The sequence below is a fragment of the Panthera tigris genome, chromosome X, assembly GCF_018350195.1.
Source record: "Panthera tigris isolate Pti1 chromosome X, P.tigris_Pti1_mat1.1, whole genome shotgun sequence".
In the NCBI taxonomy this organism is placed as follows: domain Eukaryota; kingdom Metazoa; phylum Chordata; class Mammalia; order Carnivora; family Felidae; genus Panthera; species Panthera tigris.
In genome coordinates, this window is record NC_056677.1 from 29,865,879 (window position 1) to 29,937,967 (window position 72,089).

At 37.3% G+C, this 72,089-nt stretch overlaps 1 long non-coding RNA gene across 1 annotated transcript; it reads left to right on the forward strand.

The window, feature by feature from the left end:
• Nucleotides 1-13,136: 13,136 nt before the first annotated feature.
• LOC122235546 lies at nt 13,137-33,378 on the forward strand. Its single transcript, XR_006213597.1, has 3 exons — nt 13,137-13,215; nt 14,114-14,359; nt 33,298-33,378. It is a non-coding gene; the product is annotated as an uncharacterized LOC122235546 (long non-coding RNA).
• Nucleotides 33,379-72,089: the final 38,711 nt, after the last annotated feature.

A 72,089-nucleotide genomic window follows, 5' to 3' on the forward strand; every position in this document is an offset into this window, starting at 1 on the left:
TTATTTTTGAGACAGAGAGAGACAGAGCATGAACAGGGGAGGGGCAGAGAGAGAGGGAGACACAGAATCTGAAACAGGCTCCAGGCTCTGAGCTGTCAGCACAGAGCCCGACGCGGGGCTCAAACTCACGGACCATGAGATCATGACCTGAGCCGAAGTCGGACGCTTAACCGACCAAGCCACCCAGGCGCCCCTTCAACTACCTCTTTTATAAAATGGGGTGATACCTACATCATTGAGTTGTAATAATTAATGAGGTAATTTATATAACATACAATGTCTGCCATATGGTAAGCACTAATCATAATTATTATATTATTATAATCCAGATGTCAGCTAGGGCCTTCTGGTCCCTGGGAGATTTAGATAAACTTTGTTTGAATCTCCATTTTATGATCTTTTAGAGCCCCAAATCCTCTCCTAATTCCTTGCTTCTGTTCTCTGTATCTAGTTATGCATCTAGTCAAAAGCACGATTCTACCCCCTAACCAAGCTCAGTGCAAGTGTCAACTTATTAACCAATTTCCAGGAAAAAGACAACAAATAGTACCACTGTATATAGTTTTGAGTTATTAAACTGTGGACTCCCTGAGAAGTCACAAGTAAGTGGTGCTCCACTATGAAGAGTAAAGCCTTCCACATCTCGCTTGCCTCATCAGCTCCGCATCTGTCCCACATATCTGTCGGTCCCGTCCCTTACTCTTCTCCCTATATGCTCATTCACTATAGTCCGTCCCTAGTGCCTTCCATCCTTGCTATTCCAAGTGTGAGCCAAGGACGCCAGCAGTACTAGAAACGCACAGCTCGGGCCTCTCCCCAGACCTAAATCAGAATCTGTACTTTAACGGCATCTGTAGTGATTGTGTACAAATTACAGTTCGAGAAACATCTTATCTATATCATCTCAGTCCTCTTAGGGCTCAACTTCTATTACAAGTAGCGGTACCAAAGCAGCTGGTAAGCAAATAAAAATGCACTGCTTTATGCCCTACCCTCCAACACGTTGCTGCCCATGAGATGGTGTTTCTTTCATGGGGACTTCTCAGCAGGCTCTAATTGTCACTGAGTTTTGTGCCACTGGCAATGATTAGTCAGTGTTGTCGACATTAACTGGCATCAGTGTATTCTAGACTCACTGGTTCTAAACCATGTTGTCTCACTTCTGAAAGCTGTAATTCTCAGTTCAGTCCCAACATTCTTATCATGTGATAATTGACTGATGAAGATAAATGTTGATCCCTCTTCAAGTACACCTTAAAAAACAAGTTGAAAGATTGAGGAACACTGAGAGTGACCCCTGGCTTCTTGTGAATTCACTCTAAGATATTTATGCAGCTGCACAATATGTAAATAAACTCCTAGGAATCTAGAAGTAAAAGGCAAAAGTTCAATTATCCAAGTCATCTGAAAGTACATCAACGAACAAAGTACAAAAGGGCAGCTAATCCCCACTGATAAAGACAATCACATACAGATAGTCACAGGCCTGGAAATGATATCTGTAGGTAAAGTAAGAGGATGAAGCTGCATTGTTGTGGTTTTAAACTCTGGTCACTTTGACATTTGCTCTCCAACTCCTTTTAAATTCCTTTTCTTTAGCCAACCCAGTTATTAGATTTTATATAGCCTTCTTAATTGACAAATCGACAAACAAGAAAATGGTGTGCAAGTGAACAGTGTTGAGCACAGAAACTGCCTGTAGAAGCAAAATTAAGCTAAAGATGGCATTTGAGGAACTTGACCCAGGGACATGATGTAGAGAGAGAGTGGATACAGGATTTTCAGTTTGGTTGAAAGAACTAATGTGTCAGGCAAGTAAAATTTACTTAAGAAATTATAGAAGCTCAGTTACATATGGATAGTTGGAGGTTTAAGAGAAAAAAAACCCCGCAAACAAATGAAATTTATTGATTACTAGAGTTGCCAATTAAGACTGAAGGACAGGCTGGTAACCCTCGTAGGGACCCATGTTTCATAGCTGGCGTAGACTCAGGGTGATTGACACCACCATTCCATGTTTTGACACCATTGCCCGCCAGTGAACTAAGTGAAGCTGTGATTTCTGATAACCCTTTATTATTATTTCTGGACAAGGTATCACCAATTTTGGTAAAGCAGATTCCTAAGCACATTCAAAGAAGCACGTTTCCAATATATTCCGTTCCTCAATATCTATTGCAAGTTTTCTCAAAATGTTTTGAATCTTTTTACCAATTCGCTATCACTTTCATTTCAATCTCTGGACACATCTTTGGTCATACATTTTAATACTTTGTGTGCGCCCAGGAGGGAGAGTACATATTTTGTGTCTGTTGTACGTGCTTTGGTGTTTCGATTTTTTTAACATGTTTTTCATTGACTGAATTGATGTGTGCATTTCTCTCTTAGAGAAACAAGGTTCCTTTCAGGAGAAAAACCAAATCTGGTTTTCATTCTTTGCTCGAGTTTCTGAGTGCAGAATTAAGTAATATAAGAAAAAATAAATATATTAAAGTTGTGCTTTGGAGTCAGCAAAACTAAAATGGAAATTATTTTAAAAGATTTGGTTTTAATTATTGATAGACCTGCTTCAAAATACTTTCAGTTATTCCATGCTTCTTAATTTCTTTTCATTTAGCATATCCTTTTGTATTCATGGTGTTGTCCTAATGATTTTCAAATTTTACTTTCATTCTCTAAGTCCAATGAAATAAAAAGAAAAAGAGAGAAATAAAAACAACCAAAAGATATTTCTTGGGGCATCTGGGTGGCTCAGTCAGTTAACATTCCAACTTCAGCTCAGGTCATGAGCTCACAGTTCGTGGGTTCAAGCCCTGCATTGGGCTCTGTGCTGATGGCTCAAAGCCTGGAGCCTGCTTCGGATTCTGTGTCTCCCTCTCTGTCTGCCCCTCCCTTGCTCATACTCTGTCTCTTTCTCTCTCAAAAATAAACATTAAAAAAAAAGACATTTCTAAAGTATGCTTGCATGACTTGCTTTTTCCCATTTTAAAAATATTACTCCTCTTTATTCCTTTTTCTGCTGTTGTCATATTTAGTCTCTCACATGATCCACTTTCTGACTTTTTTTTAGAATAAGCAAGCAGTGAATCACATTGTCTGAAAACATACACACACGCACACACAGCATGCACAGCCCATACTGTATTATTTGTATGACATCCAATCCTCGTTAATATCCTTGTCTCTCCCCAGGAAATATGTAGAACCATCTTTCCCTGAAGTATAGTCAAATTTCACTTGGATATGAGCAATTTCACCAAACTGAAAACTCTGCATATTTGGGGATAATGTTCCTACTGCTGTTTTATGAATGTGGGGCTGTTTTTGCCATTACCAAGCCAAAATCATGCTATCCAACAAGTCATCAAAACCAAATTTAGGACACAAGGTCTGACCAACTAACTGTTTTAAAGGAACGACTAAGCAAAACATTAAAAATCAGGGGTGTCCTGCAAAACCCAAACTTGGGATTGCTGAATCTGTAGTGCAAAACATTTGTTCTGTCCTTGATCTCTGTTCTCGGTCAGACTTTATTGTTTAAGCCAAGCATTTGAGTGGTTTTCTCACCACTTCATTTTTCCTTCACTCTTCCAAATGGTTTTCCAACCATGCCCAAGCTTCTCATCCTATCAGCTAATGCTGTAGTGTTTAGTCTTGTAAGGTGCTTCTTGCGTTCCTATCATCCCTTCTGGGAGCTATCAGAAGTGTAAAATAGTAGATCGCGTGCATAAATGATAATAATTATGGTGGCAATCATTAATTGTGCTTTAAACCAAAAGATATCAGAAGTTGAGAAATTAGTCTAGATTGAGTTCAAATTGAGTATACTCTGAATAATTTATTTGACAATGACTCCTTGAGAAGAAAAAGTATGGAAATGCATTATATAGGGGAAAAATGTGAAGCCTCTTTGGAAACAGCCAAGATATGAGGATATTGAAGAGTGAGGAGTTGGAAATGATTCCACCATGTATGGGTAACAGGTCTGTTTGACAAAACCTGATTCAAAAGGCAATTTACAGAAAGAATGGTGGTTGCCAGGGGCTAGGGGGAAGGGAGGAATAGGGAGTTATTGTTTAATGGGTTTGGAGTGTCAGTTTTACAAAATGAAAAGAGTTTTGGAGATCAATAGTAGTGACAGTAAGCACAATATTATGAATGCATTTAATTCCACTGAACTGTACACTTAAAAATGGTATATGTATTTCACAATAAAAAATTGGAAGAAAAAAGCAACTTAATTTTTTTCTTCCTCCAAGGTCTCTTTAAACATTTTTAGTGTGGCGTAATCTTCCTCTACTCATTGAGATCTCCTACAGAGCTCATGGGTGTCTGGTCTCTCAGGTAAAAAGGAGTCCCTTGGTCACATTAGGTGGCAAATACGATCTTGGTTCAGCAGTTATAATGTCCAACCTCAATATAATAACCCAAACTCCAAACTTTAGTTAGCACTAAAACCTCTTTGCAGCTCAGGCTTAATTCAGGTTAGATACGTAAGGCTACTCTTCTTTGTTTTTCTCTAAGGAATGCTGCTTCTATTACAGGTCTATTTTTATGCCGTTGATCAGGTTGAGGGGTTTAAGAGATAGGGAATGGGTCTTACTTTATATTCTTTGTAAATTCAGGAATTGGAAGAGGGAGTCTCTGTCACCCACACTCTGGCATCCCAATATCTGTTCTGTTTGGTACCTTATTTAAATATGAGGCAAATTCCATTATAAGACCCTGTCACAATGTACTGTCATGTTTGGCCAGAAGGTTGGGAAAGAGAAAGGATACTGTGGCTATCATTCAGATGGCTGGTCCAGGACAGTCAGAGATTTAAATGTTGTGACACGTGTACTAATGGCCCAGTGTGTAAGAGATCTAAGTCTCTCCAAATCAGATTTCATTGCACATCATTTTGTTAATATTACTATTAGCTAGGATTTATTGAGTGCCTACCAACTGCTAGCATTTTTGAAGTGTTTTGCACATGCTTTTTTACTTACTAAGTGAATACGACCACACAAAGAGATAGGTGCCAGCATGGCTTTTCAGGTGAGTTGACCGAATTGCACAAAGTTTGAGTCACCTACCTAAGGCCACACAATTAAGTAGTAAAGCTGATATTTCTATTTTATGGCATCTGAAATTGATAGAACATCAAGATTGCTTCATTATTCCCAACTAATGTTTTCATTTTGTTTTGTTTTTGTTTTTGTTTTTGTTTTTGTTTTTTACAAAGAGGCCTAAAGCTATGTTATGCCCAGGGAACAAGAATTGAAAAGCACTACTGATTGCCTTCTGTTTTATTCCTGCTAGTAGAATTCAGTTCAGAACTGACCCTCCCTTCGCCCCTTTCCTTCCCCTGGCATTACTAACTGCCTTTCTTTCCACCTTGAGACTTAGTCTTTCAGACTAAGCAGTATTTATAAAAAACACCCACCTAGCTCACTTTGTGTAAAGCATTATCTGAATACAAATACAAACCAAAAATTTGTGAGACTACTATATTAACCAAAGATGAATGAAAGCATCTTAAATGAAAGATAATAAATGGAGGGAAACCTGTGTCTCCTAGTTCAGATATTTTTTATGGTGTCATACTTTATATATCATTTAACATATCATGATCTCATGTAAGAAATCTGTTTCTGCTAAACCAACAAATCAAATTAACTAACACTCTCTACTATCTTTGTAAAGCAAGCCAACTGATGCCCAAGGCATACTCAAGACTCAGGGCAAGTGGGCTACTCTATTGTAGTCCTACTCACCATGGAGATGAAAGTTTACCAAGAACTATTTGTGCTTATTATGAGACCAGTTTATAGTGCTTGTGCATGTTGTGGTAATTGTTGAATTAACTGTAGAAGAAGCAATGATAAAAATGGAAAATAATCAGACAAAAATCTAGATGCAGTCCAAATCCAGAATGACTCTAAGTTCTAAGGTCCCTTCATACTTAAAAAAACAAAACAAAACAAAACAAAACAAAACAAAAAACACCCAAACAACAAGATAGTTATTTCTTCATGAAAGATATTAAGAGAGGTTCATCAGTGCATTCTTACTCAAAGGAAATATCTTGGGCCTATATCACAAAATTGGTAAGTAGGTGCTCAGTCTTTGAGGAGGTCCCATTTTACTTTGAAGAACAAGGACTGAGACTGTGAATGTGACATTAAGAACCACCACCACCCCAGACACGCACACACAGTGGTAAAGTTGGATCCCTAGACCAGAGTATCCCTGTGTCCCATTAAGGATCCAAACCACCAAGAGCTTCATTTCAGCAGTGGATGAGCCACCATCAGAGAACTAGAGTCCAGCTGTGACTCCACAGGGCAACAATACAATGATGGTAGAACCAGATTCTGTGGTTCTCTCTATGGATAGATTTGGGGAGAATAACAGATTCTTTGGACCAAGTAAATTCCTTTTTTCTTGGTTAATGCTAGCTAAAGCCCTGAAAAGGGAGAAGCTGGACATACTGCTAATAAGGACATGTGAAATTTTAAGCAATTTGAAAAATAAAAGAGAGATGACCTTGTTTACATCCCAACCTGTTGAAAAAGGTCATAAACATTAAGTTCCATCTTAGGAAATGTTGTTAGATTGAATATAAAATGATCTAGTTACCTTTCCAAGACAAGAAATAAATTGAATTACTATTCATTTATTTGCAAGTGTAAAAAACTACACATTTAGAGAAACTATGACTTGTATAAAAAGGCATTATAATATCTGTATTTAATTTAAGGTTATTTTCTCGCTTTTGATTCATCCAACAATTTCACTTACAGGTACATGTGCCGGAAAAATTCTTTGCAGTTTTTGATATTAACTTTACTGTTTTGATGTTGCAATGGAACCAGTATCTGCACTCCGCTCCATCCAGGTTAGTTGCTTTTTGCATCACAGAAATCGTGTGAATTTGCCATTAAAAGAAGCAAGCCAAAGCTGGTAGATGGACCCTTTCCTCACTCATGAGAGAGCAGGGCAGATTTTGGCTTTGGACCAGAGCATTACTTGTTCCTGGGTAGTGCAGCAAGTACAGATAATGAAAGAATGTAAGAAGCTGTATCCTGAGGCGAAGCTACAAGAAACCACGTAAACAGATTTTCAACCCTACGGTGCCAGACCAAGAAGTAAAATTTAGGAATATGGCAGCCAGATGGAACCTGAGGGAATGACAGGACATGTAGGAGCTTGCAAACACTGAAAAATTCTCTGAGAAGAAGCATTATCTGCCACACATCTTTAGAAGACATCCAGGGTCTTACACTGTTTATAACAGGGAGCATTCACAAGTTTTCACGTGGCCTGAAGCGCAGTGGGGAATTTATCAGCTAAAGACATATTTTTCAGTTATCACTGGGTTTGTGTACACTTTTTCTAACTTGTTGAAAACACCACCGGACATGCACGAGGTGAGGATGGGTATTATAGTGTCATGTAATTAGGTCCTTAGAGGAGGTTATGTCCTAATCACCATAAATATTGTAAATAAGTTCCTCTACTCTAGGGAAACAAGTCTATGGAAGCATCTGACAGATTGTGCCTCTGAGCAAATTGTCAACCCTGATGCCATTTTTCTTCACAATCATGTTTTTTTCACCTCCAACTATTATTTTTATTATACTAACAAGCCAATAATGAGTACATTAGAATATGGCAGTATGTGTCAATAAGACACTGCAGACGATACCATGTACAGAATACTTTTAATCACTTCTTGTGACTTAGAATGTGCAGAGAGGAAGAGAAACATAACGTTAATTTATTTTAAGGGTAATTATTGGAAATAGAACGATAAGTGGTAAAAAGATGTATTTGTATTTCAGGTCCTAATATAACAACAATTTTTAAGAAATGCCTCTGTAAATATTTGTATTTAGCCAAATACTATGAGAACTTTGAAATTTTTCATTCATTATTCAGTTTTATATATAACTCTGTTTATTTTAATTTTTAACTGAAGTATAATTGACATAATGTTATATTAGTTTCAGGTGTACAACAGAGTGACTTGGCAATTATATACGTTACTCATTGCTCACCACGGTAAGTGTAGCCACCATCTGTCCCTATACAACATTATTACAATATAATTGACTATATTCCCTATGCTGTACTTTTCATCTCTTTGCCTTATTTATTTTATAACTGTAAGTTTGTACCTATGATCAGATTTTTTATTATGCATATATACAAAAGGGAGGCATATCAGTTTAACCACTAACATTTAAATGAGTGGTCATGTATCAATACCTAATTTAAAACAGATTATTAACACCTGAGAGTCCCCTGTATGTTCCTCCTTGATCTCCCTTTCCTTTCTTCAATCTAGGTGTACTCACAGTCCAAAAAATTTATATTATTTTCTCTTACTCTTATTTTATATTTTTACCACATAATGTAGTATTTAGGTTTATCTGTTTTAATGTGATATGAATAAAATCTTACAGCATGGCTGAATTTCTTTTCTGAATTTCACAAATGCTGATGCATGTGGTTGCTGGGTTTTTTTTCCCATTGTTTCTGCTGTATAATATTCCAGTGCTCATTCATACAATGAAAGAATATTTGTTGATTCTCCTGTGGAAGCCCATAACAACTGATTCCATTTTTGCCTCTAAGAGCAATGCTGTTCAGAACATTCTGGTAAACATTGCTTAGTGCATATATGCAAGTATTATGCACTAATGAGTGAAATTGTGGGTTATCAAGTATGCTCTTGTTTACTTTTCTTGGACAATACCTAACTGTTTTCCAGTTTGAATTTCCAGCAGCAGTACATGAATGTTGGAGGAGATCATCTGGGGACATGACCATAGGTTGACTTGTGATCTGGATTAGGGCAGAGACTCCTCATCTTCCCTTTCCCTGCTTTTGGAATGTATATTCTGCCCACCATTCCCACACTACGAGCTGTTCTAAGGATGTAGCCTTGAGAGAGTAAGGTGTTGTTAAGAACTTCTGGATGGTATATATGACCAAACCCTGTTAAACCCTATGTGTAAACTTTAAGATTCTCGCAGGCAGTTGTGAAGATCTACTTGTCTTGCAGCCACCCAAGGCAAGTTTTGTAAGTTCCCTTGCTTATTAAACCTGCTGCTTACCATTCTGGAGTGGCCTGCCTTTCTCTGGTCTCTCCTCACCCTTTGTGCACAAGGGCCAGTTTGTGAACCAACAAATGTAATTTCTATTGCTCCCCTTTATGAACTTTTGGGATTTCTGAAGAGCCTTAGGAGAAACATCTCAGAACTGTGTACCTGGAAGAAGAAGGAGGGAAACACTGATTAAAATGTGGGCTCTTTTATCCTGTGGGCTGAGATGGACTCATGGGGTATTAACTACACTGTATTTTTAGGTTTCACATGCATAAATACAAATAGGTTCATGCAGGTAACTCTTGCCAGTATGGTTCCAGGAGGGGAGAGGTGTGGGATGCAGCCCCAGGGGAAGAAGCTCCTGAAGGTAACTCTTTTTTTTTTTTTTGAGTATATTTATTTGTTTTGAAAGAGAGAGGATAGAGAGAGAGAATATGAGCAGGGGAGGGGCAGAGAGAGAGGGTGAGAGAGAATCTCAAGCAGTCTCCCAGAGTGCTGAGCTGGAGGCAGGGCCCGATCTCATGAGCCCTGAGATCATGACCTGAGCTGATCATGAGTCAGATGCTTAACCAATGAGCCACCTAGGCACCGTCCTGAAGGTAACTCTTGAACAAAGTTATTAAAGGCAGCATGGAAATGGTTGCTGTAGCAGGAAATGAAGTCAGAGTTTATATATGAGAGTGGCGCAAGAAGTTTTATAGTTTTTGTAGTTTTTTGGTTTTGTAGGTGTCCTTTATCAAGTTAATAGCTCCTTTTTTATTTTTGTCAGCTTTAACGAAGTAAAATAAAGTTCACCAATTTTAATTATGCAATTCAATGAGTTTTGACTAATGTGTATAGTTGTATAATCTCTACCGTCATCATGATATACAGCGCTTCCATCATGCCGGTAAGTTCCCTCATGTTCATTTGCAGTCACTCCCCTCTCACCCCACCCCACTCCCATCCCACCATCTAGGTCTTGGCAACTGATGATCTGCCTTCCATAATTAATGATAGAGGTTAATAATTCCCTTTTATTTCTAGTTCTCTAAAAATTCTTATTAGGAAAAAATGTTGAATTGTATCAAATGTGTCTTGTTGATGTATTTAATGATCATGTATCTTTCCCTCCTGTAGTCTCCTAATGTATGAATTTTATTGATACTTTTATTTATTTTACTTTATTTGTATTTATTAATTTTATTTATTGTTTAATATTATTTATTGTCAAGCTAGCTAACATACAGTGTATACAGTGTGCTCTTGGTTTTTGTGGTAGATTCCCGTGATTCATTGCTTACACACAACACCCAGTGCTCATCCCAATAAATGCCCTCCTCAGTGCCCATCACCCATTTTCCCCTCTCCCCCATCCCCCATCAACCCTTAGTTTGTTCTCTGTATTTAAGAGTCTCTTATGGTTTGCCTTCCTCCCTCCTGTTTGTAACTATTTTTTCCCCTTCCCTTCCCCCATGATCTTCTGTTAAGTTTCAAAATAATTCCTGGGATAATACCAATTTGGCAATGACGATTTTATTTTACAACAAGACTACATTGAAGTGGTTGGTAGTTTGTTTGTTAGTAGTGCATCTGTATTCATGAAATGTTTCTAAAACTTTCCAAACTATAGTCTTTGAAAGGAAATCATTATATAGTTCACAAATAAGGAGTGGAGACTCACGCCCTTTCTTCTTGAAGGAGAAGTATTTACATAAATTATTTAGAATTCTTCTGCACGGGAGACTTGTTTCTTATCCCTTAATTATTTTTTTATTTAATAATTTATTTATATCACTATGGACTCATGGATATTTATTATACTTCAGGTTACAATTCAATACTATGTGATTTATTTTGTTACTCAGATGTTGGCTCTTATGTTCCTTTGACATATGTAAATCATTGTGCTATTTTGTTTTGTTTTGTTTTTTCAAATTCTTCCTTTCGGTCACTGCAGGATGCTCCAAGTTCATTGTGTGTGTTTTCAGCCCCAGTCCTAGAATCAATCAGCCATTTCTCCAAGGAGTCCAGTCCTATAACTTTTTTTTTTTTTAACGTTTATTCATTTTTGAGAGACAGAGAGGTAGAGCACGAGCGGGGAAGGGGCAGAGGGAGGGAGACACAGAATCTGAAGCAGGCTCCAGGCTCTGAGCTGTCAGCACAGAGTCCGACGCGGAGCTTGAATCCACCAACTGTGGATCATGGGCTTAACCAACTAAGCCACCCAGGCACCCCGCCCATTATATTTAGATATAATAATACTCTATATGTCCGTTTCTTTTGGTGTTTGTCCTAACTATTTATATATGCGTACTTTATTTAGTTTTTTTTTCACATTTTCCAATGCTTTTTCTCCATGAATTTCTTTCTGAAGAGTTCTTTTGCATACATCTTTAATTTACTTCTTCTCTCTTCAGCTAATTTGCTATTTAGTCCACTCTCAAAATTCTAATTTTAATTATTATGGTTTTTATTTCTAAAAATTGTTTTGATTTCATTTCAGAAGTGCATTTTTATTTTTTTTTATTGTTTTTTTTTTATTTTCTTGTTAGGGGAGATTGTATTCCCTTGCATTCAAGGTGAATATCAAGACAGGTATGTTTTCTTGTTGTCCCCTTGGTGTGCCAGCTTTATTTCTCATTACCATACATGGAAGGTCTATCCCTTCTGGACCCTAGCTTTAATCTGGGAGTTGTATTAGACTTGGGCAAGTCTTAGGCTCCTGCTCCTGTCCCTGTACCCTTCATAGCAGCAGAGAATGCTCTGCTCAAGGTCACCAAGATTTATACATGCCCTGAAGATATATATATACATTTATTTCTCTTTTACATTCTGGGATTTTTGTTTTCATTTTATTTTTTGTGATTTGTCCTTTCTTTATTTCTTGCCAGATCAGTGGTAACATTTAAAAACAAGTTTACATTTTATGTAACTTTTTATTATTTTCCTTAGAGGGGATGTTCAATGTCTCAAGTAACTGCATTCTGCTTGAAATAGAAACCACTGCACACACTCTCTCCCTCCCTTCATATGTATTATTTTCCTCTTTTATGTGTTTCATCTATGTAAATATGAAGTATATTGTTTCACTTTGACCCTTTCCAAAACCATTATGTTCTGTGTAGAAAGAGGTAACTGTGATAGTAAATTAATTTTGATAATTTGATCATTGTTGGTAAAAATTGATGACAAACCATATTTTAGTATGTCACAGGGACATATCCAATTATATTATCACCCAAGCCTACTAGAAATCAGTAAAATATAAACCATAGTTATTAGTATAAAATGGGGACAGTCCATTTTCCAAATGGGTAGTCCGAAAGCTAGAGGTAAAAACCACTCAATTTAATCTCTATTTTAATGTTGTATTTCTTCACACCTTCTCCAGTAATACTAGAAACTTGTACAGGTGCTATGATATGACAGAGAGATGAATAAAACACAATCTTTGAACTTCTTTCTGATTTCTCCCTAGTCATTGATTTCCATTCTGACATCCATGGAATGTATACCTAAAAGCTTATGGGGATTTGATCATAAATAATCATAATCTTTTATAAAATACTGATAACATAAGCTCCTTCACAAGAGAAATATATTTGCTCTTAAGAGCTTGGATCAAAAAAGCAAGACATCATCTCTATATTCAAGAAGCTCACTGGGTGGTATTTGAGCCTGACCTGCAAAAATATAAATTTTGTTGGTACAATTAATAGAGTTTTATAAAAAGCATTATGAGATCACACAAGAAGACCTCCGATCCAGGGCTGAGGTGTTGAACCATAATGGACTTTGTAAAATGGAAGATTTGGTACGGGAGAAATAGCTCATGCTCACCAATTATTTCATCTATATTTTACAACTTGCTGTGCAGTTAGGTTAGGTCATGTGATGAGTTCTGGCCAGTGAACAATGAGCAAAAGTGGCACAAGTCACTTAGCCAAGGCAGTTGAGAGTGGGAGTGCATCCTCCATTCTGTTGTGCCTGCTGACATGACTTAGGATACTACTGTGTGTTCTAGATGCTATGGCAACAATATGGAGAAGAGCTGACCAGTCTTCATTAGACTTCACAGAAATGAGAAAACACATCGTTTGTGTTTAGTTATGAGATGTTCTGGCTATAGCTTCAGGTAAAATTAATTACCTAGATTAATATAGTAAACTCTTAGCTTGAGATCCACCCAAAACAGACCCCAGGGGTGGGATTTGAAAACAGGTAGTTTATTTGGGAGATGACACCGGTAAACACCAGTGAAGAAATAAGATGGTGAAGAGATGATGGTGAATAAAAAGATTATTTTCAAGCAGTTGCTGTGGGGAACTTGAGCTTTATTGTGCTGAGGGACAGTGTAGAATATAGACTTCAGAGTTATTCCTAAGTGATTCCTGAGGGATGAGGGAGTGGCAGTTTTCATACACCAGCTCCTGTTGGTCATTGATGGGTTTTTTTTTCCTGGGAAGTGTTGATTCTCCAGCACTTTTTGCCTGACAGACAGGTGAGAAAATGGGTCTTTGTGGCTAGAGAATGCTACCCATCAAAGAAATGCAGATGGGCACAGCATGGTTTCACTTGTATAAAGGCACAATACAACATGATATATCCTGGGAACTATAAATAGTTGATGGCTATTGAAGTGTAATGTGAAAGACTGTATGAGTATAAGATGGGGCTGAAGAGATAATATGACATCTAGTTATGGGGGCTCTTGTTGGCCATATTAGGACCTTTTCTCTTTTGTCAGTGGCAGGAAGCTGTGGATGGGTAATAGGTGTAGGAGTGATGTGGTCAGATTTGTACTCTAGAGGTTATTTGGAGGATGGAATTGAAGTGGACCAATTCAGTGATTGTTATAGCTCTCCAGTGATGAGACCACAGGATCCGAAATATGACAGTGATGATAGAAACAATACTGAAAAAAGCTAATATTTAGCAGGCAGTATATGCCACACACATTATTGGTTTTTTACATACTAAGTCATTTAATACAACAACCGTATCAATATGAAGTATTATTATACACATTTTAGGAAATTGTGGCCAAAAAAGTTTAAGAACATACTTTGCTGAATACCAGAGTTAAGAAACAGATGAACTTGGACACAAATCCAGGATATGTTGTTCCAGAGTCTACACTCTTAACAAGTTCCACACCAGCTCTTGGTCAAAAAGAATGGATTCGTTAACATTATTTGGTAAAATGAGCAAACCATGGTGATTTCTAATGGAGAAGAATGTGTGAAGGATAACTGCAACATTTTTACCATGGGTAAAAGGTAAGATGTGTCTTTATAAGAAATATTTTTAAAACAAGAGAAAATTCTTTATTGCCTAAAATGCTACTAACAGGTATTTATTTTAATAATAGCACAAAAAAGTGTCTGAAGTTTAGTTTATCCTTACAGTTATAATAGAAGAAATGAACCCTGAATTGCACTAATTTCTTCCAAGAAACTGGCAGACAAATTTGTGGTCAAAAAGCTAAAATATGAAATAGCTCAATAGGAACGAGTATCATATTTTGTTTACTGGCAGTTTGGCATAGGGTCTTCTGGTGTAGGAATACTGGGCCCTTCCAGCAGGAGAGGCTTATTTTTGTCATGATGTGAAAAGCAAACCTATGCATGAATAAATAGTACCCTTATTTATGGTGGTCATTTTACATAGACTTACAGTTTTAAACATTTCTCTTAGAGACAAAGATGTGCCATGCTTTAAGTGTTCTTTCTCTAACAATGGCTGAAATTATATGGAGAATGAGCTCAAATGTTCCTTTTGGTGGTACTGATGGCCAAATAATCACCATGAGTGTTGTTGTGGTTCTACCGTATACACTGAAGGTGATAGTCATTCCCTCTTCATTTGAAAGTATATTTCCTGAGGGGTGCCTGGAGGTGGATCAGTCTGTTAAGCATCAGACTTCGGCTCAGGTCATGATCTTGCAGTAGGGGAGATTTGAGCCTCTGTGCTGACAGCTAAGAGCCTGTAGTCTGCTTTGGATTCTGTGTCTCCCTCTCTCTCTGCCCCTCCCCTGCTTATACTCTGTCTCTCTCTTAAAAATAAACATAAAATTTTTTTTAAAGTGAAAGTACATTTCCTGAGATCAATGCTTTAAGAACATATTTCACAGACTATGTGAGTGCTATAGGTGAAACGTATCAAATATTATTAGAAACTGTATTCTCTTTTAAGAGGATGGTTAGAATTGACAATATTCTTGTTGAGCTGATCTAGGTATAGTGATTTTTTTAATTGTGATTTAAAAATACATAACATGAAATTTACCATCTTAACCAGCTTTTGAGTAGAACTTAGTAGTAGTAAGTATATTCACATTGTTGTGAATCAGATCTCCAGAACTTTTTCGTCTTGCAAATCTGAAACTCTGTACCAGTTAAACAATAATTCCTCCTTATTGTCCCCCTTCCCTCAGTCCCTGGTAACCACCCCTTTACTTTTTGTTTCTATGAATTTGACGACTTTAGATACTTCATATAAGTGAAATCATACATTATTTATGTTTTTGTAGCTGAATTGATTCACCTAGTATTATGTCCTCAAAGTTATCCATGTTGTAGCAATGTGACAAGATTTTCTTCCTTTTTAAGACTGAATAATATTTCATTGTATGTGTATACTGCATTTTATTTATTTATTTGTCCATGGACACTTAGGTTGCTCCCACCTCTCAGCTATTGTGAATAATGTTGCAATGAGCATGCAGGTGCAAATATCTTTTTGATACCCTGCTACCAATTTTCTGGATATGGGATTGCTGGATCGTAGGGTATTTCTATTTTTTTTTTTTGAGGAATCGCCATACTGTCTTTCATAGTAGCTGCACCATTTTAGGGTCCCACAACAATGCACAGGGGTTCCAATTTCTTCACTTCCTTGATAATAATTGTTATTTTCTATTTTTTTGATAGAAGTGAGTGTGAGGTGATAGCTCATTGTGGTTTCAAATTGCATTTCTTTGATGATTAGTGATGTTCGACAACTCTTCATATGCTTGTTAGTCATTTATATATCATCTTAGGAGAAATGTCTGTTAAAGTCCTTTGTCCATTTATTAATTGGCTTATTTTATTTTTTTTGTCAGGTAGTGGGAGTTTTTTAAGATATATATTCTGGGCATCAATCCCTTATCAGATATATGGTTTGTAATTATTTTCTCCCATTTTGGTAGGTTCCCTACTTACTGTTGAGTGTTTCTTTTGAGGTACAAGCGTTTTTAAGTTTGATGTGGTCCTATATGTCTGTTTTTTTGCTTTTGTGGTTTGTGTTCTTGGTGCCGTATCCGAGAAATTGTTGCAAGTCTAACCTCATGAAGCTTTTCTCCTACATTTTCTCCTAGGAGTTTTATAGCTGTAAGTCTTACATCCAGTTCTTTAGTCCATTTTGATTCACTTTTTGTATATGGTGTAAGATAAAGATCAATTTTCCTTTTTTTTTTTTCTCTTGTGGATATCCAGTTTTGCCACCGCCATTTGTTGAAGAGTGTCTTTTCCCCATTGTGTGGTCTTGGCACCCTTGCTGAAGATCAGATGATCATACAGATTAAGGTTTATTTCTGGGATCCCTGTTCTATTCCACTGGTGTATTTGTCTGCCTTTTTTTTTTTTTTTTTTTTTTGCCAGTACCACACTTGTTTTTTTTTTTTTTATTACTATAGCTTTGTAATATGTTTTGAAATCAGGAAGTGTGTTGCTTCTATTTTTTTTTCTTCTTCCTTAATATTGTTTTGACTGTCTAGGGTCCTTTGAGATTACATATGAATTTTAGGATTTTTTCTATATCTGCAAAAAATTCTGTTGAGATTTTAATAGAGATTGTATTGAATCTATAAATCATTTTGGATAATATGGACATCTTAACAATATTATAGCTTTCAGTCCATGAACACAGGATATCTTTCCATTTATTTTTGTCTTCTTTAACTCCTTTTAGCAGTGTTTTATAGTTTTTAGTGTGCAAGCTTTTCATCTCCTTGGTTAAGTTTGTTCCCAAGTATCTTATTATTTTACATGCTATTGTAAATTAAATTGTTTTCTTAATTTCCTTTTCAAATTGCTCTCTGCTAGTGTATAGAAAAGCAACTCATTTGTTTGTGTTGATTTTGTATCCTGCAACCTTGCTGGATTCATTTATTAGTTCTAATAGTTGTTTTGCTAGAAACTTTACAGTTTTCATGGAATCATACGGTTTTCATATCATCTGTGAAAAAGAGATATAATAGTTTTGAAATGCGTGTTGAGGACCTGACACCACAGCATTGGCTGTAAGACTTTATCTTGATCAATTGACAATGGATTTTTTTCTATTGTTCTTTCCAGCGAAAGAAGTACATTGAGCTTCAATTTCAATGAGTCAGAAGAACTTACATCAGACTGTATCCAAATAGATATGATGTGTCATTTTTATGCACTGATTCTAACTACTGACATTTCTATTTATGGATGCTTTTGCATCCATAAATAGAAGTGAAGTTTAAGTTCTGTATACCCCAAAGATTATTTTTTATAGCACTATACGTAGACAAGTGTGTAGTATGAAGAGAAATGTCATCACTGCCTCAGAAAGGTATCTTTTAAGGACTTTACAAACGAGATTAATAGTCAACCAAGAGCTATGTCATCTCATATTTGAAAGAAAAGCTTTGTCAATACCAATTCTTTCATCCCCACAATACTGTCACAGAAATGGCTATTGCCATTTCCTTTTACTAAGTTAATTCAAAATATTTATTAAATTTTAATTATTCATTTAAGATTATTTTATATTTCCTATTCTTTTTACTTATAAAACAATTAGAACCTTTCCCAGCTTGTGAATCTTTTTGAAACTTCCACCAATAGGAATTTGAGTCACTGGTTTCATGGAAGTCTTAGGAAACCATTATTATCTATCTGGAAAAGGATCTACTGACTACAGAAATAAATACATAAGTAACAATTTACAGATTGTGAGCCAACCATCCATTGAATGCCACAAACATCCAGCAAAGAAACACCTGGTTGAGACACACATCAGGGAAATAGGAAGCAGGTGCCACACTCTCGGGATTCACTTGGAGTAAAGCAATCTCTGGTTCCATCGAGGCAGAAAGAGCGTGTTCATTCTTGTAGCCATTATTGTTCTGTCCCCTAAACATGCAGAGTTACATTTATAATTTATTTATAAATGGATTAAAAATATCTCCACATTTCTGAACTGACACATTTTGAATGCCTATCAGCCTTTCAAATTTGCTAAAATTGTTGCCTATTTACTTACTGGCTCACTGATTGCTTGTGAAACTTTACTTTTTTCCAGTCATTTAAGCTAGTTTAGTTTGGAAACTCATAACAAAAATTAGGGAATATTCACTGAATTATAGGATTTGAATTAAAAATGACCATTTCAAGCTATGACTCTTCCACTAATTACCTGTAAAATGTTTTGTTAGAGAGTTAACCTCACAGTTTTGTTTCTTACCTGCAAAGTAGGGTTGCTGTGATTACTAAGTGCACGTGATCCAAGGTATAATTGCTGGATTTATGTTAGCTGCTATTTTATGCTAAAATACCTGAGAAATACCAAGTTATAATAACTGAATTTGAAGGGTTCCTTACTGATCACCTATCCCAATTCTACATGTATCTGGTGAGGAAATTGAGTGAATTGTTGGTGATTACAAAATTAGTGGCAGAATGAAGGTTTGGATCTAGATTTCTTAATTGATGCTCTAATTTCTATGAACATTTCTTAATTTTAGTTCTTAAAAAGAATCTTTCTTAGTGAAAAAAGGAAAGAAACAGTTAAAAGCAGTTTCTGACTACTCATGGCAATTTCTAGTCATAATAGCACTTTTGTGAATAAATAATCCAATAGATAAATATTATAGTAACTCTGGATGTTAGATTTAGAGCAAGTGGCCAGATAGTTCATTTCAATGTAAACATATTTTTCTTGTCTATTTCAAGACTTTTCAAAGTCTAAAAGAAATCACTTTCTTCTCTGATTTAGGAGGAGAAAACTCAAAACAGCAAAAGTGCAACTGTTGAGGGTGGGAAGGGCCGGGTTGCAATAAGGCTGAAATCACCACCTCCCAAAATTTTATCTTGTAACCAAGAGGAAATTATTAAGATCCATCCCAATTTTTGTATGGAGAAAGTAAACTCAAACAGAATAAAGAGAGAGAATTTCAAATTATTTTGAAAAGTAATGCTTTGTGTATTGCTATAGCAAGTATACACTTGCTATGTTGATTAAAAATTCAATCTTAGCTAGTTGTCATTCACAACAGTGAGCATATTACCCATGCTGAGTTCATTTACCTTTAGCGTTATGCTAGGAGGGGCGTGCCATCCCACTTTTGGTTGAGGAAATGGAGGCTCAAAGTAGTTGTTCATTTACATTACAGAAGCAAAGTTTTATTCTGGTTTCCTTTAAAAAATATATAGGGTTATAATTCCACGAGGTCACATGCCTCATTTAGGCCACAGGACCGTCCAGCAGAAGTGTCACGCTCACTCCCACTGGCTGAGCCATGGATTAGTGCAAAACTAGGGTTGATGTACAGCCAGTAAGAACCGATTCAGCTGAAATGATTGTTAACATTTGGCAATACTTCTGCACCACTCGGTGAATGCTGCTGCCACGAACTTCCATGTGCATCCTCCACCTGCTTTGTAGCAGTCTGCCTGACACCTCCTTATCTGAGAAGTTTTAGATTTCCCTACAGTCCAGTAGGCAGGAAGTATCGCTGGAACAGCATAAAGTTACTGCAGACTGCCCAGGGCTTTGCCCAGCAGCAAAGTGAGGGACACTGAACTAACTGCCTCCTGCTTTCTCAGTCCCTTGGCCCAAACCCTCCTGGAAGCCAGAGAACGAGGGAGTCTGGGATATGCAGTCTGTAGAGGCCAGCCTCCTGGGAACACAGAAGCAAGTAGAATACAGGTGAGAATGGACCTGGTGGGCAAATGGAATATAAGCAGCACGGTCGGGGAATGAGAGGTCATTACAGAAATCAAAATGAGCTCTAAAGCAGTAAATAAATCTGCAGTTTTGGCACAGCTGAGTTTATGGCCCTATGTTCATGGCTGATATAGGAATCCTAAATTAAGAGAAAGAAAGCAGAGGATTGGGTTTCAGCTCATTCAAGGGCTAGTAGGTTTATGCTGCAGTTATTTCCTCTTCTGATCTAGAGGATTCTGAAATAACCCCTCTAGAATCTACGTGGATGCAGGGCCCTGAATTTGCCTATCATTCTCCAGCTGTTGGAAAACATCAGCTCTTACCTCAAATTTACTAATAGTCTCATTGTTGAAGTGGGGATATCTGATGAAGAGTTTGACTTATGATAATAATCCTTGGAGTTAGGTTGTGGGACTGCTGGCTTTCCAGAACCCTGGAAGGCTAAGGCATGGATATTTTTTTTTAGGAAGACCTCACTTTCTCCTGATGAATAAGTAATATGAATATGCTCTTACTCAGTTTTGTTCAAGAGACAAAACATCTAGTATTTATAGACATCTGTTAAATAGAAACATATAGATTCTTAGGTTAAGTCTTCTAGGAGGACGATGTAAGCGTGATTATAAAAGAGCAATAATATAAAAGCCTGAGTAAAAAGGGGCAGGAATTTGAATGTTTTGCAATTCTGATAGAAATTTACTTGTATGAGAGTTATTACAGGAAGCTGTGTATGATGGAGGAACCCAGACTCTAGTGAAAAGCCATGTAAATGTGTAATTTACACAGCCTAAATGAACTCTGTTATCACTGTACTTCCATCACATTCTATATAGTTGGTTAATGAATTGGGAAATTACGTTATTCCCATGTATGAGTTTTCTGGGCTGCTATAACAAAATCCCACAGACTGGGTGGCTGAAACAACAGAAATATATTTTTTTCACAGTTCTGGAGTGTAGAACGATTTAAGGTGTAGATACATCTGGTTTCTTCTGAGACGTCTCTCCTTTGTTTGCAGATGGCCGTCTTCTTGCTGTGCCCTCACATGGTTGTCCTTCTGTCTATGTTGTTTGTGCCCTAATTTCCTTTTCTTTTTGTGATACCGGTTATATTGGATTAGGGCCCACCCTAACAACCACACTTTAACTTAATTACCTTTTAAAGACCCTGTCTCCAAATATAGTCACATTCTGAGTTACTGGGGTTAGGGCCTCAACATAGGAATTTGGGAGGGACACAATTTAGTCCTCAACACTCTATGAGGTCTCCTATCACTGACCTGTAACCCACTTGATGTGCTGTATTTAAATATGTACTGCATTCAATATGTGTTGACACATTTTAGTTAGGTGTCTATTCAATATCCATTTGTCTCTTCCCTTTCTTCAGACTACCAAGATATTCCGTTTGGTATCCACCTGTTTATGGTGGTAAGTTAGCATATTCCATTCTCTTTGGCCAGTCACTGGTGCAGTGCTGGACATATGATATATGCTAGCCCATTTACAATAAATCTGTAGGTTTGTTTCTTTTACTGTGGCAGGTATTTTTTCCTCTGAATACAGACAAGAAATCATGTAACCTTTGGAGTTGTTGGCAGCCATCTTGTGACCATGGAGGGGAAACAGGTCTAAGATGATGATATAGAAGGAGAGAGATGAAAAGGATCAAGACTCTTGCAGACCCCATTGATCTACTGAATCAAACCATTCTTGAAATTCACCCCACACCTGGACTTTCTTGCGATGTAAACCAATAAGTTACCTTTATTGTTCGTGCCATATTCAGCTTGTCTTTTTGCAGCTGAATGCATTCTGATGCAAAGCAGTGATGTTTTGTGTTTTTCTACCTTTCAGAGATAACTTCCATCAAATCAGTAAATATTTATTGTTCATCTACTATGTATGTGCCAGTTACTTTACTATGTGCAGGAGAGATACTGTTATTTGCATTAGATAACTTTTGCTTTCTTAGCTTACACTCTACAGGAGACAGCTTTTCATTAAATAATCACACAAATAAATGTACAAATGTAACCTTTGATGAACGCAATAAAAGACATATACCCAAGGTTATAAAAGACTATAAAAGGAGGGACTGACTTAGTATTTGCTCCAGTTAAGGCTTCCCTAAGGAGGGGAAATTTACCCCAGAATTTGGAAGAAAATTACCAGTTAATTAGGTGACAGAAAGTAACAGCATGGAGGAAGTATCTGAATAGAAAGGAAGATGGTACAGCATTTAAGGAATGAAATGAATGTTAGTGTAGGTGGCCCACACAGATGAAGGGGAGGGGTATGGCATGGTGTTCTTTTAAAACAATACTTGCCACAGGATCTGAGGTCTGGGGCTTCTCTCATGCCATTTCACAACAAATTAGGTGCCATTAGTTCACGGTGTTCCTTACCTCCATGGTGAGATAACAGAAACTCCTCATTGTAAATTTTATGCGGAAAACAACTTGCATATTTCTTTCTACATTTTACCTGGAAGATCTGGCATAGTCAATATATGTAGGGTATCTGTGTGTGCATGCATGTTTGTGTGTATGTGTATTATATGTATTTATAGATGTGTGTGTTCATGAATGTGTCTATTTTTGAATGTGTGTGCATGTGTCTCTTTATGAATGCCTGTGTGCCTATATGCATATTTATGAATGTATGTGTATGTGTTGGATATGTGTATATATTTATGAATGTGTGTGTGTGTGTATGTATAGCAAAGGCACTAGGTAGAGGCTTGGCTCTGTCCATGCCATGGGGCCAGGTCTAGGCAAACATATATAGTTACTTTCAGAATCCATTATTATAAAGGGATTTTCCTCTAAGATTGTCAAAAGGTTATCTTAGGACAAATGGAACATTTACCAAATTCTTTAAAGGTTATTGCAAACATCAGCATCACTTCTTTCTGGCTCCTTTTCTCTGGACTCCCAAAAGAACATTTTAGGACTGTCTATCTTTCTGCCAAGAGTCCAGTTCCAAGAGCAGAGAGAAGTCATGGTTTGAACAAAAAACAAACTCTGAACTGACCCTTTGAGTATGACACTTAATTTCTTAATTTCTTCTCTCAAAGAAATCGATTTATAAACTAAGTTGTCCTTATAGAACACACCTGCAATGTTTGCCTCCAGGTTCACTATGCAGTAGGATGTCAGGAGCACAGTCTGATGGATGTAGTGGAAGATTCAGTGAAAAGAACTACCAGAGAGGACAATATTAGGCAACACCTTTACAGATATTTTATGAACCCAAAATTTAATAATGTAGTGGATATGTTTTGATAAAATATTTTCAGCTATTCTATGTTATGAAGTAGAAGGAAATACAAGAAGCTCTACTTTCTGTTAAGTATATTATATTTATGAGTCATCTAATACAACTATGTTATGTTTAGTTACACAGGTAAATATGAAAATAGTGAAGGTACACAAAATATTGCAATATTGAGAACAGACAGAAATTGAACTTAACAAATGGAAGGGATTATTTTTACTTTTTATCATGTTTTATTTTTTGATTCATATTATATATATATATATTTTTTAATATGAAATTTATTGTCCTATTGGTTTCCGTACTACACCCAGTGCTCCTCCCAACAGGTGCCCTCCTCAATGCCCATCACCCCACCTCCCTCCCCCACTCCCCATAAATGGAACAGATTTATTAATCAGGATTATACTTGGCTGCTAAAGAAAACCCCCCAAACAGTGGCTTTCACACACACAAAGTCTAGGAATAGGCAATCCAAGGTATTGGAAGGCTCCATATTGTTTTCAAGCACCCACGCTCCTTTGATCTTCCTGTCTTACCACATGTGGTATGAATGGTTTTCACCCTTATGGTCACAAGGTGGCTGTTGGACTTCCACTTGTCAGGTCTCCCCATTTTCCAGGTGGGAAGAAAGGAAAAATATAAAAGAAAAAGGAAAAGGTTTTTCTCCTCATGGTCATTTGCGCTTTTATTTTTTGATGAAAATCTTCCTCAAGGACTTTTGTGTGGAACTTGTCATATGGCCTCCCCTAGCTGCAAGAGTGGCTGAGGAATCAAGTATTTTCTTTTCTAGATTCAACAGTAGAGGAAAGTGAAGAATAGGTAGTTGATATAATTGTTGAGTGAGCGAACATATAGTATCTGCCTCAAGGGTAACTGAGCCTAGCACATAGTCTGTAAGTCTGAACTGCAGAGGAAGAAAGCATAGGGTATATTGTAACGGACAGTAACTAAATCTTATTGGTTGAAATATAGGAAACACGAAAAGAGTAGTGAGGGAAAATACTACAGAGATGTCCCCTCAAAATTCATGACCATCTAGAACCTCAGAATGCGACATCAGAGCATGGCCCTGCTGACACTTTAATTTTGGACTTTGAGCATTTAGAACTGTGAGAGAATAAATTTTCTGTTTTTTTTAAAGCATTTGGTTTATGGTACTTTGTTTTGGTAGCCCTAGGAAACTAATACAGGGTCTTACTGTGAAGTTGATGGAATATCAGGTTTAGAATGGAGTCATTATACTGTAGACCAGTACCCCAAAAGTGTTTTTAAGCATCTTAGAAGATGTTGGAAGACATTCTGCAACAAATGATTTTGATGGACCAATACATTTGAGAAGTACTTCATATCTTAGCTCTAACTTGGAAATTCACATTGCGTTTTTGGAACATCAAGGCTTATAAGAAGTAGAGAAATTGACTTTGTTCATCCTGTATTTTCCATGTACATTTGACCACAGATTACTTTTCTTTCCCCATCAAACAGCTTGTAATGTGTCCAGAAACATGGTGTTCTGAGGATCTTGGCTGAGAAATGCTAATTTAAAGAATGACATGTCCCCAAAGGAGTGTTATGACCAGTTTTATATTTAGGAAAAAGGAATCCTGCAGAAGTGTATAAGATACAGTGGAGAAGAAAAGAGCAGGAGGAGGCTGGGAGAGCAAATCTGAGCAGGGAGGATGGTGGTGATGAGAAAAAGATTAATGGTACAGAGAGAACCAAGTGAGAACACACAGGTGTGAAGACATTATCTAGACACCTCTTTCCTATTTACAAACAACTACAGCATTAAATAGACCTTTTTACATGTGAAATTTCTTTTGTGCAGTTTTGTGCTAGTGTTCACTATAGCCCTGTAGGAGTTTCATTATTTTATTTATTTATTTATTTATTTATTTATTTATTTATTTAGGTTTGTTTATTTTACCTGAATATTTGTAAAATACATTTTTCTATTTTACCTGAATGTGGTATTTCTGATTGCACATGCTCAAGAATTTAGCCAATGGTTTGGTCCCAAAAAGTAGATGAAGGGCATGAAAAAAATAATCATGCAAGAGCAGATGAAAGAAAAGAAGATCTACAGTGAAAATGTATTCTTAAATTCCTCAGATGGAATTTCTGACTATGGAAAAGAAGGTATCAACCTCTAAGGAATTCTGCCACCCCCTCCACCCCACCACCAGCCTAGAGTGAGCTACATCTGCTTGACTCCTTAGCTTCAGGAGAAGCCACTGAGAATTTTTGTATTCATTGCAGTTTCTGGAAGTGATTATTATGTACCATCAATCTGCAATTGTGGAATTTAGCTGAAATGTCCATCAAGAGGCCAGGGGGGCAAAAACGCCACATAGGGTTGGAAATGTCCGGTTTTCCAATGAGAGGTGGCATTCATTTGTAAGCAAGGTCTGGTATCAGTATATTAATTTAAAAGGTTTATCTAAAACCATCTGTTGTAAACTCATCTGTACTCTCTCCCTTACTTAACATCAGTCTAAAATTAATATCAGAGTGGTGCCTGGGTGGCTCAGTCTGTTAAGTGTCCAACTTCAGCTCAGGTCATGATTACGCGGTCAGTGAGTTCAAACCCTGCATTGGGCTTTATGCTGACAGCTCAGAGCCTGGAACCTGCTTCCGAGTCTGTGTCTCCCTCTCTCTGTTCCTTCCCTGCTGACACTCTGTCTCCCTCTGTCTCTCAAAAATGAATAAACCTTAAAAATTAAAAAAATAATAATAAAAAAATAAAATTAATATCAGAATATTCTAGGCTTTGATGACAGGTAATTTTCTACAACTTTGTGCTGCTACTGCACCCAACAATTCTATGCCCATGTGCTTACCTCAGGTTGAGTGCTGTATATTTGTTTTATTTCTACTTGAGGGCAAAACTGAATAAGAAATGGCAGTTGCATTTTAAATTGAGGTAATATTTAGAAATGATTTAAGAAACTTGATAAATGACAACACAGACTTTTAAGATTCAGTCATTAGGAGGCTTGTTTTTACCTTTTTCATGTTTCAAACAGGTTCTAAATAATGTTCCATCAACCTGTTGTAAAGCATTTATAAATGACATTGCATAGAGTTATTTACATGTCTCTTGAACATGATAAAACACTTCTTATAATAAATTATTATGGAAAAGGCAGGGCTATTAATCATTTATTAAATGTTAATAACATTTGTCAATGTTTATTTCCCTTAAAGTGGCAAGAAAAATAGATATTTCATATTGAAAAATATCAGCTGAAACAAGGATTTTATTTTTTCTCCAGATTTGACTTTAGACTGAAACAGATTTTCACCTTTTAAAAATTCTAGTTACTGACATTAGTGTAAATGAAAAGAACATGTTTGCATTTTTTATTACATCCAGTCTCTACAGTAAAGAAGAACTCTGTGAGAACATAAATAAATAAAAAAATTAAAGTTGGATCATGCACTATAATTTTATCTATCTATTTATTCATTGTCATGCACTATAATTTTAAAACATCCTTTGTATTCCTTAACAAGAAAAGGGTCTCTAAATACTTGTTCACATTCTTACTTAGTGTATTTATGCCATCTTCTGGTGATGATCAGTTAAATTGGAAATATTCAAATTAATTTCAAAATTAATTATTCAAAATAATTCGGTATTTTCACACACAATCACTGGCTGACATGGAGCCACCATAGTGTCTCTCCTTAGTAAATGGAGACAGGGTGGGGTTTTTAAAAATTTTTTTTCAATGTTTATTATTTATTTTTGAAAGAGAGACACACACAGAGACAGAGAGACAGAGAGAGACAGAGTACAAGCAGGGGAGGGACAGAGAGAGAGGGACACACAGAATCCGAAGCAGGCTCCAGGCTCTGAGCTGACAGCACAGAGCCCCAGGCGGGGCTCCAACTCACAAACTGGGAGATCATGACCTGAACGGAAGTAGGTCATTTAACTGACCGAGCCACCCAGGCGCCTGAAGAAAGGGTGGTTTTATATAGTCACCACTCCGATAGTTGGCTGGTCCCAATATACCAGAATGTGTGGTAAATAAAATTAGGACTTCGACTTTCCAGGGGATGGGGAATATTGTATTATGAAACCATATCTGATATGGCAGTGGATCTATTGTATGCTATGTTGGAGTATGACTGTATTCTGATAAGGTTTCCTGCACAGTCCTCCTTCAAGAAAGTGGACTTACTTGTATCAATGCTTGAGAAGAGTTAAGGTCTTAGACTAGAAAGTAGAACCTGGAAGAAAAGTCAAATTTGGGCCAGACTGAACAAAAGAGCCTCATTTTGAACTTTGTTGAGTTTAGACCTTCAGGAATCTAGAATTATGTATGGGCCCCTTGTCATGACAGTAATTAGAGTTTTTACTTCATGGAAATATGCTATGAGTTTCACAGAGAGGCTTTTCTGTGGAAATGCTCAAACTGAAAACAGACAAAGTGCACCTTATAAATCAAATTATCAAAGTTCCTATTTTCCTCTATATTTACTTCCCTTTGATTATCCTATAACACAGGTCTTTCAAAGCCCTGTTCAGTGGAAAAATCAAGGGGTTCCAACAACCCCCTTTGAGAAAGTACGCATTAGAATTCGTGATTTGGCTTCATCTGGAACAGCTCCATGTTAATTGCATTTTTAAAAAATGTCAAACTGAAACCACTACTTTAACCTTTAATAAAGTCAACGGAGGTGTAAGATAGGGATGAGTTTTGTAGCTATTAGGGAGTTTCTCTCCCTCTCTTTCAACCTCCATTTCAACCCCAGCCAACATGGTGGTCTCTATAGTAAATAGCAAGAAACACAGAGAAAATAAATTTCAGGAAATATTTTGGGGCTTTAAGGTACAATGGTGATTGCCCTCTGGGAAATTCTCATTCCATTATTATTGGATGTTTTATTTTAATAGAAAGGCCGTACTTTTCTTCCTTAACCTAATTGTTTTTCTAAGAGTTGCAGACGTGGCTTGTAAAATAAGTTGGAAGTATAGAAAGGTGAAGTGAGGTTTATAGACCTTAATTTTGGATTAATGTAACTATAAATATAATTTTTTTCCTTAAGGTAGATACCTGTGATTTGGAAAAGCTGTCATTTGAAATACCTTTAGATAGGCACAGAACCAACTGGTTGGTGAAATATGTGTGAGATTTTAAAGTATCTATCTATAAGCACAAGATCTGCATGTTTCCTGTATGGTGTAATAAATTCCTCAGTTCATGGTTTAACATCTTTAAACTAATTTTGTCATATTTTTTATAAAGACACCTATTTTAGGATATGATTTTATTTGGTAAAAACATCCAAAATAACATATTTTTATTATGAAAAATTTAACCATTGTTATTGAGTGCTTACTAATTTCTAGGCAGTATGCTAGGTACTTTCCATACATTATTGCATTTAATTCTAAAGCAATCCTGTTACCTATTATTATACCCACTATAGGCAGGGATTACATAGATTTGTCAGATTAAGGATGTATCAATTCCATAGATGTGACCATTGATTTTTGATGATAACGAAAGCAATATAACAAAACATATTTGACTACTATCATGTAATTCGCAATATCCTGGCCTATTAATAGTTTTTTTAATCAGTAGGCATAATGGAATATTTTTGTATTGCATTATAAATAAATCTTCCAGAAAATATGAATGCTCCGTATTAGAAATAAAGAACAAAAACATAAAATGAACATACTAAAACACCAAAGTAACCCCATTTTAATTGATCAGACTAGTATTTTATAGTGTCATAGCTCATACCAATCACTGTTCTCATTTTACATTTGGATGTCTATCTTCTAAATATTAATATATGGATTGGTAGCTACATAGGATATGCATAGATTTTAACTAGGATCACTTTAGTTTTATCACATGATATGCTTTTAAAAGCTTAAGAGGTTAACTTTTTATATATACTGAGAAATTACTCAAAGCCATAATTTCTAATGGTTGTATTCCATCATGTTAATTAAATTATCTGTTTTTGAATATTTATTTTCTGATACAGTACTTGTTTTCTGCAACCTTACTTTATAAATCCTGTGCCCATAATAAATCTAAAATTTCATATCTGTATGTTGCTGTATATAATGCTGTATGTGTGTATGTTTTGCTATGTAAATATGATTGAATCATAATATCTATATGACATAGGATGGTATAATTTTATTAGCAACAGAAATATGATAAACAGTTTATGTCATATGTCTTGTTGACTAATCTTAATGGCAAAGTGATCATGGCTTTCAGGTTAAAAATTGTCCTTAAGACTTCAGTTTATTTAGTTAGAGAAACTTGAAAAAAAATAAAGAACCCCCCCCCCCCAAAAAAAAGGGGTACCTGGATGCCTTACTCAGTAGAGCATATGACTCTTCCTCTCGGGGTTGGGAGTTCAAGCCCCATGTTGGGTGTAAAGATTACTTAAAAAATTAAAAATAAATAAATGTTAAGTTAGAGAAGAAAAGGTGAAAGGAAATTATCAGTTATTATAAGCCAACTTAAACAATATATGATTCCTCCTTAGTATTTTGATCCATAGATAAACATACTTTTGCTGATCCAGAACACTTTCTGAATGATGACAAACATATTCAGGAACTAGTAAGTCTACATTTATAATGAAGTTTCATATTTTCGTATTGAGTTAGTCCTCCTTGTTATTTTTGAGCACTTTTTTTTAAAGAAAGTAGATATGTGAAGCACATAATAACCAAAAGTGAGTATCAATCATTTGTTATACAGTGATAATTTTAAGGTATTCAGTGATGCCTTATTTAATGGTTTTTAAGTTTACTTTCTTGTTTTAGGAAGAAGCTTCATTACTGACAGATACATTGTCATGAGAAAAGAATGGAAAAGGTGACATTCTGCTTGGGAATGCCTTCACATACATCTGATCATGTGACACTGTCTACTGCACACTACTAAAGCCAATTTCAAAAAGGTCTTTTAAAGCCAGATGAAGAGGGTCACCCGGGTGGCTCAGTTGGTTAAGTGTCTGACTTCGGCTCAGGTCATGATCTTGCGGTTCATGAGTTTGAGCCCTGTGTCGGTCTCTGTGCTGACAGCTCAGAGCCTGGAGCCTTCTTCGGGTTCTCTCTCTCTCTCTCTCTCTTTCTTTCTCTTTCTGTCTCTGCTCCTACCCTTCTCTCTCTCTCTCTCTCAAAAATGAATAAACATTAAAAAAAAATTAAAGCCAGATGAAGAAGTCAAAACTAATATGAGACCTCATAGGCAATGGTCTGTTGATTCCAGATCCTCCTTTTCTAGTTCTGTCAAATGCACTGCAGAGTGGGTAACACTCAAAGTCTAGATTTGCTGTACATTGTGTGCTAGTAGCCAAAATCAATTAATAAAATTACTTAACTTTCAGAAGATTCCACAGGCATTAATTAAAATTCTGAGATTGAACAATAATTCTACAGGCATTTTATTACTAGTAGTTATAATGACCAAAGTAAAAATCAGGATAACATGGTTTCAAGTAGTGGGAAATAAAATTGAGTGATTTAGATGAGGCTAAGTTATGAAAAGCCTTAAAAAAAATTCTATGGAAAAATCTAGAATTGATGCAGCAAACAAAAGGAAGATGTTTAATTTGGAAGAATGAAACTATTATTTTAGGAAGATTAATCAGGGATAATAATTTTATCTCAGTTGCTAGAAACTAAATAAAATATTGAATTACATAATGTATTAAGAACATCTTATATTGTCAAGCAAGTTTACTTAATAAAGCATAGAAGCAATGTATATAGCATGCTCAATGATCAGGGCTTAGTAGAATGATATGTTAACTCAGTTTTCAAATAACAGCTTTGAGCACAAGAAAATGTATTCATAAAGTAACAAATCATTCAAAAGGGGTAGATCATGAAAACATGTAATAGAGTATAAGCTGTCCTAAAAATTGGGAATCTTATCTAGTTTCTACCATCTCAAACAGCTTTTCTTTCTTTCTTTTTTAAAAGTTTATTTATTTTTTTTGAGAGATAGAGAGCAAGCATGGGAGAGAGGCAGAGAGAGAGGGAGTGAGAAAATCCCAAGCAGGCTGCTCACTGCCAGCACAGAGCCCAATGCAGGTTCAAGCTTATGAACCTTGAGATCATGACCTGAGCCGAAATCAGGAATCAGACACTCAACGGACTGTGCCACCCAGGCACCCCTGAAACAGCTTTTCTTAATTCATTGGACCTCATGGACTTACCATGGAAATTGAGGGAATTGGACATCATTATCTCTGAAGTTTCACCTTGCAATATATTAGTGTATTTTACCAATTCTCAGATGTACACTTTCACTTTTTAACTGGTCTGAAATCAGGACATGTCTGTATCTTACAATTGCCATTGTCCAGCCAGCAGTTATGTTCTATTTGTTGTTGCCTGCTTATATGCATTCTTGGTCAAAGCTTTTAACAGCATTTCAGTTAAGTTATGTTACTAAACATGTTGAATTTCATTGCTTTACAATTTTATCAGTAATTACAATATCATTTGTTTTGGAATATAGAATTACTTGGCCATGAAAATACAGCAATAGGGCACAAATTTAATCCCATTAAAGCAAATATTTATCACTGGGGAAGTGAACACAATTTCATGGCTTTGTGCAAAGAAATATAGAAATGCTTCATGAGACCTAAGAGAAATTCCTATCATGAATAGACATTGCTGTTGTAGGTTTTGTTATATTCTTTTGAAATTGCCTAATGTACTCCAAGTAATGTCACTTTATACGGGAGAAATGTCCAAGTCTCTTGGAAATAGACTTCAAAGCAAAAAAAGCTGGTATGACTATATCCTGCGTCATGTACAACTTTCATTAAAGCAATATATCATAATATAATTTGTGCTATATTTCTTCCTTAATTATTTTAGTGAGCCTTACAATTGATTCTGTTTTAGATCTGAAGAAACATGATATGTGATTCTAAGCAGCCAAAATTGATTTTTTCAAATTTCAGGCATTATCTCACATATTTTACTCACATATACGATCTAGATCTCTTATGTAGTTGACTCTTAAGTTACACAGAGTCTTTAAAAATTGCTTTAAATGCACAACAGATTGCAAAAACAATTCCTTTTTAAGGGGAGGAATATAAGTTTTAGTTTCTACTTTACAATGTATGCATAAAACTAGCTGCAGAATCAACATTACATCCAATTTTGTACTTGTAAAATCACAAGGAACTTACAAGCAAACTCTAAACAAAGAGACTGAAACACTATGGATCATTTGTTAAGCTGCACTGACAGCTGGGAATCGTTAGAAATAAAGATTTTCTGCCCTTAATTCAGTTGTAATTTTCATACGCAAAGAGGATCAGAGGCTAACTGTAATCCCTGCATCAACAATCTTGATAATTTTTAGAACTTTCAATCAATTTCAGATTCCAAATGAGAAATCCCAGATTGCTCTCTGATTATGAAGTGTCCATCAAATACTATAATGCCAGAGTAAAGTAGGCACAGTACTTACCTACATATTAAATATAAGGCTTAGGTGTTAAACTGTGAAAAACTGTTCTCCAAAGTGTATGTTTTTTTAAAACAGCCAACTCTGCAACATTTTCCAAAGAGTTGATTTTCTGCGCTTTGTGCATCAGTTATTTTTCTTCATGTGTGCAGCAGTGTTTTGCAATTATTGGCCATCTTTTACTCCTGATTTCCCTTGTAGAAGATTGATTAGCACAATCAGTCACTGGAAAGCAATTTTCATCACCAAAGGCAGCTTCTTTTCTCTTCTGATTAGCAGCCCTGCGGCACGTTATTCAGCAGAAATAGATAATCCGACGAACATTCTGATAAGAAAAAAGAGGTTTGAACCTGAATATTGCTGACAGTATCCCAGGTAGACAAGTGATCAATGAAACCTTGCTGCCTCTTGTTTTTTGTGGTGTTCCCCTTTTATTTAGGGAACTGGGCCTTCAGTACTGGTTTTTGTTTCTCTCCGTTTCTGTAGGAATCTGTGTGTCTTTGAGAACACACATTTGCCTGTGATCTGTGTGAAGAGAGGGAGAATGCCTATTACATATCACTGTCACAAACCAATGATTCCTTATTTCTGTATGGATTCTGTCACCCAAACTAAAAGCAGTATCTATTTGAAGGAATAAATCAAATGAAATTAAACTGAACCTGGTAAGTGTTTATTCCTTTAAGTTATATACTATTATGTAATAAATACTACTTCTCTAATTTCAATTTAAAATAATTTTAGGGAGGAAGTATTTATGTTGGCAGAAGGATGAAAGGGGAAGTTCAGTAGTTCTTTCCTCCCGAATGCTTGCTTTACTTTCTCTGCTCAGAGAGAATAATCCATGATGAAGCAGCAGAATAGAGGGAAAAAGTTAATAGAGTTGGGCACTGTACATATTAGGTTACAATCTTCAGGAGGCCCACTTAATAGCTGTGTGGCTTTGGGCAACTCAATTAACATTTCTGAATCTCAGTTCTCTCATCTGGAAAATGAGTACAACTTTGTCAGCCTTAGAGGTAACGTATACAAAAAGCTCAACTCATGGTAAGTTCTTGGTAAATGATGGGCTTTTTATTACCTGCGTCTGTATCAATCTATTTACCTTCCTATCAATTTATTTATGGAGGGATCTAGATAGGCAGATAGATATAGTAACATAGAAGATTTGGAGATGTACTTTCCTGCCCTTACCTGGAGGTGAAAGAGGTAGAGAATCCTCATTTAAACTTTTAACTTCGCCATACTTTTAGCTCATACAATGCTGAAGTACCAAGTCACCAAATAGTGCTGCATGAGATGAAAGAACAATTGGCCATTCAAACCAATCGGAGAGCCATTTAATTTTTAAATCCTTAGTCTCTAAAGAAATGGCTGTGTATATTTACATAGACTCTTTCCAAAACAGGTCTTAGATCTAATTTGTGTCATATGTCCCCAATTTCATAACATCTTCTAGATTTATGAAAATAAATGCCATCCATTGTTGTTCTTGGATCTATTCTTTATAAACTACAGAGTGATCTCCTTAAAATGTCAACTGGATCATGCTGGCTCCTCCCCAGAACTTTTCAAGGATTTCCCATTATACCTAAAATATTTTGAGTCCTTTGGGAGCTGACCTTCGCCTTCCTCTATGAACTTTTGTGTTCTATTGTCTTAACAATGCCCTGTCGATGCTATTCACTCCTGCAACTTCTTTCATTCTTTCTAACACCCAAAGTTCTTACCTTAGAGATTTTGTGCATCTTCATCCTTGCCCTTTCCATGTCTGGCATCTGAGGACATGTCTGTACATGATGACTTTTCAGACAGGTCTTCATTGAATTTTCAGTTAAAATTAGGTTCCCTGTACACTCTAACAATATGAATTTACACTTTATATAAGCCCTCATCACGGCTCTTCTCTGTGCCTCTTATGTGATAATGTGTTTCCCCCAGACACGTAAATATGTAAGTGCATGAGCTTTATCTGTTTCAGTCAACACAGTATCCTTAGAGCCTAACACAGTGCCAACATTTCTCAAAATAGATGAATTAATGCTGTCTCAACTCTCCTTTAAATGGGCTGGACAAATTCAGCCAATGGTTCTGTTAAAAATAAATATACATTTCTCCCTTTCCTAGGATCTCCTGCCAAATAGCTTTGCTTTGATATTTTTCTTGTTCGGGTGGTTATAAATGGTGGTTATAGAAATTGATATTAATAAAGTCTGAATTGTTTTCTATAATAGAATAAGAAAATAGTGTCATTAGGGGAATATGGTTTAATTGATGAGTAGAGGGATTCAGGAAATGTCAAGAGGCCAGACAGAGTGCTATGTGGGGCTGTGGAATCAGGGAGAAATCTTCTGTACCTAGGTGATCAATGGATTCAAAGGATAAGCATATCCAACATGCAATTTAAATTTACTTGATATATCATGCATATGCATTATTCAACAGAATTCTGCTTAAAATAATATCCTATTCACTTTTGTCTTGGGGCCTCAAGGCATAGAGTATGTGCCTCATATTAAGTTTTCACTTAGGGTTGAGGGACAGGAACAATCCTAAGACACAGAGTAGAGGATAAGAATTAGTTGAAGGCAGACACTCAGAACTGGAGCTCTCTGTCTCTGCTAACATCTCTACCAGGAATTTACAAAAATCTTGATGGGATACTGGGCTGTCTACGAGGAGTTGAGAGCAATATTGTCTATATATTTTTTAAAGGCTCTAGACTGTTTCTCTAACAAAGAGATTAGGGTTGTTAAGCTTAAGGGCACCATATTGTTAACCCACGGTTACAGTCTACCTTCTTAGAAATAAGCTTTGTAAACTGATGTTAGTAATATTGTCTAGGAATTATTTGATGATTCAGCTAACACTGTGTCATCTCTGCCATAAAAATTTCCGTAATCCCATTAAAACCACATGAAAACATGCATAAAAAATCATTTTGGTTCTTAATGCTTTATAGTTTTCCAGGATCCAAGAAGGCAGCTTACTATATCTGTTATAACATTTTGTAACTGTAACTTAAAAAGTACTATATGCAATGAGATAGTAAAATGCTTTTGAACTGCACACACACACACACATACACACACATACACACACACAAAATATAGATAAACATATCGATATAGACATACATACAATATATATTGTATATATCAAAATACATCTAGTGGAAATATTACAAATTATTTTCCAAGATAACTTATAAATGTATAGATAATGAAAAATATCATTACATTTATCTAACCATTTAAAATAAAACCTAAATCTCTAGGTCTCTAATGTTTGTTCTAAATTAAGAGCTTAAGCTATTATTTTTATAGTCTTAACATTAAAAATATTGTATACTTTTGTCACAGAAAATGAGAACTATTGAACACAGTTAAATATATTCACAATCCCAACTCCTTTAATGCTAAACATTTAGCATGTTTCATTCCTGAGTTTTTCTCCTTAAGCTCGGTATTGGTTGTTGCTGCTGTTTCTCCCTTCTTCCCCCTTTCCCTCCTTCTATTTCCTTTTCTTTCTTTCTTTCTTTCTTTCTTTCTTTCTTTCTTTCTTTCTTTCTTTCTCTCCTTCTCTCTTTCTTTCTCCAAGTTTGTGTTATATTAAAAATGTGTTTGGGGGGACACCTGGATGGCTCAGTCAGTTAAGTGTCCGATTTCAGCTTAGGTCATGGTCTCGTGGTTCCTGAGTTCGAGCCCCATGTCAGGCCCTTGGCTGACAGCTCAGAGCCTGGAGCCTGCTTCAGATTCTGTGTCTCCCTCTCTCTCTGCCCCTCCCCTGCTTGCACTCTGTATCTCTCTCAAAAATAAATAAACATTAAAAAATTTAATAAAAATGTGTTTTGGGTTTTTTTGTTTGGGTTTTTTTTAACGTAGAGAGGGAAAGGGAATGATCAAGGGAGGGATGGGGGTGGGGGAGAGGGAATCCTAAGTAGGCTTCATGCTCAGCGCACAGCCAGATGTGGGGCTTGATCCCATGACACTGTGATCATGACCTGAGGCCAAATCAAGAGTCTGTCACTCAACTGACTAAGCTACCCAGGTGCCTCTAAAAATGTGTTTTTAATGAGGACCTATGTCTTCTGTTTACAATATAGTTCTTGAAAAATAAAAGGAGTCTAGATATTATAAGGCAAAAGCAACTCCGCTCATGAAATATCACATATATCATGTGAGAGCAACAGTCTGTTCTCTAAGTTATGAAAATTGAAATTAAAAAGTCACTACACAGGGGCGCCTGTCTAGGAATCGTCTCTTAGTTTGCTGATTACTATATGGCTGACCCTAGGGCAATGTTGAAAAGGACGTGAGCTTAAGTGGCTAGTTCAGCTGGAATCTGGTGTTGGTGTGCTTTGGTCATAGTATTTTTCCAAAGATGCTTCTTTCCTTCCAAAGGGGTAAATTTATAGGGTCCTTAGCAATTTTCCTGTTGGAGACCTCCAACTGCAACTCCTTGGTGTGAGGAATGCCTTTTGTCTGGCTGATTGTATACTTCACCCTTGGCCTCTGGGCTTTCAGCTATTTATAATTGGGGTTCCTATGCATCTCAAATCAGTCATCTGGGTCAGAGTTAATATTGATAAAACCCAGATTGGATCCCTTTTTCAAGGTCATATCTAGTTCCCAGGACACCTGCACCTCTGCTCGACCTTTGTCAGAAGAGGAGCTGACTCTCCTGGCAGCCCTGTCCACTCTGCCAGCAGCCAGGGGCAGTCCAGCCACAGATCTTGCCTTTAGAATTAGCAGGTGCAAGTCAGAGCTTGTTCCTTGTTCCTTGAGCTCTTGGAAACACATTTGAAGATTTTCTTATAGACCTCAAAGCCCCTCTTCCTTAAGTTGAAGGAAGGTAAAGCACAGCACAATTAAATCTTTCTTGAAATAAATCCTCTCACCACCACACACCCCTACACTCCCTCCAGAGCGGGTAAAATGAGAAAGAAAATTACTAAGTGTTAGTGAAGATGGGGAGCAACGGGAACTCTCATATCCTACTGGTGGAAGTCTAAATTGGTATAATACCTGGAAAATGCTTGACATTATATACTATAGTGGAGCATACCTATTCTCTTTGACCTAGCAAGTTTACTCTTTAGACATATATCTAGCAGATATGCACGCATATGTTCGACAAAAATATGTTCATAGAAGCTTTAACAGTCCCAAATTAAAAAATGCCTAATTGCCTGTCAGTAATAGAATGAAAAATAGATAGTGGTATATTCACACAATGGGATGCTATATAGTATTGAGAGTGATCATTCCACAACAGCACACACCAATATATCAAAAATATAATATTGAGCAGATGAGGCCAGACACAAGAGTATACATACTGTATGACACTGTATAAAATCCTTAACATAGACCAAGTTACTCTACATTATGCTAACAGTCAAGAATAGTGGGGTGATTGGCTGGAAGAAGCTTGAAGGAGCAATCTGTGGTGTGGGTAATATTCTGTTTCTTGATCTGGTGGTAGTGTGAGGGGTAGATTTAGTTTCATATGATTGTATTGAGCTGAATAGTTATAATACATGCACTTCTCTTTTTTTTAATATATGAAATTTATTGTCAAATTGGTTTCCATACAACACCCAGTGCTCATCCCAAAAGATGCCCTCTTCAATACCCATCACCCACCCTCCCCTCCCTCCCACCCCCCATCAACCCTCTGTTTGTTCTTAGTTTTTAAGAGTCTCTTATGCTTTGGCTCTCTCCCTCTCTAACCTCTTTTTTTTTCCTTCCCCTCCCCCATGGGTTTCTGTTAAGTTTCTCAGGATCCACATAAGAGTGAAAACATATGGTATCTGTCTTTCTCTGTATGGCTTATTTCACTTAGCATCACACTCTCCAGTTCCATCCACGTTGCTACAAAAGGCCAGATTTCATTCTTTCTCATTGCCACGTAGTACTCCATTGTGTATATAAACCACAATTTCTTTATCCATTTATCAGTTGATGGACATTTAGGCTCTTTCCATCATTTGGCTATTGATGAGAGTGCTGCTATAAACACTGGGGTATAAGTGCCCCTATGCATCAGCACTCCTGTATCCCTTGGGTAAATTCCTAGCAGTGCTATTGCTGGGTCATAGGGTAGGTCTATTTTTAATTTTTTGAGGAACCTCCACACTGTTTTCCAGAGCGGTTGCAACAGTTTGCATTCCCACCAACAGTGCAAGAGGGTTCCCGTTTCTCCACATCCTCGCCAGCATCTATAGTCTCCTGATTTGTTCATTTTGGCCACTCTGACTGGCGTGAGGTGATATCTGAGTGTGGTTTTGATTTGTATTTCCCTGATGAGGAGCGATGTTGAGCGTCTTTTCATGTGCCTGTTGGCCATCTGGATGTCTTCTTTAGAGAAGTGCCTATTCATGTTTTCTGCCCATTTCTTCACTGCATTATTTGTTTTTTGAGTGTAGAGTTTGGTGAGCTCTTTATAGATTTTGGATACTAGCCCTTGTCCGATATGTCATTTGCAAATATCTTTTCCCATTCCGTTGGTTGCCTTTTAGTTTTGTTGGTTGTTTCCTTTGGTGTGCAGAAGCTTTTTATCTTCATAAGGTTCCAGTAGTTCATTTTTGCTTTTAATTCCCTTGCCTTTGGGGATGTGTCGAGTAAGAGATTGCTACGGCTGATGTCAGAGAGGTCTTTTCCTGCTTTCTCCTCTAGGGTTTTGATGGTTTCCTGTCTCACATTCAGGTCCTTTATCCATTTTGAATTCATTTTTGTGAATGGTGTAAGAAAGTGGTCCAGTTTCAACCTTCTGCATGTTGCTGTCCAGTTCTCCCAGCACCATTTGTTAAAGAGCCTGTCTTTTTTCCATTGGATATTCTTTCCTTAGTTGGCCATACTTTTGTGGGTCTAGTTCTGGGGTTTCTATTCTATTCCATTGGTCTATGTGTCTGTTTTTGCATGCACTTCTCTTTTGGATAAAACCCTTCACTAAGAGTGATAAAGCAAAGCAAAACAAAAATGAGCCAACAAAAATAAAATTAACTATCTTGACTTTTTAATCTCACCCTCTTATCTGAACTGGAGATACATGATCTATTAATTGTGCAACACTCAGCACTGGGCCACCCCCTTGGCAAATTCTACATAGATGAGCCAGCCCTTTGGCTTAGATCGTGTGGTTACCAGGCAACTATTATTCTCTTCTCAGGCTTTGTGGCCTTTTTCTGAACCTACGGGAAGAATTGCATTTATCATCCTGTGACATAAATGATACACTTGGTACAAAGCTATCAGAAACTTAGGGACCCGAATGAAAGCTCTGCACATGCTCATTGGCAGGTACTGTAGGTCACAAGGTGTCAGAAGCCTCAATCAATCAATCAATCAATCAACAAATACCTTACCCAATGAGACCCAAAGTGACAACGTTTCTACATTAGCCTTGAACGTCACTATTCCGGATGCATTCTGCCAAGATCTTTTGCTAGTATCTCTATTAATTCACAAGAGATAAGGATTGACACAGCGATGAAACAATCGGGAAGGCTTTGTGGCAAATATGTCAGAAGGGAAAAGAGATTTAAGCTACATTAATCTATGTTAATTCTTTTATCAGGATGCAGGCAGGCCCTCTGAAATGAACAAATATTTAAGATTCTTTGAGTCAGATTGTTCTTTCTCATATCTGCACACACTCTGGACCCCAAAGAGGCTGCGCCTATTGAAGCAGTGCCCTAGTAGTAGGGTATTTGGATGGGCTCTCTGAAAGTGCATTACTAGTCACAGGCATGAAGATTTTTATGTTTCCAGACACACACTGACAGATTATTTCCTATTTGGCAATGTCACTAGCAATGTGTGGGATTGTCAAATTTTCCACAACCCCATCAACACTAAATAACATTATTTACTTAAATATATGCATATGTTATATGTATATATGCACATATGTGTATGCACCCAGATGTATGTTATATAACTTTGATAGGTGGAAATGCCCTTCCCAATATTTTAAATTTAAAGAAAGAGAAAGCATATTGGCCATAATTTCACCTTCTACTTTTTAGGAAAAATCTTTTCAGCACAGAATGACCATTTTATTGAGTTGCTGTTATTCTAACAAAATATAAAATTGAGCGTCTGATCAATCTCTAGCAAAGAAACTCTATAAAGGAACATAAGGACAATGGTCTCAGCTTCTTCAATTAGTTTAAAAATTGACAATTACATTAATCTCAGAGGACCTTGGTAGATACTATCTGAAATGGTATTCATTCTTTTGTTCAGTGCATTGTCTAGTGCCAAGCTAATGCCAGAGTAAATTATTAGCAATTATTTTTCTTTCTTTCAATAGCTGTAATATGGAGCAATTCCTGAGGTTTTTTTTTGTATGTAGTTTATAATAACACATGTTGTAATTTCAGAACATATTCTCTTATAACTATCTGAAATTATTATTATAATGATTTATAAGACCATTTCTTTTTTTTTTTTTTTTTTATAAGACCATTTCTGAATGGGAAAATTTCTTCAGATATACCAAGGAAAATAATGGGGCTCTTAGAATTTTCTGTTTTAGTATATTATGAAGCAATAAGACACTTGTTTTATAAAACTTGCTTAGAATCTTATAATGCTATTTCAAGATGCTTCATACTTTAAGAGAAACTAGATTATTATAATAGAGCTAATGATTATTCTGTGTTAGCTCTTTTTTACTCATACTGTAATCCTCTAAAATACCGATTTTAATAGCTTTTTTGAGGTATACTTCTATACCATACAATCCACCCATTTTAAGGGTTCAGTTGTTTTTTAGTTAATTATAGAGTTGTGCAACCATAACTACAACCTGAAATGATCCCACTCACTCATTTAAATTCACTCTGCTGTCCTATCCCTAGTCCTTGGCAATAATTAATCTGTTTAATGTCCCTACAAATTAGCGTTTTCTGGATATTTCATATAAGTGAAATTATACAATATGTGGTCTTGGCTTCTTTCACTTAGCCGGTTTTTTTTTTTTTTTTTTTTTTTAAGATTCATCTCTGGTGTGGAGTGTAGCAGTAGCTCTTTTTTTATTGCTGAATAATCTGTTTTATGTGTATACCATGTTTTGTTTATGTATTCACCAATTGGTGAACATTTGGATTATCTTTAGTTTTTGACTATTATATACAATGCTGTTATGAACATTTGTGTATAAGTCTCTGTGTGGACATATGTGTTTATATCTTTTGGGGAGATACTTAGGAGCGAATTTGCTTGGTTGTATGGTAAATTGTTTAATCCAGTATCACAACTCAGACAGCTGTGATGTGGGCCTTCCTTGATTGTTTGCCACCAAAATAGCTATTGTTTCAGACAAAGTCCCCACACATGGGTTACCAGATCAAGTCAGTTTCCACTGACAGTAAAGCTCCTGATTTTTATGGCTTGCCCACCTTAGTAGAGCTACCATCCAGAATGAGCTTAGTGGGGGTCAGGGGGCAAAGGGAGCAGGTACAGGTGAAGATGCCATAGACAGGTGCTCTTTGTACCCAAAGTCTGGATTTCAGCAGTTTCTCAAATTTCTGAGATTGTCGTATGTCTTTGGTCAATTTCCAAACAATGTTGAAATGACTGTCATGACAATCTTGTCCAGTTGTGTGACTGTGTTAAGGTAGAGGATTTGAAATCCCCTTACTTCACCATTCTGGAAGTCTCGTTTCCTCCAGATACTAGGTTTTGAACTTAAAAAAAAAAACACAAAAATATCAGGGCGGGGGCACGCTTGGATGGTTCAGTTGGTTGGGCATCCAACTCTTGATTTCAGCTCAGGTCATGATCTCACTGTTTGTGATTTTGAGCCCTGCATCAGACTCTGTGCTGACAGTGCAGAGCCTGCTTGGGATTCTCTCTCTCTCTCTCTCTCTCTCTCTCTCTATCTCAGAATAAATAAATAAACTTTAAAACAATATATTGGGGAGCCTGGCTTGCTCAGTTGGAAGAGCATGCAACTCTTGATCTCAGGGTTGTGAGTGTGAGCCCCACATTGGGTGTACAGATTACTTAAATAAAAACCTAAAAAAAAACCCCAAAATTATCAAGGCCTATTATTCAGGCACATATATGATTATGTATATAAAACAAACTATATATGTATATCTATATATATCTATATGTCTGTGTGTGTGTATAAACGTTTATATATATATATGTATACATATATATGTGTGTGTGTATATATATATATATATATATATATATATATATATATATAGCTTACTGAGGATCTAAAAATTTTTCATAAAGAGCCTTAGGAAAAAAAAGTTATACGAGTATAGCTAGGGTAGGCAGTGTTATTTCAAGAAAATATACTAAGTAGAGAATGCAATAAAATAAAAAGAACTTTTCTTATGTCATGTTACCTTCCTGTAAAGGAATACACACGCATATTACCTTGCAACAATAGTGGGGCAACACTTAAAAGTTTCTACACTGTTTGGAACTGTTCCTTATCTTACTACCAAGTTCTCCACCTGCGCACGTGCACCCGTGCGCACGCACACACACACACACACACACACACACACCTTGTTATGAATAGTGATGCTTAATTAATTATGCACATGATTTCCAATAGCTTATTGTGGATTAGCTTACTAATGTCAGTGGTGGGGGGCTTCATATGTGCATAGTACTGGCCTACTTCTTCTGGGAAGGTAACAAGAAGATTTTGAGCCCTATTGTTGAGCTCTCACAAGCCATTTAAAAATACTGAAGTAACGTTCACTTGGAAATCTCTCATTATATGTCTCTCTTGACCCTGCACCACCACCCCCCCACCACACACACACACACACACACACACACACACACACACAGACACACAGATGCACACACACATAGTTTGTCAGTTAATTGCCTGTGGCAAAAGTTAATGTTCTAATAAACTAGGTATTAACTGATGTAATGAGTGGTATCATGTGGGTTATTGCCATTATAAACCATACTTAACAGTTTAGAAAATCAATAACATATTAAACAAAGGTTAGTGCTTCTGGATGAGTTCCTTGGCAAACAGTTGTTTTCTGACAGATTGTGACTGATTCTTCTGCTTCTTAGAAGGTAGACGTGTTCTGCTGCCTTAGTAACTATTAAGAGTTTGTGTCTATCGAAAAATCATGTACACACACAAGCACAGACACTAGTGAACCAGAGAACCATATCTCAGCTCCCATCAATGGAGCTGCTCATTTATAGAACTAAAGGTTAGGGGGGAGGAGGCAGGGAAAGAGGGGGTGGCTAAAATCCAGGCCTGATGCTCGTTTCCTTTGCTTTCCCCACATACAATCCCATTTATTGACAAAGGATAAACGAAAAGCAGGGAGTACGGTGACGTATCAGGCGGTTCTTTAAATGTGAGTTTGCTGTGCCCAGCAGTCAGGTGTGGTGCTGATCTGGTGAAAGCACTCTTCGTGCTGTGGCTAGCTACTTAACATCGCTGCTTATTATAAACGTCATCTTAAAGCAGCCAGTTAGAGAAATGCAGATTCACAGGAGACTTAGCGGCAACAGTTCCCAAAGCAATATGGTCTGTGTTGGGTCAGAATATATTCTTCTACATGAACTTCTGGAGAATCAAGTCAGAGAATAACTGGGAACTATTTGTGAGGACAAGAAATGAAAATGGCATCATACTGACTAATCATTCTTGAAAGAAGGAGCCCATAGCCTATATTAAACATGTGCTATTGTCATTGGAACCCCTCAATACCCCACTCCCTTCGATGTCCCTTTGATAGGCATATCTCTACAAGTTTTATCCTCTATCCGTATGGCCTCATTTCCTGTTGACTTTCCCCTCTTCCCTACTCTGTGTTCTATGGCGAAAAAGTTATTAACATGAACACATATTTTATGAATGCACCACAGGGACAAGGATACTGTAAATTTAAAAAATTGTTAACATTTATTTATTTTTAAGAGAGAGAGAGAGAGACAGAGAGAGAGAGAGAGAGAGACAGAGTGTAAGCAGGGGACGGGCAGAGAGAGAGGGAGACAGAATCTGAAGCAGGCTCTAGGCTCTGAGCTGTCAGCACAGAGCCGGATGCGGGGCTTGAACTCACAGACCACGAGATCATGACCTTAGTCGAAGTCGGAGGCTTAACCGACTGAGCCACCCAGGCACCCCAAAGTTACTGTAAATTATTGGTGAAAGGATCAAGGAGATAGAGTGTAATGCAGAAAGAAGAACGTTCCACTGGGAAACAGGACATCTGTGTTCCTCTTCTGAGCTTGTGGTGAACTATTGGGTAGCCATGAGGAAATGACCATCCCTGGACGTAAAGGTTCTCACATGTACAACAAAGGATAGGATGAGATCTTACCTAGGTCCCTTCCAGTGTAACATTACATTCCGATCATTACTGCACAATGTCTATGTGTAGTCACTATGCTGAGCACTTTCCCATTTCCTTTGATCTTTACACCCCTGTGAGGTACGTGTCATCACCCCCATTTCACTGCTGGACAGCCATGGCTTGAAGAATGAGGAACATGCTGTAGACACAGCCTGCAAGTGGCTTAGCTGGTTCTCTCTATCCTAATAACTATGCTGTATTCTTCACCTGGACCAAAATGTCATTAATAGGAAAAGCTATGTTTTGTCACCAAAGCTGCTCTGCTAAGATCCTGGACTAAAGATCTAGTACCTGAGCGGTGAGCAAACTATATTAATATATTGAGGTGTTTGAGTACCAGTGGATTATCAGCCACTTCCCTGAGCTGCCAGACCTTTTCCTTGTTATTGCCCTAAACATCCTCCCTCACTACCCTGTGATCCATTCAGCAACTATGGGGAAATGCCTAGTAGAACAGCTTTCCAGGACCCTCTTCAGTATTAGGACCTGTCTCCATTTTGCCTGGAGGCTACACTGTAATACTGGTTGTGAACTACTTTAAATACTGCCCCTGAAATTACTATCATAGCTACTTTCCCTTCCTTTTGCCTGCAGGCCCAGACATGATGAGTTGACTTCTGCCCTCACAAGATGTTTTTCAAAGCTCCTGCTTGAGAGTGAATGTTGATTTACAGTTGAAGTTAATTTGGCTGAGTTGTTACAAATATGCTTCTCAAGTCCTTTGCCTGGGTTCTGTGTCCAGTTACTGTGGTCCTGTCTGGGAATCTGGTTCTCAGTTACCCCTACCTATCTCAAGCTCCTAACAGGACACTGTCTTCAGCTTTGCCTACTTTATGTCTAGGCATATCTTCAATACATGCCTGCCGTTTCTTCCTTTTCTGATTACTAGGTTTCTACATCTATTCCTTGTTTTTAATTGCTTTGTGGTCTTACCCAAAACCTCCCCTCATCTTCTGTAGAATTCACTTCCTCTGGTGGATTTGTTTGGTTTGAGGCCCCCGACTTCTATTCTACCTGAGATTATAGGCCAAAGGGGAGTTGTTACCATAGGTGGCTTTCTCCAAGTGAGACGTTTTATCAATGTTCGTTTTGGAACTTGAGCATATAGAAGTGAGACCTTCATGGGATTTTTTCTAGTCTTACTAATGGTATATCTCCCCTCTACCTTAAAAGTAACAAAGACATTTCCTTTGCTGCTTTGTTTAAAAAAATCCATTTGTTACTACTCTCTACCATCCTGTATATTTTACTTATTTATCTTGTTCATTTTCTATCTTCAGAGAGGGTAAGCCCTGTTAAGGTAGGATTTTTTTTTGTCTTGTCCATGAATATAACTCAAGTACTTGACACAAGGTATAGCATAAGTGGGTCCTTGGAAAATATTTTCCAAAATAATAGGCGAATGACTGAATGGAACCTGACCCTGATGTCTTGCTCTCTTTAACAAATGAGTTACAAAAGTTATTTCTTAGTAGTTTTAAAATGAAGTGAATGAAGAAGAAATAAATCACTGTACCAAAGTAGTCAATAATTTGGCAATAAAGTTATGTCCTACAGTAGCCAGGTTTTTTTTGGTCCAAAGAGTGCTGGAGAACAGGTCTGTTCCACAGAGTGGGCGAATGGTGTCAGCTGAGTCAGAGGGGGGCGAGAGGCCAGAATAGCTATTGTCCTAATTACTCAGCCAGCAAACCTCACGGAACTGGCTTGTAAATAACATACTCATCAGCTTCACAGGGCTCTCTGCACAGATGATTTCATCTGAATTTGATCTCCCAATCCCCTTTTTTGGAAGGTTTATGTGGATGTTTTCTGGCGTGCCTGCCTGCTATGTGAAGCTAATGTACTCCCGGAAGATGCTCACCACAGAGGCAATGGCAGATAGAGTTCAGGTTCACCCTGCCCACTGCCATGACAGAGACTGATCGATGTGAAGGCAGCTTAATGGAAACAATTCTATTTTGTATTTCTAGAATTGTCTTTGAATTATTTTTACTCTGTTGACGATCTTAAACTACAACAGAAGTTCTCCAAGTAAGTAGGCTTAAGTAAAAGACAGATGTACGTACATTACCAGCTAAGCTCATGAAAGCCAATAACAAGCATTTGCCAGGGTCATCTCTGATATAAAGGGATATTGTTGCAATATTGTGAACACATATAAACAAACTCTTTCTAGGATGCTGATCAGTACCAACCAACTCTGCTTCTGCTTCAGGAAACACTTCTCTCATAGCCTCTACTGCCTTGATAGACAGGTTTTGTAACCTAACTCATGTCCAGGCTATGGTGAGGTGATCAGGAGAGGGTATCGGACTGAAGACTCATTAATTCATGGGCAGCCCTGTAGCTGTGTGTTTTGAAAGGATAGTTATGCCAACCTGATTTTCTTTCTTAGAAATGTGAACACAGAGAGTCAGAAATAATTTATGGGGGCACCTGGATGGCTCAGTCGGTTAAGCGACCCACTCTTGATTTGGGTTCAGGTCATGACCTCACAGTGCGTGGGTTTGAGCTGGCTTCACTCTGACACTGCAGAGTCTGCTTGGGATTCTCTCTCTCCCTGTCTCTCTCTGCCCCTGCCCAGAATGTGTTCATTCTCTCTCTCTCTCTCAAAATAAATAAATAAACTTAAAAAAAAAAAAAGAAATAGTTTATGGATCAGAACTAGAGGCAGAAGCTGAAGGGATGAAGTAAGGATATAAAAAACTAACATTTACTGAGTCCCTACAATGTGCCTGATGCTATCTAGCACATTACATGGGCCATCTTTTACATCCCCATAATAAGCTCCATGACCCAAGCACTCTTCTTAATTTGCAGTAGGGTAAGTTACTTGACCGTATAATAATAACTGGTGGGACCATGATTCAACCCAAGGTCTATGTGATTCCAGAGGCTCTTCTCTTTGTTTTTTCTTTTTCAAATTTTTATTTAAATTCTAATTAGTTTACATATAGTGTAAAATTGGTTTCAGGAGTAGAATTTAGTGATTCATCATTCATATAACACCCAGGGCTCATCATAACAAGTGTCCTCGTTAATACCCATCACCCATCTAGCCCATGACCCCACCTACCTCCTCCATGACCCTCAGTTTATTCTCTATCATTAAGAGTGTCTTATGGTTTATTTCCCTCTCTCTCTTTATTCTCCTTCCCATATATTCATCTGTTTTGTTTCTTTTTGTTGTTGTTGTTTATTTATTTATTTTGAGAGAGAGAGAGAGAGAGAGAGAGAGAGAGAGAGAGAATGAGTGGGGGAGGGGCAGAGATGGAGACAGAGAGACAATCTTAAGCAGACTCCATGCTGTCAGCACTGAGCCGGACTCGGGGCTCGATCTCATGAACTGTGAGATCATGACCTGAGCAGAAATCAAGAGCTGGACACTTAACTGAGCCACCCAGGAGCCCCTCATCTGTTTTGTTTCTTAAATTCCACATATGAGTGAAATCATATGGTGTTTACCTTTCTCTGACTGGCTTACAGAGCCTCTTCTTTTTTAAAAAAAATTTTTTTACATTTATTTATTTTTGAGAGACAGAACACAAGTGGGAGAGGGGCAGAGAGAGAAGGAGACACATACTCCAAAGCAGGCTTCAGGCTCTGAGCTGTCAGCACAGAGCCTGATGCAGGGCTCGAACACACAGACCACGAGATCATGACCTGAGCTGAAGTCAACACTCAATCGACTGAGCCACCCAGGCACCCCAACAAAGCCTCTTCTAATCACTGCATGACACTGACTACAGAGGAGAGTGAATTTGGTAAAGATCACGTTAAAATAAAGAAGGGGGAAAACCTATGAGTAAATAGAGAATATCAGTTGTTTGAGAAGAAGAAATGGAATGGAAGAAACCAAAGAGAAGCAAAGATAGCTTGTGGAAAAACACATTTCCCAGGAGAAAGAAAAGAGAAGTAATCTTAAGAACTGTCTTAGGTTAGAACTGACATTCTGCTGTCAGGTCCAATTTCAAACCACCTGTATCCCTCCCTGCATATTACATGAAAAATTCTCTATCCTTTGCTAATAAAAGAATCTTTAAAAAATTATATATACTAATTAATACCATAAAAGTCCATTTTGGAGAGAGAACAATCATAGCATGTATGTTGCAAGTATCCAGTTCTTTCCTTCTGTTTCTATGCTTAGCAGCCAGCCTATCTCTCCTGGGGAGACTGGCATAGGGGTGGGCCCCCGAAAGCCAGGGCCAGGATGACCTGATGCTCATTTCTTGTTTTAGCATCTCCTAAACGGATGGGCCCTTGACATTTAGGAAGTCTATAGCCCCAACAAAGCATCTAGAACCCAACGCCACCTTCTCTTTCTTGTTATGCCAGAGGACTTCCTTCAGAGCTTTATTCTGATGACTCAAGCACTTGTAGAAAATCAGCTTCGAGGAAAGCACGGTTCTGCTCATAAAAATGCCTAATTCCCAGGACGCCTGCGTAGCTCAGTTGGTTAAGCGTCCAACTCTTGGTTTCGGCTCGTGTCATGATCTCACAGTTCATGGGTTCCAGCCCTGCAACGGGCTCTGTGCTGACAGCTTGAAGTCAGTTTAGGATTGTCTCTCTTCCTCTCTCTGCCCCTCCCCCACTAATGCTCTCCCTCCCTCTCTCTCAAAAAAAAAAAAAAAAAAAAAAGAAAAAAGAATGCCTAAATTCCCTGACCCAGCAAGGGAAATAAATCACATATGAATCTATGCCATGCCCTTCTGTTGGGAAGCATTGGTTCTACGGGTCGTGCAACTGAGGATGCGTGCTACCCAGGCAATATGTGTAACAACCCCTCCCTTGAAGAACCACTGCTGGACCCTAGGATGTGAGGGACCCTAAAAGGTTTTGGCTGAACTCCTAGCACCCATGAATTTAAGAACCTTTTCTACTCATAAGATTCTCATCAAGAATAAGACTCTCATCTCCTACCTTGGGGTTGTCACTAGGAATGTGTTTTCTTCGTCTTTGGATTGCTTCACTTAGTTCTTTGTCTTCACTTTATTCTTTCGACAAGACTGGGTTAAGTTTTAAACTCATCTTCTGCAGTACCTAGGAATCCTGTTCTTTTGAAATTGTAAATGAACAAATTTCCTATAAAGGAAAGACCGGAATGACCTAGTCAATGATAGAATTTATTTTTTCCATTTTACAAGGTTCCAGTAACCCTATTGATTAAATGAGGCAGTGTACTTAGTTTTCAGAATATGCTATGATAAATTAGATATCTAAATGTCAGATGAAACCAGGACTTTCTGAAATTTCCTGATATGCTCCCTGGGCTTATGTGTATGTATCTGAGGAGTATATGCAGGCCGACTTTTCATAAAAAAAGGACAAAACTGCGATGTTTTCCTACATTACTTAGATTATAAATGGGTTGATCAACACAACCTCACTGTCCAATCCATCAAAAAGCATTATTTTTAATTAACTTAATGAATAATCATGAGATTACAAGACACGGTTCAATTTTGAAATATATAATATATAAACAAAACCTGTTTTTATGGGTTTAAAGAATAAAACATTTGTATGCTGTATTCATTATCTATCTTGAGTATATATTCCTTTTATTTTATTTTTTATAGTCAGATTTATTGAGGTATAATTTAGATACATTAGAATTCACTATTTTGGGGTGCACATTTTAATGAATTTTGACAAATATAAACAGACATGTACCCATCGCCATAATCATAATATAGAGCTTTTCCCAAAAGTTTCTTCATGGCCATTTGTGTCAGTCCCCTCCTGAATTCCAAGCACTGGTTTTGCCTTTTCCAGAATGACGTCCTGTAATAGAATCGCACAGTATGTTAGCCTTTTGTGCCTGGAGTTCTTCACTTAGCATAAGGCATTTGAAATTCTTTCATATTGTTGCCTGTACGAGGAGGCAGGCTCCTTTTTAATGCTGAGTAGTATTCCATTATCTGGTGTATTGTAATTAGTTTATTCATTCACCAGTGGAAAGATGTTTAGGTTATTTCCATTTTGGGCTGTAACGAACCAAGCTGTTATGAACATTCATGTATAACTCTTTGTGTGAACATATTTTAATTTCTCTTGGGAAAATACCTAAGCGTGGGTATTCATTTTATTTTCAAATGGATATACACACATATTAAATAATATATGAAAGCTATATGTATGAAAGAACCCAGAATACTAAGTAAATTTTATTCTTGCCAATGAGACAGATCTATTCATTAGCTGGGGAAGCTTAGTTGTTACATGAACCAAGTTTTTCATTTGGTCAAGACTAGCACGTATTGAATGTTTGATACTCTGCTCCTTTCCAAAACTACCAGAGAAATAATTCAGAAATTTCAATGGCATCTAAGCTTTCTGAATTTAACATTTTGGTTTTCTTTTTCTATTGTAGATAAAGTGTAATATGTGTTGCCTATACCAGTAGCTTGCTCTTTTTCAAGGATTTTGAATTTGAATTTCAAATTTTGAGATTTTGAAAACCTTTGTGAAATAATTTTCAAATTTTTTCTAAAGAGCAATAAAAAATGAACCATTTTTCTTTACTATAAGCAAAACTCTTTAAGATAAAATGTGTTCATAGAGTAAAAAATGTAAATTTAGTTTATCCTTTAATACAGGGTTGAAAAACAATATGAAGTGGTAAGAAGTTTGAACAAGTACAGTAGATAATTTTAAAGTGTCTCTCCACCTTACAGTGATTCTTCCTAATCTAGGAATCAACACATCCTTGAATCCACAGGATCACAGACCAGGGTGAGTCTCTCTCTAGTCCTCCTAGTCGTTCATGACTTTACCCTTCTGCCTGCAACGTTTGGACCAGGATGGACATCCAGACCTGTCTAGGCCAATCAAATGCTCTTCCACAAAATCTGATCTAAACTAAGGCTTTTTCTTTGGGTGTACCTGAATCATTATGTTCAGGGCCTGTGAGACCGCTGTTTTTCCACCATTTAACCGAGAAGCAGAGAATGCTCATGTACAAGGAGGAATGAAGCAGATGTGCAGTGGAACCAAGAAATGAGATGAATGCTCCCAGTGACTGTCTTAGCTTTGCTTCCAATCTGTAGTTTGCCATGGTTCCTGAGGCCCAGAACCTAGTCTCTTTTCTGGTGATCTGTGAAACACTTAAAGAGCAAAATTTTGGTTTAACTGAGCTTGATACGGTTTCTGTTGCTTGACTTCAAAGAGCTTTTAAGCCCTAGAATTTGGAGTCTTCCACTACTCACTCTCCTGATAACTAGTTATGGGATCAGGTAACATACTCAAATTCTCTGGGTTCTGGTGTTTTCTGGGCCTGGTAGATAAGAACACAGGATTTGGAGTTAGTCAAAAGCGGCTTCAGATGTGGATTTTACCACTTTTCATTTCTGTGAGTGGAGGAAAGCTTAACTGTTTCAAAGTCAATTTCCTCTATGGAAAGAAAGATAATAATAACTTAGGGTTTCATGAGAAAATATTTATTAAGGAAGCAAGATCAGTCCTACTGTATACTAAGCATTCAAAGATGGAAACAATTATCATTACTCATTCCTGTTTTATTTCCTTCTCTCTTTTTTCGCTCCTTTTCTCTCTTTCTTCTATAAATATTTCATTTTTCCATGCACTAAGTCTGCTATTGAGAATGCTACATGTCAATAAAGGTTAAATACACATTACCGTAAAGAACTGGAATTCTCCCTGAGAAGACAGACTCATAGAGTCGTGATGTTACTTTCCAGTGCAATAACAGATGTGTTTAAGAGGGCACTTATCCAGCAGGCAAACTGAAGAGGGATACAGCTACGAGTCCAAATCACCCCTTTGGAGCTTTATTGCCAGAAGTCTAGAGGTGACCCCATAAAGGGTGTAGGCAACAGCATTTTCTGACTTGAAAAACCTGCAGGGTAAGCTCTTTATGGGGTGCTTCTTGAGATCTGGTGATGTCAACTTAGGTCCTGAGGTCAGATATATTTTCATGGTATCACGTTCCTGGGGAGGATTAGTCTGGGTGGTGGGCTGCTAAGGTCCCTGACCTAGTCCTAAAAATGACAAAAGGTTACCATCTGGTCAGCAGGCAAATGGCCAAATGGTCTCTAATAGGCTTCCCCTAACAGCCTGGAAAATTGACTTGATCTTTGTTGCTCCAAAGGCAAATGTTTTCTTAACTTATAACCTGAGGGGCTGTCTTCCAGTGACTAGTGCCTGCACCTGTTGCCCAGTTTCGGCAAGCTCTTAGCCAGTATTCAAACAGAACAGCAACACAAGTTAAACAAAGATTGTCTCTTCTAAAAGTCCCCCTCTGAACCAAACTGTTCCACTCCCTTATTCAAGTCAGAATCAGTGTTGCAGTTTGGTGGTCTTTTAAATAAAAGTAAATTACTTTTTTTTGGTCTCTTCTAAGTCATAAATATCTTGACATACATATATGTTTTCTTCCAAACGTACTGACACAGCTGCATATTTAGTTATATGAAAACAAATAGGCTCGTCCACGTGGGTCGTGGAGAGTATGTCTGCTTGTCCAGTTGCTTGTAGCAGCTGAGCGTATGTGGTGCCCACTTAGTCTACCCAGAACAATTGCAACTCCTGTGTTCTCTCTATGACCTGCCTGACAGAGCTCTCTGCAGAATGGCGCTGGGGTGGCTCCCTGGGTGGTGGCAGGTACTCGAGGGGAAGGACCGTCTTCCATTTTAAAAATCTGTTTCCTGAGGGGTGCCTGGGTGGCTCAGTTGGTTAAGCATCTAACTCTTGACTTCGGCTCAGGTCATGATCCCACAGTTCGTGAGTTCGAGCCCCATGTGGGGTCTGCACTGACAGCACAGAGCCTGCTTGGGATCCTCTCTCTCTCCCTCTCTCACTGCCCCTCCCTTGCTGGCACTCTCTCTCTCTTTCAAAATAAATAAATAAACTTAAAAAATGTTTAAAAACTAAAAAAAGAAATCTGTTTCCTGAGAGCACCTTGCAGATGATCCTGCATCAATGCTGCTCAGTGAATATTGACTGGCAGAATTGCCTCAGGGTAAACTGGGGATACCGAGTTGGCAGCCTCTGCAGCCTGTATTTCTCTTGAGGTCCTCAAGGGGAAATTGAACTTCATTGAAACTGGGGCTTCATTCTTCACCATTCAGACTGTGTCCCTGAACTGTTTCAGTGTCCTCAGCTTAGATGGAAAAGTGGATGTCTGAGTGCTGATGACTGTTAGGGTTTTATCACTTTGAGAGATCCTGGCATCTCTATCGGGCTTTGGAAGCCACACGTTCTTTGTGAAGCCCAGCTTCAAAGTATTCTCTGGCTGCTTTTATATTAAGTATAGCTCAGGGAAAGATCTGTTTTCCTTCTGTGTTAGAGCTGACTTTACCAGTTCTGAGTCAAGTGATTCCTCTTAAAATATGATTGAGTAAAACCTCATTTTTTTTTTTTTTGTGGAAGCATTTTTATTGGAGGGTTGTAAAAAATCTACTGGAAATGGTGGAAGCCATCATCCAACATTGGACAATTCAGCAAAGGTTTTAGTCAGAAAGACTGTCCCTGTCCATTGTATACACCCCCTGAAAGTCTACTGAGACCACCTCAACCTCTGTTATATAAAGAAAAATGATCTACCACACACTGTGGTCAAGATATATAAATCAAGCCATAAACAGACATTGAAGCCAAAATTCTGATGCCGAACTAAGTCAATTGAAGTTTACTTACTCATTCTTCACTTAGCCTTTTCATGTGAACCCTATGAAGAAAGTTCAGACATATTAATTACAGGTTAAGGTAGTAGCATCTTTTGCACATTTCCTTTCATGTCAAACAAATACCATGCCAAGGGAGGAAAGATTCTCATCTTTAATTGATGGTTGTCATCAATAATACTATAAATCTATCACTTTCTACAAAGTGTTCCAATATGCATTACCTCACTTGATATTCACAATGTTACAAGCAATAAATTCTATGGGAATTTAATTTTATGTGGTGGTTTCAGTTTCAGGGAGGCTTCAAAAGGAAGGTGGAATTTGAGTTGACCCTTGTGGGAGGGGGAGTGAGTGTGTCTCCATGAACAGATTGCAATCTGTCCACCTCTGAGGGGTGTAGCCTCCCTTATAACACTGTTGACATCAGTGCAAGTGCACAGACCATCCCTCTCTCTTCGTGCCCTTTCACACTTTCTCATTATGAATGTGTCATGGCCTTTCCACTTAGTACTATAACCCCTGCCTCCTGGGCCTCCCTCCATATGGGAATAAGGCAGAGGGTTGTGTTGAGGTGCTGCCTGGACTGGAAGTCCAGAGACTCAAATTTTAACCCTAATTTGGCAATAGCTGTACGATGTTTGACTAATTTTATCTATTAAAAAACAAGGAGGGTGGCTCACAAGATCATCCTTTAAGTGATTTCTTTAGTAAAGGGCTCTTTACAAAGGAATGAACAGGATTAGGGAAGCCCATGGGAATTATCGAAGCGCTCAGGGTCCAGCAACAACAGAAGCCTCTACTACACCTGAAGGAGAAAGGTGTTTTGGCAAGTGGTTGAGAGAGGGAGTTTCAGGAAGGGTTGCTGGCAGAAGCTGTAGTTTATAGAGGGGGTACAGCCACTGCCACATCTGTCCTAGCCAGGAAAAGGGACAGGGACAAATTCCATGACCTTGCTCTCTTCCTGCCCTCCAAGCTCTTGCTGGTGCCTCCCATTGACCAAACCAAACAGAAGCCAGCATGCAGACGAACCCAGACAATGTACACTGCAGGGCTCGGCCTCCCTGAGCACTGAGAAGAACAGACTATGGCTTTCATTGGGTCTAAGGGCAGATGGAACATATCTCCTGGAGACCCCAAATCATGATTCAGTTGTTCTTTTTGCAGTGATAGGTGCTAGCTGCCATTATTTTGGTTTGATTTTTTATTCATGTACACAGCCTTTATTTCCATCTCTATTTCCAAATGCTCTCTGGTAATTTCCTAATAGAATATCCATTAAACAAATCAGTCAGTTTCTCCATGATAGCTGAAAACATTGATTTTTGATGGCCGGTCGAAGTTTACAAACTCCAATTTAGAAACTAGTACCACAGTTTCTTACAGAAAGTAAAATTTTATCAGTAACATAGCTTTGGTAGTCCTCTTAAAGTAGGTGATATTAGCATAATTACAACTTGGGTAACATACATTTAGTGTTGATGAACTTATAATGGGGAAAACATTAAAGTGTTTGAAACTTTACAACTAGCATTATCCTATTTAACATTGCAAATGAAAGCACGAAGAGTGAAAAATCCCTAACTTTATTTGCTATCAGAATAAACGTATGTTTATATACTAGTGTGTGTGTGTGTGTGTGTGTGTGTATCTGTCCTCTGACTAATGGCTCTTTTCTTTTCCAAATAGACAAAACATAATCAAATGCTTATGAAGCAAAATGCCTATTATACAATGGCATAGTTTTTCCTTTGATTATATTGAAACTAATGGAGTTTCTTCATCAGTATGATGGAAGATTTTTTTTGTATCTAACTTATGAAACTACTTACTCTGATTTTCTACTTTGTTACTACCACAATAATCTATTGGCATGCCCAACTTTCTGAAATTTAGGAGCAAAATGTAGAAGGGTACAGTGTGTCTGCAATACCATAGGAGATCTAATTTTAGGACTGATGTTAAATAAATCTGAGAGTAAATATTAAGCAAAAAAAGCATCTTCAAACTCCAGGATTAGGATCTGTGTTCGTTTATTTCATTCAATTAATGTATGAAATATAAATTTGCTTTATAACACTATAACACCATATATTTCAACAAGCATTAAAATGCATTGCGTCTTTAAGCCTGTGTTTTAAAAATTTAACAAATAACATTAGGTGGTTCCTAAGGGATCTGCATGGTATATAATAGGACAAGTGGTTCTATCTATAGTCAGAGATGAGGACACAATTGACATTTAGAGTTTCACATGGTTTCCCCAAAGAATGTCAGGCTGTGAAGAGCAGCAGGGTTGCTGAACTGAAAGGCCGGGAATCAATAGAAGCACACAGTCCATAAATATGAACTTGGGGATGCTGTATGGCCAGCACTGTGTGAAGTGAAGAAAAACAGGGTCATGTCATGAAGTCTTGGTAGAGAATGGGGTTGGAAGGATCAACCTCCAGTTCTATTCCTCACTCCTCTCGGGAGACTGTGTCTGTCTCAAGATGCTATGATTTCAGATGTCTTGCAAGAGGTATGTGGGGGAGTCCAAGGTGTACATGTCTATGAATAACTAGTCAGTAAAAACAGAAGAGAAAAGGGTAGATACTTTCTACTCAACTCCTTAGTGCTCATGATGTAGTGGGCTGCTAAAATCTCAATCCCGTTCTAGTCAAAGTAGTAGGCAATCAGTGGCCTATAAGGTATCATTTGGATGATCCTAGGACAGATGTCCCACATATTCCCACTACTTATTACTCCTCTCCTCCCACGTTGATAAAGTCCTGCATTAAGACCTCCCTGAAGGAAGAACGATAAAGGTCCCTATAACATGTAAACTGGTTAGTTCACATGGGGTTATGGATTAGCAACCATTCAAATTTGGAGCATACATGATTTCACCGATTACTGAGACACTAACTAGTGTGGTATGGAGAGAAGACAGAAAGCAGTCAATCAGAATGGGAAGGCAGGATATTCTACTGCAGCCTCAGGGTGGCCAGGAGAATAAGGCACTTGACTCTCAAGGGTTGTGTGGGTTGTGGAGACACTAGATAGATAGGACCTTTGACAGGATGAGTCTCCCTGAAACTCCGTTGGACCCAGTTCTTCCCTCGTGATGTAATTCACAGGAACACAGTGCAGCAATGGGGTCTCTCTGAAACACAGCCAGGGAAAGGCAAACGTGCCATGTTTAAGCTCATCTCCAAGTCAGTCACCTGTGTGGATTCCTTAAGCCTGTAATCGTTAATGTCCCTTGATTCTGCTTCACTCATGTTCTTTTCTGATTAGAGTCTTCCCTCTCCTTTCAGGAGCTATTTCTGATGAACAAACAAGTCTATGAGGGTCCCTCAAGCTCATGTGCTTTAGTGTCATAGCCTGTGGCTTATGTAGAGCAACCACGTGGGACTTGAACAACCTGCTCTCCAAATGGCAGGTGCTTGTCTAAGATTCCACCGCAAGATAAAGTTAGGAAGCAAAGCAAAACGTGAGAGAATCGTCCTTACCTGGAATGTTTTCTGTGTGTGTATCTGAAGGGAAAAAGAAGATCTTTGAAGTTCATGTATATAACTAGACAGTGTCTTTTTGGGTTATAATATGCCCTGTACCATTTTTTTTGGTTCTTTTTTGGTAGAGCAAAAAAAAAAAAAATTCACTGTTTATACAATATTTTTGAAAGAGCTACCTATTAAAATTAAAGAAGTAAGAATGAACTAATTATTTCACAGAAGTTGCTAAGCGTTGGCATATTGCTCTGCACGTCCCTGTTATGGTCTTATGAAATACAGAGTTGTAGAATTGCTTGAGTTGATATTGGTAATCTGTTTATTTATAACTGTGATTTATAAATACTAACCTTCACCTGATTTTAAATGCAATTTCTTTTTCTGCTTATTTATATACATAATTCTTGAGGTAACTTACTTATAAATCAAAAGCTACAAATCTCTAATTTAGTGTCTGGATTTACAGATCCCTGACTCTTCATTAACTTCTTGATTTATAAACAATGGACCAAAAGTCTCAGTTGATACATGCAAAAATCTTCTGATAGATTTATGCACTGTAAGCAAGAGCCCTGCTGTAAATCATTGTCGTGTTTACAAATGTTCCCATTAGTTAGTGCTTTGGCTGTCTGATTGGAAAACACCTTCTCTCTTTACTATTTAATTCTGACTTATCTTTTTAATATATGGCACATTCTGATAACTTGTTACTGCTAAGTGCTGATTTATAAGGGCACTATAATAAATTTTATAACATAAATTTTAAAGGTTTTGAATTAGGTATACCAGCTTTTTGAAAGCTTTATGGCGGAAAAACAATTCTCAGAAGCAAGAAGTAAATTTTACAACCAAATCTTACAAAACAAAACATGAAGCGCTGGCTATAAGAATATTTGCCTTTTCTTTCTATACTGTCTCCCCACCCCCTGTGTTAAGACTTTCATTTCTAAACAAGTGTGTACAGTTGTTGGCTGGACCTAAGGAGGCTTCCAAGGGCAGAAAGTATTAGTGTTTGTTTGACCTGAACAGATTGATATGACTACTGGGTATTAAGCCTCTTGTTGAATTTTGGGGGGCCTGCATGCTTTTATCTTGGTTCTCTCTTTCATCTGTGCTTTTCATCTGCTGGGGACACACTGGTGCATATTTAGAATTAAATCCCTGCTTGGGGAGCTCGGAACACTGGCTGGGCAGCATGTTCATTATGTATCCGTTGAATTTATTTATTGTTTCCCTGGCTAAGGGCGCAGGGATTTATGTTTATCAGTTTTATGCCTTTGCCTACTAGTGACTGAACTACTGCCCACTGTCAGAGAGAATTGCTCCTATAGGGGTTTAGGGCAAGGCCTGGGAGCGCTGAGTAAGGATTAGCATTTTAGAGTGATGCTATTCTTAGAAGCGTTATGTACAATAAAGGAAATGGATGATTTCCCTCTTGATTATATCAAATCTAGCAATCTGTGTGGTTCACTTTTGTTCCTTAGGTTCATGTGGTTTACCTTTGTACTTTCCTCCCTCTAGAGGAGGCAGGGGGTGATGTGTATTGTTGCATGGTATCTTTATTAGGTTTTACGTTACCGATTTCTAAGAGCTGAAAAGTATCTAAAGTGGGCAGTCAAAGGTATAAATATTGTTTTGGATGAACTACAAAACAGTAGACAGAAAGTTTTACCCTGTGTTTTCTATATTGCCCTGAGATTCATAGGAATCTAGGAGGTTTTTTGGCAAGGAAAAATGGTGGGTCAACAATTTACAATGTAGCAGCTGGGTTTGACCATAAAACTTTTTTTTTCATAAAGCATTTTTTAACAACACAATTTGTAGAATAAAGTAGTTCATATGCTTTTTAAAAGACCTACTTTGGAGAAATCTCTGAGCCAGGCATTTGTACTAGAATTGGGCACGTGGAGGAACAAAGACAATGTTCTAGAATTTCAACACATGGTTTGTGTTCTCAAGGCAAGTCAAGGAAGTAAGGCAAGATTCAAATCCAAAATGGTTAATAACATGATTTTTACTGGAAGATCCAGGGCTTTAGCTAGGTTTCCCTGCTGAGTAGCTGTGTAAGCCACTGCAAATCACATCAATCTTTCAGGGTTTTAGTTCCTCTACCTTACATGGAGAAGATTTGATTAACAAATATTAACTGAATACCTATTATTTGCCAGGCATGATCAGACCTATTGGGGAATGAATGATCAATTAAAACACAGTCAACTTCACAGAATTAAAGTCCAGGAAAGAAGGAAGATATTTCTTTAACTAATAATGGCGCATATGTTAGCGTTCTCTCAATCTCTCTCTCTCCAAAAGTAAAAAAAAAAAACAAAACAAAACAACAACAAAAACCAAAAATAAACTTAAAAAAATAAAAATTTAAATACTGTAGAAGAGGAGAAAAATACTTGAAGTCTCTTTTAGCCCTGTAATAGTAGTGATTTTGTGATAGATGTTTATGAATCCATAAGTAATGAATGGCATGCACATTACTGTTACTTGTTCTAGTTACTCCGCAGACAAAAAATGACCTTTACGGCATAGTTATCTCCCTCCTACTGTTGGAATATTTTTGCAGAGTCATGTTATTAAACTAAGTAGTTACTGCATAGAATTAGTAATTTCAAACAGGAAAGAGAGGGAGAAATAAAATTGAATCAAAGAAGAAGGTGAAATACAAAGAAAAAATATCTAGGAGGGATTATATTTGTTATTTATTTCTTGCATACAAGAAAAATAGCAGTGGTGTGTGCCCGCTGCTATTTCAATACTAGACTTGATCATGAGGACAAGAATACTGGTCACATTAATGTTACATCTTGAAATATGAATTAATTTGGTGGAATGATCAAGGGCTGAGTTTTTTCACTTTGAACAGCATTTTAGGTGCAAAATAAGACCATGCCATGAAGTCCCCAAAGAGCAGCAACTGGCCAAGAAGTGTGGCCCTGTTGAGCAGACCTTGGCATTGAGGATTAGCCATGTAGGTAACATCTGTGGGTTTCACAGAACTCTCATATAACAGTGTTTCCGCTTCCTCCTTCACTGAAAGGTTTGGGATTGCCTTATCTTCCAGATATTGCCTAGCACAATATCCTGCAGTGCCTTGGGGATGCAATTGTAATGGATTTATCCTCTCAAGCTTGAGTGTAGTCCAAATTTGATCATTGCTTTGCTATGACCACTAGGGAATTAACCTAATTATAATATTTAAAAACATAACTTGGGTTGTTTCACTGTTACTAGAGTAAATTCCTAATGGCAACTTAACTGAGAAAAAAACATTTTCTTCTTCATCTTGAAAATAGGAAACTTCTAAGCAAAAACGAAAGAAAATGGTTTTATACCTAAAGTTCTTCTGGACTGGTCTTTAATTAAGACCATAATTACATATGGACATTAAAGTATCATTTCCTTCATATCCAATGTTATCATTCTGCCTTTTTTTCTACATTCAACACATTTATTAGACATGAAGGCTTTGAACATAATCATGCAAATATAAGCGTCGAAACATAATTGTCAAAAAAAAAAAAAAAAACAATTCAGCAGGCAGATGACCTCTTTGAAAAAAGGAACAATAGGAGCTAATAAAGCTGCCAAGTGGATATGAGAAATTCACTGCTTTCTGCAAATCTAAGAAGAGAAAGGGCATTTTTAATTATTCATTACACTGATGCTCAGGAAAAAATAAATTAAGGGCATCTCATTTTATGAGAATTTAATGCAATTTATATGCTGTCCTTCTCTACTACCTTTCCCATGAGGTCTGTTTAACTATAGATACATGTGAAAAATAGCAGCTTTTTCCTTTCCATTAGTGTTTCTTCCTGCCACAATCATTTCATATGCCCTGTGTCTGGGCTAGTGACTCATTTCATCAGACTCATTTCAAATCAGGGCCATGGCCCACCTGATGAAAAGCAAGACAGGGTTGCAAATGGAATGATGTCCTCCTTTGGACAAGATGTTGGTAGAACAGACATGTGCTTGGGTTTGGATGTATCCTGTTCAACATTTTAGTGAGTTGAGTGAATTCGTGGAGAAGATGTACATTTGTTAAATTCATGGATGATGCAGAATTGGGAGAGTCAGCTAATATGATAGATGACAGAATCAAGTGTCAAAAAGCTCTTGATACATTGGAAATATGAGCTAACAGCAATATAGTGCATTTATATCTTGCAACAATAATTTATGAGTTCTTCTGTCAAGATTAAAAACATCAATCGCATATATAAACAGGTTGGGGAAACCTTGATAAGTGATAGATTAGGTTAAAGCAACAATAATGACTACAACCACAGTACAAAAGCAACCTGGAATTTTAGTTGACTTCAAGCTCAGTATGAATCCCTGGTTGCAAGTCCACTGCTATGAAACTCAATTTTGAAAAATGTGATGAAGCTATATAGTGAAGTTGCCTTTGGGGGATGAAATACATTCTAGAAATGCTCCAGTAAGAAGTTCTTGCATTCCTTTTGATGTGTGACCTCCTGGACTGCACATACCTTATTTGTATCAGGGGAAACCAGTAGCACTGGATACAAAATATAAGAAATTAGCCACAGAAGTTCTGATTACATCTCTCTTTTCCATAGCTTCCTCATTTACTGAAATGCTTCACTTTGCTCACCTAAAATTGGAACTAATAATAGCCAGCTCCCAGAGTTTGTGTAGGGATAAATTTAATAGAGAGGACAAAATTGCATTAAAATCCAATGTACTATCCAATGATCATTTTAAATCATGTCTTTCCATAGGTTTGTCCTTAGTAGGGACATATACATACTTTAGCAGACGTAGGATAACAGGACTTGGACAGTCTCAGGTACTGTTGGAGTAATATAAGTTGACACAGGCAACTTGTATGTATCCTTCAAATTTTTCATTGCACATGTCTTTGATCAACTAATTCCATTTCTATTTATTTTCTGGCAGAAAAACTCAGACATATGCACAAAGATATAAAAAGGCTGTATAAAGACTGTTGTTCCCACCATTTTTTGTTATAATAAAACATATGGAAATATCTAAAAGTTCATTTGTAGGGAAATGACTCAAAACTTTTAATAAATCATGGTATATAAATACTACAGAATACTGTGTAGTTGTAAAAAGAATGAGGTATGTTAACAAGGAAAGATGCCCATGGAAAAAACATGTCACAAAATATATTAAAATTGATCCAATATATGCAAAAATAACTTTTATGAGTGTGAAGAGTACAAATACATATGTGTGTGTGTACATAGATGCATACCTATATTTGAGAGACAAGCATCCATGGATTTCTCACATTTTGAACATCTTGTACCATTTTTTGCTTTGGGTAACATTTCAAGGATGTTTGTACAGCAAACAGCTTTGAAAGATAGAAAATGTCTTACTGTGGGACAGGAGACAGAGGGCAGAATTTTTGCTGTCAAGAATAAAAAAGATAACATCTCCTTCAAAAGTAAAGGTTAGCAGCCCCTTTGTGGCTTCCTAAAGTCAGGGTTCCTTGTGCATTTAAATATTACCTTTTGCTACCTATTTGTGTATGTGTATGGGGAGGGATTAGTGACTAAGTTTTCCGTATAAAGTGAGAAAGAGTACATCCTGAAATTTCAGCCACTTTTTGAACAACAATTGAATTGGCTTTACCTGTTTACATCCGGAGCACAGAGCTAGAAGAACTCATTGAAAGGAAGTTACAAAGAAAACAGAGATATAATTGGGATATTTAAGAGGAGAAATTTTCAAATGTTAAACAAAATAAATAGGCAACTTCTGCATTAGTAAATCATGATTGCTGACCTTAACTTAGGCTTTCTTTTCCTCATTATTATTTCTTTAATAAAATGTTACAATCCTCATCTGGTGGGTCAGTCCTTCATTGGACTTAATGTTCTGAGTGTGTAAAGACCCCTGCTCAAATAACTTTGATCTTTCTCTCCTTTCTCTACACTCTTTCGACCCATATGATTTGGCCTCATCTGAGCAGTTCTTTTTTTCTCCATTCAGTGTTTTTTCTTGTTCAAAGAAGTGGAGTCTAAGGGCTAGGATTTAACATGAAAATTGGGTGCAGCCTTTTGTCTAGTTGAAATAGTAAACAAAAACTTTTGATTGTGGGTCTGTGGAAGCAAGAAGTCCACTCAGCCTGCTTTGATTCTGAACTCCAAGTATCCTTCTTCCAGACTACAGGATTATGGATACTGACAGGTGACCTGCATCATCTTGTAGTGTTCTGTGTTAGCTTTGGGGCCAAACCCCCATTGAACAATACAGGTTCTCTTTATTTTCTGTGCCTTTCATGTACCTTCCTTAGGAAGGTGATAGGGAAGATCTTGCTGGGGTAAGTAGTACTGAAGTAATTCTGGATTCCTGGCCCAGAGCCATTCCATAACAGAACCTCAATCATTTCTGTTTCCCATTGAGTAATAACAGGAATTTTGATGAGGAATATCTTCTATTGGGCCAATGAGGTTAGAGTAGAGCCCTAGTATGAAGTTTCTGTAAAGTATTCCATTCATATAATAATTGGTTTCTGACCAAACTTCCAGAGATGGTGGAGTAGGAGGACTCTAAATTTACCTCATCCCACAGTTACAACTAGATAACACCCACAACAGTGTAAATAACCCAGAAAATGACCCAAAGACTGGCAGAACAGACTTTTCATGGATAACAGAGGTCACATCAAATTGGGTAGGATGTCAGATATGAGGTTGGGAGCTAAATGGACCCATGAGAACTGTCAGTGAGAGGGTGGAATGCCAGGAGAATGAAAGGGGGAGGGGAACAGATCCCACCCCAAATGCACCAGGCCCTGGTGACCTGCATGAAAACCATCATTTCTTGAGTTCTTACAATCAGTGGGACTTAACATCTGGAACTTTAAAAATCAGCTGCTTTGGCTCTGTGAGAACTGGGAGGATGAGAGTGAACTTGAGTTCCTGCCTTTAAAGAGACAGCATAACAAACAGCCCCACGGAGATATAGCATAGAAGCTGCAGTGTGAAAAGTACCTGGTGTATAGGGGAGGGAGACTTGTTCACTACTTTCAGAGCATGTGGCAGATGGCCAGCGACTATTGGGAGGCTTCTCCAAGAACAAAAGAGCTGGTGGGTGCCATTTCCCTCCCCTGCCCCCCAGCCTAGAGACAGGGACACCTGCAGGAACCTGCGCAGCACTGATGCTTGTTACCTCACTTGCTAACAACACCCCTTCTCCTGCATTCTCCTTCAGACCTGCCCCCTCCAATAAGCCTTTATCTGAGCCTAATCAAAAGGGTGCTACAACAACAAAGGAAACAACAAAACTAAAAGACAACCTACTGCATGGGAGAAGATATTTGTAGGTGATATCTGATAAAGGATTAGTATCCAAAATATATAAAGAACTGATACAACTCAACACAAAAAACACAGAGGATCCAATTAAAAATTAGGTAGAAACCATGAACACACATTTCTCCAAAGAAGACATTCAGGTGGCCAACAGGCACATGAAAAGATGCTCAACATCATTCATCATCAAGGAAATGCAAATCGAAACCACAATTAGATATCACGTCACACCTGTCAGAATGGCTAAACTAAAAAACACAAGAAACAACAAGTTTTGGCAAGGATGTAGAGAAAATAAAATGCTCCTGCACTGTTGGTAGGAATGCAAACTGGTGCAGCCACTGTGGAGAACAGTATGGAGTTTCCTCAAAAAAAAAAATAAATAAATAAAAGTAGAATTACCATAGAATCCAGTAATTCTGGATATTTCTATGGGTAAATACCACTACTGGGTATTTACCCAAACAAACAAAAACACAAATTCAAAAAGATATATGCAGTCCTGTGATTATTGCAGCATTATTTACAATAGCCAAAATATGGAGTCATAGGTGGAACTTAAGAAACAAAACCAAAGAACAAAGAAAAATGACAACACCTGCCCCTCCAGAAAGATTCTTAAGTACAGAGAACAAACTGATGGTTGCCAGAGGGGAGATGAGTGAGGTGATTGGGTGAAGGGGTTTAAAAGTACACTTATCGTGATGAGCACTTAGTAATGGATAGAATTGTTGCATTACTATATTGTACCCCTGAAGCTAATATAACACTGTATGTAAAATATACTGGAATTTTTTAATTGCTTTTTATATTGTCTTCACATATCACAGACATTAGTAAAATTAAGGTTATGAATGGAAGGAGGAATAAACATTTAAATGCTTACCTGCAAAAACATGCATCAGAAAACATTTTATTCTGTCCCACTGTTTTAAAAACCAAATTACAAATGAATTCTACATATCAAGGAAGTCTGAGAAGATAAATATCAGACAAATCTCAAGTGTGTTTCAAAGTCATTCTGTCACACGCATAGCAGCCTAATGACCACAGCAGTAAACAGTACATTAATTCATCTCTCTCCCTTTTTACATGTCAAAAGCAGCCATGATGCCTATATGTTTCTTAGAGTAATTTTACTGGAGTTTTCTAATCTTTACTATTGGTATCTTTGTCTTCCTTTTGGGCCTGTTTCCATTTTATAGAGACATCATGCTATCACACTCTCCAGACAGGGACCATGGGGACTGGCCTGTCCTCCTCAAGCAATGCTAATAGAATTTCCACCCCTTTTGTTAACCCTTTGGAAATGTCAAGTCATGATTTACAACTCCTTGCCCCTGCAGGGTCTTTGTAAAGACGTTGCCCAGATGGTGTGAAACAATCCTGAACATTGCAGGGCTGTGGGTCTCAGGAATGTCTTGGAAGCTTTGTGCACTCAGGATGATGCGTGAAACATCCATTAAAAAGGGAGATAAAGAAAAAAATAATGGAACCCAAACTTGAAGCCTATACCCTAGGGTCCTCAAGAATGAAAGGAATCATATGCTGAATTTATGGAATGATGTTTAATTGAAACTGAATAAAATATCAAATAAGTGTATTAAAGAAAAAAATAGGATCATAGATAGACACGCATAAATACATACATTATATTTAATAAATATAATATATGCATGCATTATTTCTTTTTAGAGTGGTTTTTAAAATAAAACATATTTTATATTTTATTTATTTATTTTTAATTTTTAGAGTGAGAGAGAGCCCACGAGAGGAAGAGAGGGCAGAGGGAGAGGGAGAGAGAATCTGAAGTAGGCTCCATGATCCCATTACCCTGGGATCATGATCTGATCTGAAATCAGGAGTCAGATGCTCAACCAACAGAGCCACCCAGGCATCCCGAACACAACATTTTTTAGAGAAAGAATGAGCAAACTTTTTCTGAGAAGAGACAGGTATATTTTAAGTTTTGCAGGCTACAACCAGTCTCTGTTTCAACTATTTGTTTCTATTGGTGTAGCTTGAAAACAACCATAAACAATATGTAACTGAATGTGTGTGGCTGGGTTCCAATAACACTTTATTTGTCTGCACTGGCATTTGAATATCACAGTTTTCAGGATATTAGATATTCTTCTTTTCATTGTGTTCAACCATTTAAAAATGTAAAAGCCACTCTTAGCTTGTGGGCTGTACAAAAACAAGAATGGGCTGGATTCGGCCCACAGGTCATAGTTTGATGATCCCTGCCTTAAAAGGGTCAAGATCCATGAGATAAAATAAAATGTTACGACATCTAAAATTTGAAACCATTTTAGATTTGAAGAAATCTCCTAATACTCAACATAATTTAGTCAGCTTAATGGATGTAGCTACTGCAAAATGCTAAAATAATCACAAGTTAGCTCTGTATCCTTTATGTTTCCTCTGTAGTTTGTTACACAGCATATTACTTATCCTCTAAGTTACCAGCAATTTTGACTGTTTTTTTAGCTATTCTGCACCAGACGGACATCACATCCATTCGAAATTTCATATAATATGTATCAAAGATAAGTAGAGTAAATGCTCATCAGACCTAAATTACTAAATAAAGCTAAAAACACAGAAATCTGTATCATGTTCATATCATATACATGTCATCACATGACCTTCCATTTGCTGAAGTATTCTACTTAATTACAGAGCTTCAGCCAAAATTTTCTTCACCATAACTATCTATTGTTGATTTTTATTTTATTTTTAAAAAATTTTTAATGTTTATTTATTTTTGAGAGAGAGAGAAAGACAGAGTATAAATGGGGGAGGGGCAGAGAGAGGGAGACACAGAATCCAAAGCAGGCTCCAGGCTCCGAGCTGTCAGCACAGAGCCCAGTGTGAGGCTTGAACTCAAGAACCACGAGATCAATGACCTGAGCCAAAGTCGGATGCTTGACCAGCTGAGCCACCCAGGCGCCCGTCATTGCTAGATTTTTAAAAGGTTATTTGAAAACAAACCTTGGGAGGATCTTAAGGCATGTGTTTAGATTAAAGTGTATATTAATATAGTCCTTCAAATAAAAAGAAGAAAAGGATTTGAAAGCAATCAATGGTTAGAAGAGAAAACAAGAAAATGTAAAAGAAAACTTAGAAATTGTCATACTTTATTAGCTCAAGGCATTTGTGTTCACTTTTCCTATTTCTCTTTGCCTCTTTTTTCCCTAATGTCATTTATATTAGCTGTCTCTTGCAGCATAATAAATGATCATAAACATAATGGTTTAAAAAACATACATTTGTTATGTCACAGTTTTCGTGGGTCAGGGGCTTGGTGTGGCTTACCTGAGTTCTCTGCTCATAGTCTCATGAGGCTGCGATCAAGGTGTCAGCTGTAGTTTGGCATCCTTTTCCAAACCCTTGTGGTCGTTGACAGAATTCAGTTCCTTATGGTTCCTTGTAATTGTAGGACTGAGGTTTTTGCTTTCTTGCAGGCTATTGGATGAACTCTCAGTTCCTAGAACCCCCCCACAATCCTTGCTGAAAACTTCGCTTGCTTCTTTAAGGGCTAGCAGGAGACTCTCTTTTGCTCCCGTGTGCTGAGAGGGAGTTTTATATAATTTAATATAAACAAGCGAGTGCTTATGTCATCACCTTTGCTATATTCTATTGGCTGGGAGCAAGTTACAGGTTCCAGTTGACCGCAGAAGAAGGCACTGTATTAAGACATGACTCATACTGATCCAAAATAAATAATCTCTGTGATTCAAATAGTTGTATGAGAATATTGGACCGTGCTCTTAGTGACTTTGCACTGGTTCTACAATCCAAAGTGAAATATGCCTTAAGAGTCCTCTAGTTGGAATACAAAACTGTAAGTCAGAGTTTCTCAGTTGAGATACTACTGATATTTTGGTGGGAGAATTCTTTGTTGTGGGGGACAGTCCTATGCATTGTAGTGTGTTTTGTTGTACCCCTGGCCTCTACCACCTATGCAGCACTCTCTCCCCTAGTTGTGCCAAACAAAAACATCAGACATTGTCAAATGTCCCCTGGGGGTAAAATCATCCTTAGTTGAGAATCACTGCTATAGATAATTCTAGTCTTTACTTTTGTAAGAGTAATCTGAGCCAGTCTTAGAATCATTGAACCATAGCACACAAATGCTACAGTGGTCCTTCGGGTGTTTTCAGAGAATAAAAGGAGAGATAAATGAATAAGGGATATACTTTGAATATTTTTTAAGGTGTGGAGGAAAAAGAAATTTAGGAAGAACATATTTCTGGCTTGGCTAACTTTATAAACGGTATATTAACTGAGAAGTGGAATAAGGAATAGGTGCAGGTCTTAGGGTAGTGTAGTGCAGTTTAAGGTTTGAGAATTGAGTTTTTATGGAACATTCCAGTGGATGTATGCAACAAACAGTTGGATATAATGTGAAGCTCTGGGGTGAGATAAGATTCAAGAGCCATTGGTATTTAAATGGTAGTTAAAAGGAAGAAAAGGGTGGGTGAAATCACTCAGGCCTAGTATGTAAAATAACAGAGCAATGTTCTGGATAGAGCCCTTGGGATATGAAAAGTAAGTCAGGAGATGAGGAGAGAGAAGTTAATTATAGACTTCAGAAAGGAGTTAGGATGAAGAACAGGAGACAATGAGAATGTTAGCATGAAATTGAAAGTAGTTGATACTTTAACCAAAGAATGTGGTAATTGGTGCCAAACAGGGTATGAAAATCCAACAAGGTATCTATTGGATTTGGCAATGTAAAATCAGTTTCTTGGATTTTTCACTGTGAAGTCTAGCGGTGCATCATTCAAAGCCCACTTACGTCTCCTTAGTCAATGATAACTTGCTTCAGTCAGACCAGCTTATGCTGATCTTCTCTTACACAGACTTCCTAAGGCCCTTGTTACGCAGTTATGTCACAATTTCACGTTTCATCACTGTTTTATCCAGTATCTTGGCTTTCAGTTCAAAGGATCTCAAAAGAGAAGTATAACTTCCTTTGCTCAATGTTTGCCCTGTGTTTTACAGAGACACCATAAAGGAAATCTTGTTTACAGCTTGCTTGAGACCACAGTTGTAAAGAGCAGAGTGAGAACTAAAGTTTAAGACTTTGACTTCTAAAGAAGACCATTGATTTTCAATTCACTGTTCCTTCTTCTTGGCCATATGTTTATGTATATATCTTTGTTAAGTATTTGCATTTTGGTAGTCTATATAGGAACTGCCAAGTGTTTTATTTGTATCTTTATAAGAAATAGTATGTGTTTCTAGAAACTTGTTATTCTGAACCTTAGTTTTAAAAGACTCTTAAGGATAGAGAGCAAACTGAGTGTTGTTGAAGGGGAGGTGGGCAGGGGGATGGGCTAGATGGGTGATGGGTACTAAGGAGGGCACTTGTGATGAGCACTGGGTGTTATATGCAAGTGATAAATCACTGAATTCTCCTCCTGAAACCAATACTACACTGTATATTAACTAACTGAAATTTAAATAAAATAAAATAAAATAAAATAAAAGCCCAGTGATTTAATTGAATAAATTATATATACTCATTATGTAGTTATTATCAGAGGATTTAAAAAGAAATCAGCGGTCTCCCCCTCCACCACGCTTCAATTCCACCCCTGCAGTGAAAACACTGTTTGGAATCTAATGTATTTTCTTTCATCCTTCTTCCTTCTTTATGAACATGTATCAAACAAATATACCCTTATATGGTTGGAGATTAAAAAAAAACAGATTTTATGAAATTAGTATAATAAATTACAATATTATTGTGCATTTTTAAATTTAAGTCCATGTCAAGGATATACCTTCAAGTTAATACATCTGGATCTACTACATTCAGTATAATAGAAGTACACTATTTCAAAGTATCAGTGTAAAGTTATTGATTTAGTCACTTATCCATTGATGCATATTCATGTAGTTTTCAATTTGTTAAAAACAATGCTTTAATAATGAATATTTGTGGTTTTTATAGGTACATTCAAATAACAATGTTTTCTATATTTAAAATGTTATTGGGGCGCCTGGGTGGCTCAGTCCGTTAAGCGTCTGACTTTTGATTTCAGTTCAGGTCTTAATCTCAGGGTCATGAGTTCAAGCCTTGCATTGGGCATGAAGCCTACTTAACACAAAAAAAGCAAAAAAAAAAAAAAAAAAAAAAAAAGTGTTGTTAATGATGAGGGGCCTGCCCACATTCCCTGACCTAGTTTTTCTTTTTCTCTCCTTTCACTTCATGGGACTTCTACTTTCCTGTTTAATCAGCTTCTGGGTACAGTTTACAATCACATAGATCAGTCACTACCAATCACAGCAGGCTTTAAAGGGGGAAGTTTTAGGATTGGACATATTTTTGAATTATTTGTTGCTAAGTTTTTCATTTAGCCTGTTCTCTGTGTTTTGGTAATTCTTGATTTGCCACATGCTTACAGTGCCACTAGCTTGGGTT